The following is a 66129-nucleotide window of genomic DNA, read 5'->3' on the forward strand; positions in this document are numbered from 1 at the left end:
TTCACTCTTGAGGACTGAGGTCCTGTCATATTTTGTTTTTGAAACACGGTCTCTCTATGTTGTCCTGGAACACCCTATATGTAGACTAGGCTGGCCTCAAACTCACAGATCTGCCTGCTTCTGCTTCTAAGTGCTGGGATTGAAGGCACACACTATTACGACACGGAACTTCAAAGTGGAAAGACTCTTTGAAAGCCTTATCTCTGGGAACCAGTGTTTTATGTCATGTAAGTTTCTGAAAAGTTGATGTGGTGATAAACATGGCACCTTTGCCCCATCTTCCCAGCTTAACTTCCAAAATGCTCTTCTCTCTGGGTTCAAATTTGCTTGAAATATTTAATACTTAAAACCTGAACTGCATAGTTGGCCAGGCGTTAGTCCTTTGTCCCTTGCTGTTTTCTGCAGAGGTATCTGTACAGCAGTTGGGGCTCGTCACTGCCATTCCTTAAGCCTTGGGTTCATGTTGCATCCTGACATGTGCAAAGTCCTAGTAGGACATCTACTTCCCTGAACTATATAGTCCTGATGGAAAGATGCCCGCTGTAACACTTCCTTATCCTGAGTATGTTAGTGTAGGTTTAAAGATGACCGAACAGTGATTTTTAGAAAATGTCATGTGTGCTTGTGTCAGGATGAACAATAATTAAAAGCAAACAAAAAAATTTAAAGCATTTTTTTTTTTTTTTTTTTTTTTTGCCTATCAGTTAATACTCTCTCCTGGGATCTCAAGTGAGCTGAGTTTTCATCTTTTACAAAGATGCCTGGAAGAGAGCTCTGCTACAGCTAGTCCTGAGGGCAGCAGGCATCTGCAGAAAGTTCAGCACCTCCTTCCTATGGGCAAAGGAAACAACCTTCTGAACTAGGGCTTAAAGACACGTATGGTTTCCATTTCCAGAGTGCATCAGCTCACTATGAGAGATCCCATTAGGGGTGTGGTGCTCCCTGCTGGCCATTCCTACTGAGGGTGAATGTGACTAGGTTAAGCTATTTAGGAGGTCTGGATGTCCGTGGAAGCTAAGTTTGAGAATCTGAGGAGGGAGGAGGAAGGACACCAGAATCAGAGATAGAGAACTGGTGCAGGAGAATTGTCTGTATTCTGTCAATCATGTTTTAAATAAACGCTGCTTGGCCAGTCGCCAGGCAGGGAGTATAGGCAAAACAACCCAGACAGGAAGTAGAGACAGGGCAATGAGAACAGGAGTATTCTGGGAAGAAGGAAGCTCTTTCCGCAGTCTTGCCCAGACCACCAAAGAAGCAGGATGTGATCTGCCCTACTGAAAAAGGTGCTGAGCCATGTGCCTAACATAGGTAAGAATAATGGGTTAATATAAGTTATAAGAGCTAATACAAAGCCTGAGCTAATGGGCCAAATCATTTTATAATCCTATGGAGACCTCTTTGGGATTTGCCGGCTGTGGGAACCGGGCAGGACAGAAACCCCAACAAAGCAGGCCAGCATGCTACAGAGAACACTAGTAGGCTAAGAGCAAGCAGGTTTCCTCCTTGGGCCACAGCATCCTGGCATCTTCAGTCATGGGGTACTCCACTAACTTTGATTATAGCTCTGCAATGGAGAAGAAAGCGTCTGAAGTAGTGGGGTGGTGGCAACATTAAGGCCAGCAAAGTGACAGCTGGAGACCATCTGTGTTTCATACTGGATTAGTAGGAGAAAGCCACAGGCATTCTGAGTTTTGTATTTTTTTTCAAATGTTTATGTGTATGAGTGTTTTGCTTACATTTATACATGTATGTATGTGTATGTATACATGTTCACCATGAGCATTCCCATGAATGAGCATCAGATCCCCTGGAACTGGAGTTATGGATGGTGGTGATGGGACTTGGAGCTTCTGATAGAGCGACAATGGGTCTTAACAGCTCATCTATCTCCAGCAATTGCGTTAGGTAGTCCTTAGGATTCTGGGACTACAAATCTGAACTAGGATGTCTCATGTTCTAAGTGCTTCCATTTTGCTAAATACGTTCACCATCAAATCACGATGAAGAACTGCTTCTTCAGATCTGCAATACCTCGCATACCCTAAGGTTGCTTCTTTTCTCAAGCTTGGCTTCAGAACACTGGAAGTTACTAAGAGGTAGTTGACTACCCCAACAGATTACTTGATATAGTTCTACAGCCTGGTTCCACAAGTTAGGAGGCAGTGCCTCACAGTCCAACTCAGTCTCCAGGCATCTCTAAACTAGTGAGTACTGGCTACACAATGAGATTGTGTTCAGGTGTGCACTGATAATGAACCAACCAACTTAACATTGTTACTCTAGGAAGAAGAACTGTTGGAATTCAGTCTCACTTCTAACTGTAACTGGTTTTTAAAATATGAGGGGAAAAAAAAGTTCTTGTCACTCAAGTTTTAGGGAAACATTTTATAATTTATGTATAAAATTTCAGTAAGAAACAATGTAAAATGACAAGAATATCCACCTTACATTAAGAGTCAAAATAATAAAATAAAACCCAAATTAAAAAAAGACAAAAAACCCAAAACAATGAAAAACCCACACACAATGAATGTAAATTTTAATTATAAAACAAGAATATGAACAGAGCATTTAAAATGATCTCAGTCGTTTTGGCAACTCATCATATCATTGCAAGAAACAAATCTGTTCTTAAGAAAACATTATTTTATGAAAAACTTAAGTTGGACAGTTTGTTCATTATGGGAGTTAAAACATGTTTAAAAAAGAACCTGGAGATAAAACCAGTTTCTATCCTGAAATAACTGTATAAAACAACATGACATCTTGAAGCTGAATAGACTGGAACAATCTCATCTTCAAGCATTTCTCTTCACTGAAACAGACAATATGGAGATGGGGCAGAAGCTTGGGAATAGCACAAAGGAGAGGAATGAACCCACAGAGGGCGTAGGGCGCAACTTTACCTGAACCAGTCATTTGTGTTAATGGAGCTGGTGGTAAAGTCACAGAGGCAGGGATTACTGGAAAACAAGTTACATTCTTAAAAACCAGTCACGACTGTGGACGGAAAGTGGCGGAGTCCTTTCTTCACCTAAACTACTTGACTTGGATGCATGCGTGAGTTTCTGTTTCCTGCCAGGCCATATGCAGATAGTTACAGGGCAGGTAGAGTCTTAGAACTCTTTTACTAATGACTGCATAGCATTTAAAACCTTTTTTTCATTAAAAAAAAATAATAAAAATAAAATAAACAGATATATAGTAAAGTTCACAGATAAGATTTCTCTGTAAAATAAATAAAGTGTTCATTGATTAGCATCATACATTGAGTAAAATACAGCCTATTTTTACATGTTTATATATTATACACAGATCCCCAGGGGGTAGCCTGGTGTCTGATGGGCTAGAAGGATTGCATTAGTGATGTGTCTCATTGGGAAACCCCAATTTCCACTGTTAAAATATACACCTACTTTGCTGAGTTCAGATACAAAGTAAACTTATCTTCCTTTATCTGAAGTGAATGTACATAATACCGTCTATGAACAATGGTTTATAAAGCTGTTTAAAACATATTAAGAACAAGCTTGCACCTAGGAACTTACAGCACATGCAAATCCTTTCCTTATTTTAAAAAAGAAAAAGCCCATGGGGCAAAGCTTGTCCTTTTTCTCTCCACTGGGTTGTTCTTCAGGAAGCCAGGGCCAGGGCGCCAGCATTACCGCTTTGCCTTTTTCATAGGGGTTTCGTCCACTCTCTGCTGGCCTCTTGTTCGAGCTCCAGGAGGACTGACTTCTCTCTTGCGCTTGATGGAAGGAGAGAGCTGCACCTTTGGTCTGCATTGAACAAAAACCAAGACAGTGAGGAAAGTTAAAATTTGCTGCTTCAAATAACTTGGAGTTCTTTAAAACGTGACACTGGAGGAAAACCCTCACAGTATTTAATACTAGAAGTAGCTGGAATGGTCTGGTTCTTGACCTTGAACAGAGCACAGACGGGGCTCTGGAGGACCACAGAACCCTGCACTGTCCCAGCCCTACCCATGAGGTGCTGACCTTGGTCTTATCAACATCCTTTCCTAGACCCTTGACTGATTGAGCCACACACAATCCCAACTTGAAACAATGAGCAAGAACACAGCAGGACTTCAACCAAGCATCTGGCAGAATCAAAACCATGCTGCACCAAGGAGCAGAGACGCCAGCTGGCAAAGTAAGAGGTTTAGAGGAGCAGGGTAACTGACCTCAGTCATATCATCATCCTCAGACATGTACAACTCTTGCTGGATCTCTGAGGCTTCTAGGACAAAGTGAGCCAGAGCACAGTGCATGTCTTTACATAACCAGCTTCCTACTTTCAGCACTCTGGACTGTTGTCCAAGCACTACTGTGGTCAAACAAATAACCCTTCTTTCTTCATGCTTTGGCAAGTGATTTCTTTTCCTCTTTTGAGATAAAGCGTCATGTAGCCTAGGCATGCCTTGAACTCCCTGTGCAGCACAGGATGACTATGAACTTCTGATCTTCTATGCATAATCATGCCCTGCTTACGCAGTGCTGGGAATCCAACCCAGGACTTCATGCCCTCTAGGCAAGCACTCTTCTGAGCCACATGCTCAGTTCTTTTTCCTAGTCATCCTGTATGACCCATCTGACCAATTTTTTTTTTTTTCAGCTCCAGCTCAAAAGCCCTCCTCCTCTTGGAAGCCTTCTACAGCACAGAACAAGCAGCTTCCTCCCCAGACACTACACAGTGCTTTTGACTTTTACCACAGCATTAGGTGGTATAACTCGTCCCCTTTGCTTTTTCAGACTGTAGGTTACAATCAGTATTTTAAAGCAATGTGGTAATAGAGGATGACAGAAAATGCCACTGTCACTACCACTATCAAGTTTTACTAGTGAGCATTTGGTTTGTTACAGTAGCTAGAATCTGAGCACCACTTGTATTAGTAAACATTTGATAGTGAGTTGCTATCAAAACTTTGAAAGTCTTATGCACATTCATTTCTTTCATTAGAAAAGATATTTCTCTGGGCAGCTGCTAAGATTAATCATGTTATGTAGCTATACTGCCAATATCTGTTCATCCCATGGTAAGCAAGCAGCAAATTCTTATAGATGAATTAAAAAGTTGGAAAACTATGGCTGGGCTGTGGTGGTGGCACACACTTTTAATCCCAGCACTCGGGAGGCAGAGGCAGGTGGATCTCTGTGAGTTCAAGGCCAGCCTGGTCTACAAGAGCTAGTGCCAGGACAGGCTCCAAAGCTACAGAAACGACATGCTTACTGTTCATCTGATAGCAAAAGAAAACACACCAAGTTGAATAGTGTTGCAGATAATATGGTTCTTACAGGTTATCTATGAATAAGCTGAGAATAGCTAAGGAAGATGTTTGTTAATAACCCATTCCAAGCTGTGATATGGGAAGCCACAGGCCACAGGGAACACTAAGTTACTATTGAGCTGCTTACAGCAGGAGCCAGTGTTGTGCTGTGAGTTGTTAATGGGGAGCAGAATCTCTAGTCAGGCTCCCTTTTTCTTCTTGTGGGAGCTTGGTATATTGATCAAGCCCTTTCCTTATACCCAGAAGCCTGCTAAAAGTACAGACTTAGAGGCCCAATGCTTAACAGTCACAACTGGCATGTCCACCATGTGATTCCTCTGCACATTCAATTCTGAGAAACATGCAACCAGACTGTCCTGATTCTGACATGTACATGGAAAATAAGAATGAATATTTTATCTCACCCAGCAAAGATGAGAATTTTCTTCCTTTCTAAGACTGGTTGATGGATCAGAGTACAAACATATTACAAGTGTGCTATGAGGATCGAGCACTATAAGAGAGTGCAGAACAATCTTTGTATTCATGGAATCATCTTTTGTTTATGAATATTACCATATACACAGAGCAAAACAAGTTCCCAACATCAAGGAAGAAACTTAACAGTTCAGGGCGAGAAGCAAAATTAGGCTACCTACACCATTGCCACCTGTCATTACCAACTGTTCAGGGCAGACTGCAGACGCAATAGAAAGGCGATGAGAAAGGGCTGCGACAGAGAAGACGCCCTGAAGGAAGGGGGCTTGAAGAAAGGAAGACCTGACTCACCGAAGCAGGCGGTGAGCACCCACTGCTTTAGCACAGCAGAGGCAAAGAAGGAGGACGGTGGAAGCAGAAGAGAATCAGGCTGCGGTGGAAGTGCAAGCTGCAGGTGGCTGTTTGAGAGGGCTTTTGTTTTGTTTCCTCCACAGTACTCTAAACCAGACACGACTAAGCCGTGACATGCTTCACCACATGGTGCACATTAAACTAAGCGCTCAGACATGCAATCACTTGAGAAGAAACATGCCTGACTTTAGTCTTTGTACATGAAAGGCTCACAAGAGTCAAGGACAAGCTTGTACGTCTAGGTTACATGGCAAAGACACTTTTATTTTAGGCCTTCCTATTTCCGGAAACCCATGATCCCCCCAAGACAGCTATTCTTAAGAAAATAGGAAAGCATTACTTGGGAGTTAAACAACTTGAAGAGTAGGCAGGGACTTACCTTCCTAATGGGGGAGATTTACTAACTTTTTCGCTGGTAGATAACTTCTCTTTTGCTAACTTTTGGCGATTTCTAGGAGAAACTGTTTCTGGGATGCCAAGTTTGGATGTTGCACGTGTAGATGGCTTGCTATGATGCTTTCTGAAACACATTATAGAGAAACTGGGCAATAGTAGAACCGGATTCTCTAGGCCATTGGACTACTGGAAAGGAAGAGACTTCTCATGGGCCAGACAGCTATGGACACTCAAAGAATCAAAGGAGCTGGGTCTCTTGATAACTGCTATTAGAGACTTCGGTGTTAATCAAGACTAACTCTACCTCCAGGACATTTTCTTTGCATATTTCACCACAATTGAGAAGATGACCCTGAAAAGAGCAAATATGTTGGCTGGACACCAAAGAGTTTATCAAAACAGAGTAAGAGGCTAAAGCTATTGATGGCACGACTCACAGCGCTAAATGCACAGTGGTCAGTTATAAAAGAAAGAAATCAGATTAGGAAGAGCTAACTTTTAAGAGAAAAGGAAGAGAAGGGACTTATTTAGTGTATGATATAGTACAGGATTCAATTAGAAACAACTCTAATTTGAATGCATATTGAAATCAGTTATCTATAAGATCAGAAAAACCCTTCTAGATTATTTAGTCCACATCTGATGTGGAGCATTTGTCTCTTAGAGAGGATATAGACTAGAGAGCAAACATGATTAAGATGACAAGGAAGCACAGGACAAAAAGAAGGCCTGGAAAGTGTCCTCAAATACTTAAGGGAAATCATTATGAGGCACCAAGAGATGAACTTGAAACAAGAGCAAAAGGCATAGGGAGGCTGGCTTCTACAGTGCACAGGAAGAGAAAGCCAGGGTGGAAGAGGTTCGTCTGCCCCTGAGGTCTGTGCAAGAGCAGGACTAATACAGAGGAGGTGCTGTGACTTAGGTGCTCAAGGTTAGCAATACCAACGGGTCTCAGAGTGCACAGCTGACCACGAGGACCCAGGAAACCACACGATACCAGAGTTCTAGGACCAATCAACAGATGCTGAGAAATTTAAACCAAACAGAAAAGCATCTGTTAATAAATCATATAATTCAGGCTGGAGTGTTTCAGTGGTTAAGAATACTGGTTGCTTGCTCTTTCAGAGGTCCTGAGTTCAATTCCCAGCAACCACATGGTGGCTCAACCATCTATAGTGGGATCTGATGCCCTCTTCTGGCATAAAGGCATATATGCATACAGAGCACATTCAATAAAATAAATCTTAAAAACAAACAAAACAAAAAACAATTCATGTTTTTATAACATTGATAACTTAAGTAATCACTAACCTATAAATTATGACTTATTCTTTTAAAAATGTATTTTCCTTATTCTTAAATAATACCATGCATGTATATAATGCAATTTGGTTATGGTTTTGAAAGGCATGACTACTAGTGATTGTTGGATACACTCCGGAAGACAGAAAATCTAAGGAACTTTCTGTAGTTGAGCCCCACTACACTTAAGGATTTCTAGGATTGTAAGAGGGAGGCAGAGGTACTAATGAGATAGGGTGGCTGCACCCATGTACAGGGTGCTACATTCTAGCATATTCACTATCTCACTAGGGCTCTTGGCTCAGTGACTCCTATTTATCTCAGCTGTCCCTCCTCTTCAACCCCTCCCTCCAAAAGCCCAACAGTGGGCCGTTTTAACTTTAGCCATGTGAGCTCCTGATTGTGTCTTTTGTCTTTAAATAATCTCACTCTTTTGAGAAATCAAACCATGTTGCCAAAGACTAAGAATGTCTAAGTTTGGATGCTATAGAAATGGGTTGATTTTAAACGTTTGTAAACATGATACAGTATTACTTTATTATGGGAACAGGTGTTAAGGGTAATACTTTCAAAGAAAATATTTTCGACCTTTTTGATTAACTGTGGAGAATGAAATTATAGAAGATTATGGCAAGATCAACAGTGTGTGAATGACACTGAAAATGGGAAAGTCTTGATTTGGAAAGCGCTGGTGAACACTAGGAAGGGCTGTGCAGCACGGCCCCCTCATCTCTCACGGTACACAGTAAGAAAGGGCACTGCTGGGTCAGCAGGTGCAGGGACATGGGAGAGCTAGGGAGGAGTCTTATGGGCAAATACTACAATAGGTTTTCTTCCTTTAGGGCTTTGCCAAACCTGAAAATTTTCATTTTATTTTATGTATATTAACTTAGAAGAAGCAGAGAGAACTGACTTCTTTAAACTCATGGGCCCAGTTTCCCCCTAAAGTTTTGTGCCTCTACTAAGGTTTGAGAGAACATACTTTAGGGAAACACACAAAACTCAGGCAGTACATCAGGATCAGCACAGGTAATGACTATGTGTGGGCCTCTGGGCTCCTGCATGGTCCTTAGCACACAGTGTCTGAGAAAATAGATGCTTTAAAAAAATGTCTGGAGAGAATTGACAGTTTTCATCAAACAAGCCTTTAAACCAGGCAAAGCCGTTCAAGTAATCTCCCAGTAACTGAGACAGAAAATACATTCTCTATGAGATGACACAGTCAAGAAGAGAACACGGACAGGAACCAGCTTCAAAAGAGTCTCATGACACCTGGAGCTGCTTCCAGAAAGAGCAGCTGCTGACGGCCTCTGGAGGCTCTTGGTTGTTCCCATTACCTCTGTGCCTCTGATCTAGTGGTAGATCTCGTGGTGGCTCCCAAGGGCTCATCCTCCTCCTCCTCTTCCTCTTCCTCATCAGACTCCTGATCTTTTCTGTCCTCAGATGTTTCCGAAACTGATTTCTGGCGCTTTCTTTCTGGCTCTGAGGATTCTGTTCAGAAAGAAGGGTAACACCTGGACTATACTATTCCCAAAGACACTTCCAAAGGACAGTCATGGAGTAGAACTTAGGATATTAGCAACTTGGAAGCAGAAGAAGTGCTTTTCCATTTCCTTTTGGTTTCAGTACTTGCAATTCACAACTGTTTACCTTAATCTCAAACACATTTGGGATAGTTTACTTATGCAGTTCACAGCCAGCATTTGCAAAAAATTCACATGAGCTCAGAAAAGCATCTGGGATGTGCCATTTCTGGCAGGGATTAGAGCATTTCACACACATTTATGCAACATTAATTCTAGTTGCACCCAGCTGGATTTTTCTTCATCCAAAAAAGGTTTATTTTTTTTTAAAAACGTGTAATTTTTGAAATAATAAGACTGCAATTAACAATGTACAGATGTATTTATTTCTTGTGTTTTTTTGTTTTGTACTCTAATTTGCTTTGTTACATTTTTTAAAACAAATTTATTTATTTATTTATTTATTTATTTATTTATTTATTTATTTAACATCTCAGTTAAAGTTTCCTCTTTCTCCTTTCCTCCCACTCCCCTCTCATCCCCTCCTCTGTTCCCACCCTGCAATCTGCTCCTTTTGTTTCTGTTTAGGAAAGGGCCGGTCTCCCATGAGCATCAACAAAACATGACATATCAAGTTGCAGTAAGACTAAGCACCCCCACTCCTATTTTTTTAATTGACCTGTTTACTAAAGAGAGAGAGAGAGAGAGAGAGAGAGAGAGAGAGAGAGAGAGTCATACCAGCGTCATCTGATGAAGTCAGTGAGCGTTTGGGCTTTCTTCCTCTCCGACGCATACTTGCTAATTTTTCTTCACTATCATCCTAGAAGCAACAGCATTAAAGTTGAAAGTGTAGTTAGCTGAGCATTTATTAAACTTATTTCTAGAAGATAAATCTTAATGAGAAAACTAACACTTACATTGCTTGTATCTTTTTCTTGTAGGTTGGATGTTTCTTTATTAGACTCATCTTTAAAAAAACAGAAATTAAATTTCATCAGTAGGTCTGGCCCATTATATCTGTTATTATTCTAATGCTAATATACTGTTATACAATTAGTCAGTTTGGATGTTTTTTCAAGATTTGGGAATATCAGCAAATACCACAATGAAAGATCTTCGGAAGGTAACCTACATGCAAACAAAAAATTGGGGTTTGCAGAGGTAACTAGCTCAGTAGTGAAATGCCTGTCTTGGAAGCATGGGGGCCCGATTTCAGACCCTCAAACCAACATGCTGGTGAAGTGGAGAGAAAGCCATGAGCCTAACTGGTGATTCCCAAGCTGATGAGAGACCCTGTCTCAAAGGAGGCAGATGACATTCCTGACGATAACACCTGAGGTTTTCAGCTGACCTCCACATGCAGTGCAGACATACGTGCACACAACTACATCACCTTGCCCTACTCTCATATATACATATTAAAAAAGCAAACATAAAATGTACTTATATTTCATATATAACTCATTCACATGGCCAGAGGTAATATGCGATATTTTTAGTGCATCTGTATTCTGAGAGCAATCCACAGGAAAGTTATGGAAGTTTCCACTTTATCATGTCAACACTGGAAAAGTTTTGGATTCTGAAGCATTTCAGACTTTTGAATAGAGATGCTTCTTTTAAATCTCAGCACTGCTCTATAAATACTTCAATCTCAGTTTACAGTTTGGAAAAAGTATTTTGAATAACTTGGTTTCTATAATTTGTTCAGTCACATAATTCATGAGCAGAGTGGTATTTGGATTCTTTTCACTCCAGATACACATATCAGGGAAACACACAAACAACTACAGTAGAAGTCTGTTGGTAGACTATACTTTATTCTTGAAACATCTGTCTTACGTTGAGCCTATAATTCGTGATCCTAGAGAAGCTAAATAAGAAGGTGAACCCAAAGAAAAACATATTTATCCTCCTGGATATTGGAAGTGGAAAGATTGCTGGGCAGGGGTGGGGAGCATGGGGATGGGGGTAAGGGGAGATGAGGAGAGAGAAGGGAGAAGGGGAGGATAGGGAGAGCTTGGGGGAATGGGATGGTTGGGATGGAGGAGGGGTGGATGTGGGAGCAGGGAAGTAGATATCTTAATTAAGGGAGACATTTTAGGGTTGACAAGAGACTTGACTCTAGAGGGGTTCCCAGGTGTCCAAGGAGATGTCCCCAGCTTGTTCCTTGAGCAGCAGAGGAGAGGGTGACTGAACTGGCCGTATTCTATAGCCAAACTGACGAATATCTTCCATATCACCATAGAACCTTCATCTGGCGATGGATGGAGATAGAGACAGAGACCCACACTGGAGCACTAGACTGAGCTCCCAAGGTCCAAATGAGGAGCAGAAGGAAGGAGAACATGAGCAAGGAAGTAAGGACCACGGGGGTGCGTCCACCCACTGAGTTGGTGGGACTGATCTAATGGGAGCTCACCAAGGCCAGTTGGACTGGGACTGATGGAGCATGTGATCAAACCGGACTCTATGAATGTGGCTGACGTGGAGACTGACTGAGAAGCCAAGCACAATGGCACTGGGTTTTGATTCTACTGCATGGATGGGCTTTGTGGGAGCCTAGTCTGTTTGGGTGCTCACCTTCCTGGACCTGGGGGGAGGGTGGGAGGACCTTGGACTTCCCATAGGGTAGGGAACCCTAACTGCTCTTTGGACTGGAGATAGAGGGGGAGGGGGAGGGGGAGAGGAGGGAAGTGGGAGGAGGTGGAAATTTTTAATAAAAAAATAAAATAAAAAATTAATCTAATAAATAAATAAATATCTGTCTTATGTAGACATTACAATTTTCTGAGAACACGTTATGATAAGGAAAATAAAGATAATGTAGTATATTATTTGCATATAAAATTATGGGCAAATACTCAAAAACTTGAGAGTTTTTTTTTATTTTTTTTGGTGGGGGGTAGGGGAAGTGTCTAATTTTGTAGCCTAGGCCACCATGCTGGGCTTCAAAGGTTCTACTCCTCAGATGAAGAGCGTATTTTCTCTTTTCTGAAAGCTCACTAATAAACATGGAAAAGTTAATCCAATAAGAACAAAGAAGTCTGTCCTAAGCTGGTCATCATTACCCAGACTCAGAAACTAACAAAAAATCAAAACCACCACATAAATCACATAGATCACAAGCTTTACAGTGAGTCTGAGGTATAGAAACTTCTCTTATGGATTTAAATACTATCACAAAAGAAGGCTAAAAACCCAACAGAAGCAGAGTCTTCCTTTCTTAACAAAACAGAAATAAAAATGTCAAAAGTCAAAAAAACTCAAATAACAAAACAACCTTAATTTACCAAAAGACAAGAAAAAACACGAAGCAAGATCAAAAGCTTATAGATAATTAGGTGTGTAAACACTGTAGACAGGTTTCTGTTCTTGCTGTGTCTTGCTGATCAAGACTGTATGCTTTCTCAAGTTACATTAACAGCTGTCATATTCGTCCTCTTTTTATATTATCAACCCGTTAAACCCACTGATACTTTTTTCTTTCATTTAAAAAATCATTAAGCTAGGAGGTTAAAATGTACAAACTGTTAAAAATCTGGAAAAGACAGACTAAATAATAATACTTTTATTTCTACTAGCTTCCCATCTGGGGGCAACCACTGGATGGTTTGGGATTTTTTTTTGGGGGGGGGGATCTCCCCTTTTAGAATGAGGATAAAATACTTGAAATGGTGGTGCACGCCTTTAATCCCAGCACTCGGGAGGCAGAGGCAGGCGGATCTCTGTCAGTTCGAGACCAGCCTGGTCTACAGAGCTAGTTCTAGGACAGGCTCCAAAGCCACAGAGAAACCCTGTCTCGAAAAAACAAAAAACAAACAAACAAACAAACAAAAAAACTCTCAGGTCTGGAGGCTACAGAAGGTTCTTCTGCAAATTCTTATTCCTCTGAGCACAGTAGGTTCTCGGGATGAGTCCTTGTTTTCATGATAACATGCTCCAAAGAGCTACTTCTTCCATTTCATCTCAGCACTAACACAGCATTCAGCAGCTCAGACACTGCAGTCATCTCTCTCCAGCCTTCACTATTCTGCCTTCTACTGCCTTGTCCTTTTGTGATGTCACTGTCCCAGATTGAAACTCTGACTAAAGAAGAAAAACAGTGTGTATGTAACAAAAAGCCAACTCATTTCAAGGAGAAACGATGAAATTGCAAAATCTCCCTTAATACCCAGGATACGTTCGCTAAAACCCTCTGAACAGTCCTTGTGCATGAACTGAAAACACAGCAGCTCCTTAGACCACAGGCAGAGGAATTTCTAGTACATACCTGCTTGGCTGGTTTTCAGTTTGCTGCTAGGTGGAGATTGTTCTACCTAAGTTTAAATGAGCAAAAATTAAGATGAACAGTTTGTCATCATCATACAGAAAAGCAACCAGTAAATTTTAAGCTGTTTACTTAATACACAATCAGAATAATGGTGACCTATTTGCTGTGGCTAGTCAAGAAGAGCTAGCATGTGGGGGTGCCCACGCGTCTGAACAATCTCTAACAAGTGTCTTTTGTGTCTTCCTACCGTCATGCTGCAACTCTAAAGACTAAATGCCAGAAGAACGAAATGTCAAAGCTGTCTGTTTTCCCTGAGGCCAGCACGCCCTTTGACACACGGGTCTCTGACTCTGCAGTCCTACAGTACTATGAGAGAAGCACTTTAGGTGCTACAGCACTTCATAGAAAGCAGTCTCAAAGGGTTACATTGCTGGCCACAGGCCACAGGTCTGGGAGGAAGTGACAAAGCTGAGGTTTAAATCCAAAGTGATGGTTTCTAGACCACAGCTCCCCACCACTGAAGTACATGGAATGAAATCCTCAAACATGACGATTTCATTGGGTATGTACTTCAGAGTCACAGATAAGAGCATTCAGCGAGATAAAGGAGCAGTACCGGAGAAGGCTGACTTAATAAAGCATCTGCTCCATAGGCTGGGATTGTAGTGCCTGTATAAAAACCTGATACAGTGGTGAACACTGGTGACCCAGAGTTGGTGGGAGAGGCAGGTTGATCCTGGAAGTTTCCTGGTCGGCCACTGTACCTGAACCATGAGCTATAGGCTAACTGAGAGATCTTGCCTCAAAAGATAAGGTGGGGAATTATAAGGAGGGCACCGGATGTCAACTCTGGTCTTCATGTGCATATGCACATGCATGTATTTAAACAAGTGCTCCGACATGAACGCACATATACACTACACTCATACCCACACAAATAGCACTGATGATTCCTCTGCTCTAAAATTAGGGTATATTAAGTATAAAAACAAATCAAGAGAAAATCATAAAGCAGCAAAGGTTATCAGAAACTTCCCTTGTAAAGTCACTACTTGAAACCACACAAAACAGTGAACTTCTATATTTTAACCAAGGTGCTCTACTTTTACATAGCTGAACTTCTAGGTACAGATGGAACCGCTTAATAACAGCTACTGAACTGTGCATAGGAGGATACTACTAGTCAATGCATTATCTGAATGGGTAGCCCACATTTTAAGAAAGTCTTTTCAAGTAAATAAGTAAAACAAAGTTGTTCACAGCACTAGATGCTCACAGGCCAAGAGCACATATCTGAATAGATCTTTTCTCATCTTTTGCAATTACTTACAGTGGTAATGTCAGTCTCTGCTTTGGAGTCTTCTTCTAAAGAAATAATAAAAAAAAATTACTTAGATGGTAAGTTCAGAAAGTTCTTATGTACAACTTGAAAATGAGCCAAACACCTACTTGTTTTCAAGTCTATTTCTGCCTGGTATTTGCGAGGTCTTCCTCTTTTCCTTTTAGTAGTTATTGGCTGATCGTCCTGTAGTGATAAGAGGGAAGTGAAAAAAAAAATGCCCAACAGTAAAAGAATAATTTATTCAACTGTATCGACTCAGAGTTCCCTTGCTAACAGGAATGGAACCAAACCTAGGCATGATGTTCAAAGTCTTGCATTTATTCTCACTGCAGTCCCTTGCTTAGAGAGTACTGACAGTCCTGACTCTAGAGTTCCACGGGGGTAACGGCTCAGTGAGCGCTATCCCAGACAAGAACTATGTCTGCCCATTTAAACTGGGATTTGGTTTAAGCTACTTGTGGCTAAATGCCATCTCCTACAAAAAATATAGAAATCTAGTGAGTTTCTCACAAGAAACTGTTAAAGAGTTGGTACACTACCTATGGCTGGTTTAGATTTAGAGGGCTGTTTCAGGCCACTCTCATTCTCTGACCCAGAAGCTCCCTATGAATGATTAGGTTGGAAGCAAGCAGGGCTGGCATGGCCTTAGTGAAGCTGCAGCCTCCTGAGAACCTGTGACCTTGCCTCACCAAAACTGGGTCTCCATGGATGCGCCTACTGCTCCCATTTCCTCATTTTCTCCTGCAGCACTAAGCTGCTAGGCCAGGAACCCAACAGTGCCCATGTAGAGCATTGTACTGACCATATGTGATGATGACATAAGTAGGTTTTATATAAATGCTTCGATGAGATAAGATTAAAAAGAACGAAATTAATCAGAATGACATGAATAAAGTATACTGTTTGGAACAGAGTCCCACTGCACTGAAACTGGCTAAAAACTACTTATGAAAAACTCATGCAGAGCAACAGGAAACATTTTTAAGTCATTCTGAGAGAATCAATAGGAAAACCAATTCTCACCTCCTGTGACTTGATACCGTCATCTTCATTCAGCTCAATCTTTTCGCTTGTACCCTCATTGCTGCTTAAATCATCTGGAAAAAAGGCACAGTTCAATGTGGTGCTGATGACCAGATAAGCTTTCATCACGCCCCAGAGGATCTGTAGTCCCAGACAGACAGACAGTCACACACACTTTATTTGCATATCTTCATTATTAAAACCAACAAGCCTGATTTAGTTAACTAAGAAACAGCATACTTTTAGAAGAGAATCTAACTTAAAAATGATCCCCAAACTTAAGCATAAGGTACTATGTTCACTGGGGGGAGCAAATGGGCAAAAGGACATTCCACAGGTGAAGTTTAGTGTTGGTTTAGCTGCCAACACCCATGAGCAGGGCTTTCACTCACCTCTGTCTTCCAGGGAAGTACTGTTTGACTTTGAACTCATTTTAGAGAATTCCTCCAGATCTCTAGAGTTCTCTTCCTGTGGAGAATTTGAACAAGATCAGAAGCTCCATTTTCAAATTTAACTTTGCCTTCATTTGTACTCCCCTGAGTTTCTCTCAATAACAATTTCCTAACTGTCATTTAGAATAGTTTGAAAAATGTGTTTAAAAACATAACCAGTATTGCAGTTAGTAGAACTGTTAAAAAGAGATTTAAAAAAAATTGAAGGCAGAAAAGCAAGTTTAGATATAAAACACCAAGGTCAGGGTTAGTTTTACATTCTTTCTCCAAAATGTACCTTTTCTACAAGACACTCCAAAGGAAGAATTACTATAAATTATATTTCTTTATGGAGTGGTAGAGGAGAGTAGTACAGTGAAGGATTAGGAGAGAATATACCAAAAAGAACATCTAAGGATTCAGATGAGCTAATTTAAAGTATTAATCCCTAACAGTGAAATTATTCACCATTAGTTGAAAAAAGTTTTGAGCATGAAACATCAAGTGAACCCTGACAGCTACAATAATGACTGGCCTGGCAAGACATGGCCGTAAGTGCTACAGTGGCATGAACACCATGGAAGCAACCAACCACTTTCTAATTAAAGTCTCATTCCACAAGATAAAACTCATACTTGTGCTACTGCCGGGCAAAGAACTCATGACGGGACTACTATTTCTGCTAAATGGACACAGTATTAAACTGACTCTTAAATTACTTTCTATTATACCCAGAGATGCATCTCTTAACCCTCATCAGAGAAGCTTCTATTTGTAGTAGACAGAGATTAACACAGAGATCCATGACTGGTCAAAGTGCAGAGAATAAAAGAATGCTGACTGCTCAGCCCTAAATGGGACATCTACATCGTATCCCCTCCTCCCAAGGCTCAGGATCTTCACAGGAAAAGGGGCAGAAAGACTGTAAGAGCCAGAGGCTGTGGATGACTCCAAGGTAAAAGAGTCCTTTGGATACAGCAGGGAAGCTGCACATATAAACTCACAGTAACTGACAGTATGCACTAGCTCTGTGGTACAAGCTCAGGCCAGAAAACAACTCGATATGGAAAGGGAAGACAGATCTCAAGTCTCAGCCCCAGCTGAAGAGCTACTGACAATGGACAGCTACTGGTAGAAGGAGAGTCAGTTCTCGTTAAAGTGTTTCCCCTGGTGAGTTTATCCCACTCCAGTGCAAGGCCATCCAAGAATATATGGGTAGTACAACTGAACTTAACATTTAAAAAAAAAGTTTCTGGTGAGTAGGAAAGGGATGGGAACAAAAATATATATCTAACATGTGTTGAAAACATCTTTTGGTTAGTCAAGGATCACTAATAGGAAAATCAGTTCTGGTGCTCTACTGTAAAAGTAGTATGACGACAGATAGTAGCAATGTAGTATATTAAAAACTGCAAGACAGAATTTTGAGTGTTTTCTACCACATTGAAGCAATAATATTTAAAGAAACAAATAAGCTTATTTATTTGAACACTGCACTTATACATGTACCACACTACAACATGGTCTCTCACCACAAATATATATGTGTGTGTGTCAATTAAAACCTAAGTTAAAGTTTAAACAAAACTCCACAAAATGTTTACAACACTAACATACTCAAAAGAAGCAGACAAAGGGAGGAGATCAAGATAAATTTAAAAATTCAAGTTTCAATTTTACTACTCTAATGGTCTTTTATATAACTATAAGTAATTTCCATTATTATAAATTTTACTTAAATTACTTATTCATGGCCCATTATAATCCTTGTTTCTATCTTTTCTTTTCCCTGTGGCACTGGAGGGTCTAGGATTGTCTTCGCTGTCCCTTCCTTTCGCAAAGGCACTCAGTGTCACCGGGTGTTTTATCTTAGCTATTTTTAGCATGTGCTTGAGTACACATCATAGCACATGTATGAAGGTCAGAGGAGTTTTCAGGAGTCAGTTCTCCCCTTCTACCATGTTAGTCCCAGGATTTGAACTCAGGCTGTCAGACTGGCTAGCAGTGCCTTTACCCACTAAGCCATCTTGTTGGCCCACTTTTCAGGGACTTAATGAGGTATAAATATATATAAAGTAAAAATATCCACATTGTATCACAATTAAGGCTTTCTAAACATTTGAGTTTTTTGCCTACTTTGAGGCAGGTTCTTTTTCTAATAATGAGGATAACAAAAAGCTTGTGGTATCTTCTAGTAATAGCAATGTGAGCTCAGGCATTTCTCATTTGTCTGTGACTGCATAATGAATGTTTTCTTTGCAGGAGCCCTAAGTATCCACTGTGGAAGGTCACTCCAGTAAACACTAGACTAACAGATTCAGCAGGCTCATTTAACTGATTATTTGTAATCTCTAATCACTGATGCTGAAACCTAGGGGTCATTCTCAAGCCCTCTCACCTGTTCAACACCCAGCTTTCCTTCCCTAGGGTATCTTGAAAGCACTATATGGCCAGGACCAAGACAAGGAATTATGGACCATGACTGACAATGAGCTCAGTGCCTGCAGACACCAGGGCAGTCTCTGTATTATTCACAAGAATTTTAGAATAATTTTAAATAGAAAGAAGAATTAAAAAGCAGTTCTGTCATTTAATTATTAGTCTAGAGTAGTGGTTCTCAATCTTCCTAATGTTGTGACCTTTAATACAGTTCCTCATGTTGTGGTGACCCAAACATAAAATTATTTTCATTGCTACTTCATAAACGTAATTTTGCTGTGATGAATCATAATGCAAATATCTGGTTTTTTTTTCTGATTGTCTTAGGTGATCCCTGTGAAAGGGTTGTTTGAGCCTCCCCCACCAAAGAGATCATGACCCACAGGTTGGGAACTGCAGTTCTATTGGCTTCTCACTCTTTCAGCTTGGGAGGGCACAGTTTAGAACATGGAAGATCAGCCAACTGAGAAAGCCTAACAGCTATCTCTAAAGCAAACTATTTAACCTGCCCTCATTAATACTTGGACTCATGTACAGAGTGACTTCCAACTTAGACCTTTTTTATGTGCTAGAGGGTAGAAGGACAGAGGTGTGCCTGTGGTAACTGGTGTTTGCTCAAGTTCATGTGTGGCTGAAGATGCTATACAGTCTTCATGTCTATTTCCGGTTATGGGATGATTCTTACAGAATGAGTACTGGGTCCCTCAAATTCTGCAAGCTCCCAATGACATGCATGAACTCATTTTTATTCTGTTTTCCTTTTTCCAGTGCCTGGAATTTTTCCAAATTCAATTTTTAACTTCCTTTACTCTTGCCATACCAAGTTGACAATGACTTTATTGCTTCTAAAAGTGATACATATTTACTTCATGAGCCGTCATAGGAATGGTAAAATCACTTCCAACCTAGTAGACTAGTCTACAGATCACCATTACTGTGAAGTGGAACATTAAATAACTTCTGAACACAGCTTCTGTACAAAAAAATATCCATGCATGCTTTTTTTTTGCATTTATTATGTACAGTGTTCTGTCTGCATATATACCTACAGACCAGAAGAGGGCACCAGATCTCATTACAGATGGCTGTGAGCCACCACGTGGGTGCTGGGAATTGAACTCAGGACCTCTGGAAGAACAGCCAGTGCTCTCGACTACTGAGCCATCTCTCCAGCCCCTCAATGCATACTTTTTTATGTCGAAGGACTGAAGACGGAGCCCAGGGTCCTATGCACTCAAAGCAAATGCTTTATCTCTGAGGTATCAGATTTTACTTAAATTCATTATTTAAAAACTTACATGAAATTGAGGGGAAATAAAAATCTCCTTCAAACTGTTTCTCTATTAATTTAAAGGATTATCTTATGATCCTTGCTGTGAACAGGGCAATGAGGAATGAGTTAAAAGCTTATTTTTTTCCTAGGCACAAACTCACTGAAATTCATGGTACTATGCAGCTTTTCCTTCTGGCTGTTAAAAGTCCTTTCTTTTTATTTAGTTCCCCAGTTCTTGGGGACACAAGAATGGCTTTAATGAGTTGAATATCTGCATAAAACTAGAACTAGGTGGAGAAAAATAATGTGGGCAAGAGAGACAGGAAGACACCACTCAAGATGTTCCCAGAAGGAAGTGTGCAAATCTGGACAAGCAGAAAGAGGAGCAGAGGGAAGGCAAGGACCCATAGGCTGCTTCTCTGAATCCTGAGACAAATATAAGAGCAATAGGAAAAGTTCAGATCCTGGGTTGCCAGACTTGGGGCAGAAAGTATTTAGAGGCAGCATATCAACATTTCTAAGTAACACTATATATCACCACTGGTGTAAGTAGATCTATGCTAAAGACACCAGAGCTGGAAGAAAACATCTGGAAACCCTGAAAATTAAGCAAGACCACTGAGCAAAATTATAAGTGAGCACTGTAACTATTTGTCACATTACTACAATCTTGTAGATTACAAAGTAGAAAATTATCTATCTTTTATAAGAAGGTGATTATTGTTAGATATATGATATAATATAAGGATAATAAAATAAAAATTATAAGTATTTACAGTGATGCAATTTGGCTACCCTCCCTACCCCCCTCCCCCAAACTTAAAACTAATCAGTAGAAAAATACCTTTGTGTCATGTGGCTCAGTCTCAGAATACTGTCTCTGTGTTCTTTCTATTCTGGAAACCAGGACATCTGGGCTATCATCTGTAAATCAGTTTGGAATCACAAAAGAACAAAAACTAACTTAAAATGAAATACAGTTCTATTTTAGGGCAGTTGTAGTTCTTTCTTTCTCTCTCTCTTTCTCTTTCCTTCTTTTAGGTCTATGATACACTAAAGCCAAAAGTTACTGTAAATATATTTTAAATGTTCGGGATTTGAGCACTCAGCATTGGTCTTTGGCTTTGCCGAAGAAAGAGAACATGAAAAAAAAAATCTCCAAATGTTTCAAGGCATAATAGTTCACCCTAGAACTCAGGAATGGAGGCAGGAAGGAGTACTGCCAGTTCAGGGTCAGTTTAGGCTATACCTCAAGACCTTGTCTCAAAAACAAAAACTAAACAACCACCCAAAAGTTTATACTCTGAGGTCTAGTGGAAATAGCTGGGCATATGGAGCCCCAGAGACACTGTAACTTTACTTCCTTGAAAAAGTTCCATCTAAGAAACACAGCCTTGAGCTGGGACCTGGGTGTGGGAGCAGGCTGCTTGAGGAAGCAGAGTAAACCCCTCAGAGCTTCAACCTTTATTGTTGAAGGAGCTGCGGGCCTGCTTTTCATCCCGCCCGGCTCCCGCACAGCTAGCTTTACACCAGAAATAACAACACACAAACTGTATTCTTTTAAACACTGCTTGGCCCATTATATCTAGCCTCTTCTCGGCTAACTCTAGCACCTGGACTAGCCCATTTCTAATAATGTGTATAGCACCCCAAGGTGCGCTTACCGGGAAGATTCTAGCCTACGTCCATCCTGGGTTGGAGTTCATTGCGTCTGCCTTAGAGAGTAGAGCTATTGAGTCTGAGCTCACTTCCTCTTCCTTCCAGCATTCTGTTCTGTTTACTCCACCCACCTATGTTCTAACCAATAAAATGAGCCAAGGCAGTTTCTTTATTAGCCAATGACCTTCCTCCATCACTTTATTTACTAGATGCTGTGAGGAAAAACTGGGGCTGTATATAAAGAACCATGTATAGTATCCGAATGTAAAATATGAACAATTTATTACCATAAAATAATCACATGCATCTACTAAAAAAGGAGAAAAATGCATTCTTTCTCATATGTTTACTAAATATTTAATGAATTTCTACTTTGTCAGGCACTGTCCCACATGGCAGTCATTAGCAATGTGTTTCAGTCTTACACTGTAGCCCAGCTAGGCTTGGACCTAATGTCCTGTTGCTCAGTCTCTTGAGAAGCTGAGATTCCAGATCCATGCCATCAGGCCTAGCATTAAGACAGAAAATTTCATGGTGCTATGCTATTACATATTTAGATTTATTAGTATGGCCCATACACTGAAATAAATATTATTGAAAAAAATTCAGTCTTTCATCTACACTGATCATATCAAAATGCCCAACACCCTCTAGTACTCTCTAGCCATTGTACTGATAAATAACTATGGGACATCCACTATTGTAGATAATTTTGTCATATGGCTGTGTTACAGACTATATAACATCTACAGGATGATACAGAGGCATTATCACATGTGCTTTGGCTAAAGTATCTTACTAGCTCTGCCTGGTATCTGCATTCAGTGCCAGCTGGCTCAGTCATAGGCCCCTATTACAGAGACTGTGAGATGTCCACAAGTTGGGTTTTCTGTAAGAAATTGTCTAATTTCTGGATCTATGTGTGAAAAGAATCTATTGGTGCCTCAAATTAGCCTCAAAGGTTATTAAGTAAACAGTCACTATCTTTATGAATTATTTTTTGCCCCACATCATTAGATATGAATATAACTTTTCAGGCATCTAAAACAGAAGCACACATTAATACCTAGTTCGTCTTCTGAGGAGGGGTAATGCTCCTTCCTGTTTCTTTTAGACATGTGCCTTTCTTCCTCTTCAACCTGGAATTTACAATGACCATGTTATAGGCGCAGGATCTGATCCACTCAGTTAAAGTAGGGACACATAGTAATAACTTCTATCATTTACAGTAGGTAGGTACATTAATTTAAAAAAAATGTTATTAGAGACATTAGTACCTGTTGGGTGGTGGTGGTGGCACATGCCTTTAATTGCAGCACTTGAGAGAAAGAGGCAGGAGGATTTCTATGAGTTTGAGGACAGCCTGGCCTACAGAGTGAGTTCTAGGACAGCCAAGGCTGCCTGTTTTGAGAAAAAAAAAATCTGTCTCTAAAAACCAAAAACAACAACAACAACAACAAAAGGAAGAAGAAAAAAGAAAAGAAAAAAAAATTTGGCACCTTCACTTAGACTGAGCTAATAGAGTAGATGAAAGTTAGTGCAAAACGATACATTCTGAACACATAACAGGGACACAGTACCTAAGCATTACAGCAGAGGAAACAGGCAAAATGATATGTGATACAGACCACCCTAACATCCGCTTAATTTATACAAAGAAATAATATTTTGACAGCACAAATTGGAACTTTAGAAAAAAAGACACAGAGTTGGGTGGGGAGAAAAATACAGGTGGTGGGGAAGAACTGGGGTGAGGGCAAATATGATCAAAACATACATGAAACTTTCACATAACATTCAAAGCACAAACAAAACAAATAGAACCTTCTAACACCTTTCTTCACATAGAGGTTAGAACTCTACATACAACACAAGAACACTTGAGTGAACTATGCAACACACCTCTTCAGAATCTGCTTCAGCGCTGCATCCGCTTAGGGCTTCCGTGCTGTCTTTTGTACAGCTGAGTATCTCTGAATAGTAAACACAACAACAGAAATCCTCTTAAATCTGGGTGTCTGTGCACGTGGTTAGGAAAAACTGTCTAGTCATCCTGTTGCATAGCAGTTATGCAATAGGCACTGTGGATGACAGTTCAGGTGGCTTTTGATGTATTCTCCCAAAAGCGCTGTTGTGTGTCAGTGTGAAATGTGAATAAACACGGCCCAAGCATGAAAGGATTATGCCAGTGCCACAAAACTGAATTTTGCACAGCAAACTTTAAGGCCTTCTTCCTTCAGCTTTGTAACCAAACAGTGATAGGGGAATCCAAAGAATCCCCATGAAGTACCGCACACCAGACAGATTAGCGAGCATCCCAGCCTAACACGGTCAGGTAAAACACAAGTGTGAAGTGACGAGTCTGTCACTGAAGAAAAGCTAGCATTCAGTACATTGAAGATGTGATTGTAACTGAGCAAATCTAGAGATATAGGACACTTCTCATGTTTTGAAGGACAGGGACATGCAAAGTAGTACTCTTTAATTAGGAAAGGCTGCAAAAAATTGGGATGTTCATCAATAACAGAAGCAAAAAATAACCATGGAAAATTTATACAATGGGATACTAACTAGCATTACTGTAAAGTAACTGGTAATAAAGAAGACAGGACATCAGAACATATAGCAAAATAGGCAAATAGGGTGAAAAGTGGAAATGTTTTATAAAATGTGGTTACTATTCACCTAAAGCAGGCAACATATGCTATGTATCTTTATGAAACTAAAACCATACCTAGTATATGCAGAACAGTGGTTCCCTTTGAACTGTGATAAGAGAAAGAGATTGTGACTAGGAAACTCTCAGGGGACTAACATTTTAATAGATGAGTGAGACAATATGCTGAATTTTAAGGTATGATAAATGAGGTAATGGGCACATGAGTGTCTATCAATCACTATTACTGTTTTATTGTTGTCTAAGATATAGTTCAAAGCAATTATGAAAAGTATATATATATATAAAGATATCTATATATCTTTCTCCAATCTTGGATTGCAGATTCAACAAAATTAGCTAACAGAAACCAACAAAATTTCACATGCTGGATGAGAACAGAATTTTCTCTTTGGAGCTAGTGGCCTTTGAAGGTTATGTGTAACAAGGATTGACTCACATAAATGCAACTGCCCGACCTGTTATCACACTGAGACTGTGAGAAGTTAACAAACGCTCAGCTGGAGGCAGGGTGCAGCATTCCATTATTTCTACCACAGAAATCACAGGAGACTATGTACTTGGCTTCACACAGGAGTGAAGCCGCTGTGAGGTCACTGGAAAAGTTCTTGTAGCTAATTAAGGTCAAATACCACTTCTTAGCTGTATGGCTAAATTACTAAACCTCTAAGCTATTTCCTAAACTATAAATGTGACGCTTAGTGTTCACTTTATTGAACTACATAAACTATGCGAGAATATCTGAGAAGTAAAAGAGTACAAGAAATAGAAGGCTCTCAGTAAATGGTAATTATAATTAGTACTAAAATTACTACTGTGGAATTCATTAACTTACCTCCTTTGTTTTGAGATTCACAGTGTATTTCTTCATTGATTCTTGAGTCTGAATTTTCAACCTAAACATACAATAAAAGGGTTCTTTATGGACAGTCTCACATAAACTTAACAGCAGGTAAAAAGACATGTGTGTAACATGGCTGTTTACAACAATGCTGCCAGGACTAGGGTGCATGTTCCCTTCAGCTTACCCAGAAGCTCAAGGGCACAGAGGGCCTTCTTTATGAAAAAATTCTAGCAAGTTACCATGCTTCAATGTTTATTCTCCTTGTCTTTAAAATGATTTTTGGAAAAAGCAAAATAAGCAAGAATAATTTCAACCTCTGAATTCTATTCCATTAAAGAGCTCTTACACGTTTTCCTTCCTTTATCTTTAAAAACTGTTGAGCTGGGTACAGTGCCTACATGTGCAATCCTAGCACCAGGGAGGGTGAGGCAGAGGACTGCTATTAGCTTGTGGCCGGTTGACCTATATATGAAGCAATATGACCCTGCCTCGGAAAAAGTTAGAAAATCCCAAACAACAAGACCCATCAAAACTCTGAAATATTTTTGTCATAAAATTACCTATTTGACTAATTTTGTCAATCTCACTTTGTTTTAAACTACGCAGTCTTGATGTCCTACAGCACTTTGTAGTCCTAGCTGTAAGGCCCTCATGACTGCTGGAGGCTGTACTCTGCTGGGGACTTAGGGCGACTGGGTGGCGCACATTGTCTGGTGCTAGAGGTTTCAGCTTGCAGGGCAAATCAGAGACCCACTACAGGGGCTTCTTCTCCTTTGCAGCATAGGGTGCGAGCTTCTAGGTACAAAACTGGGCTGTTCCATGAGTTGAGGTAAAGATTCTGACCCCACAGTGCCCAGAAGTAAGCAAAGTTCTCCCATCTCTTCCAGAATTCATGGATGTTCTGGAAAGCACAGCTAATGGAGATTTGTAAGCATTCATAAAATATTCACCTCTGGTGTTATGTTCCCTACATATACACTGACGCAAAACAAAACAAAACTAAGCTTGCAAGGGATTCAAAGAAATGATGAGAACCACAGCTGGAGAAAAATGTTTATTACAATCACAGTTCAGTCTCTTCAGACAAACTTTCTACCATCATAAAGTGAGTCTAACTTTCAAGCTAAAAACTATTTTGCCTATATTGCCAGGAAGGTTTAAGAATTTGTGATTCTATTATAATAAAAGCCAGAGAGCTCAGAGTTGTTTGTCATAGCACGCAGGAGACTATGGCAGAGGTCGAGTGTAAGCACTGTCAGCATGGAGAACTTGAGTGGAGCACACGCTACCAAATGGCCTGCTGCACAAACACCTTCCCACACTAGCTCTCTCTCCTCATCCTCAAACCAAACACTACAGTTACTTACATTTTGTGATTCGCTCACCAATGATGCTTCTTTCACCTGCTCACCTGTTCAAAAACAAGATGAGACACAAGAAAACAACACTGTGTTGGAAATGGAGAGCAACACATTTAAACATTTCCAGAGCAGAGGAACTGAACAGGATAATGTCACGTGACCTGCATTTTTGAGAATCATAAAACTCTAATCAATCAGTTTTTACAATCTGTGTTCTGCATATTATCAGAAAAACAGCTTGTATTTTTATACTAATGTCTGTAGCCCATTAAGTCATGCAGTGACTTACCTACTTAAGTCATTGGAGCTAAGGAAAAGGTGGAAGACCTAAATGTTATCTACTAGGCTGCAGTTAAACTAGCTCATTTAAAAATAATGCCATCAGATGAAAGGTTAGAGCCTTTCCCCTCACACAGCAATGGTCTGTTTATAGTCTTGGAACTTGAAGTACAAAGCCTACTGTTTCTCCTCAACAATGACAGAATATACATTTTTCTTTTAAACAGCTTCCTTCTATGTAAATATATCTCTTATTGAATTGTACCTAAACACAGCAAAACAGTCTAAAGCGAGCTATGGGAACCAAGGACTGAGAATGCACAAATACTTCCTTCTAGACAGTGAACATTATGCACGGCTGAAACACCCATATGCATTAACTAATTTATTCATGGTTTGGATGATTTAACTTCAGAATGAATGACTCAGCATCTGTTGCAGTCTGAGGATTGTGTGAATTTCTGCTCAGAAGGCTCCTAAGGTCATTTCCTTTCTCCTAAAAGTATTGTGGCTTACAACAGAGAGTGTTTTAGACTGAAAGGTGATGCAAGCTAAGAGCAGTTCTGTGCTGTCACTAGGGCAAAAGCCAGAGTTCTAGGGCTGAGAGCCAAGGTGACCAAGTGGACACATGATTGGTTGTGGGGAACAAGCTGCAACCGTCCTCATGATTGGTTGTGGGGAACAAGCTGCAACCGTCCTCAGAAGGGCAGTAAGGGCATGGAGAAACTCGCAGGGAATAAAGCGCCTGTCCCTGACAATTTTTCTTTTACCAGTATTATTTGGAGAGGTTATATTTAAACAACAACCCTATATAAAACAGGATGAGAAAAGTGTATGTTAAAAACAAAACAGTGCACGGCTCAAGGGAGAGGTCAACAGTTATGAGGTGCACTGCCCTTTTAGAAGACCGAAGTTCAGTTCCCAGTGCACTTACAAAGTGACTCTCAAGTGCCTCTAATTCCAGCTGGAGGCGACCTGACAACTCTGGCTTCATGAATCACCTGCATACATTCATGTGAACACTCAGCCATTCACATCAACAAAATTTTAAATAAATCTTTAATTTAAAAAAAGGAAAAAGAATGAATTTTATCTGAACTATTTTAAAAAGTAAGAGGCAAATTCATAGTCTGTCAGTATTTTACTATAAACCATCCACCAACTTTAAGGTGCAGTAAAAGATAAAAATATATGCAGGGGCAGACAGTGAACAACTGCTAAAACCAGCCTACCTGATGCACTTGGCCTTCCAACACAGGGGTTTCCAGATGCTACTGCAACTTCATGATTTGTATCTTCCTCTGAACGCAAAGATGTCTACAAAAGTCCAAGGCACCACAAAAATAAGTGAAGTGAGACTAGCTGGCAACTATGGCAAATTAGACTATCCCGTAGCGTCTAGAAGCAACTAAAAAAATCTATCTTCCCGCCGGGCGGTGGTGGCGCATGCCTTTAATCCCAGCACTCGGGAGGTACCAAAGCTACAGAGAAACCCTGTCTCGAAAAACCAAAAAAAAAAAAAAAAATCTGTCTTCCCATGAATTGAAAAATGAGCACATTAACATTTAAAATAATACAGGAATGATCAGTCTAATCTCACCTTTCACCATCTTAAAGCAAAAGGTTAAAACCATAGTTTAGTACAATACATGTGACCCTTCCTGATTGGCCCTACTACCTTGCCACTCTGAAGCCCTCATACCTGGGAGACTGGGGTACAACAGTTTAACTCATCCCATCTCCTTGCCTAGTTTTTCTCTTTTCTCTTCCAATAAACTTCAAATCTACTTTCAGAATTCTGTACCAATGTCCTTTTGCAAACACTCCTTGCTACCTGCCCAATACTCTTTTGGGGTAACCCCCCACATTCATTGCTAGCTTGTCACACATAGCTGGCAAGAACTGTGGAACCAATTTAGAAAAAAAAAAGTCTAAATTGTGTATGGTACAGACCTAATAAAAATAAGAAAAATTTTATTCAAAACATGAAACCATGGAATTTAAGCAGAGCTATGACGTGACCCAACTTATGTTTTAAAAGATATTAGGCATGGTGACGTCAACCATAAGATTGGAACAGAAGTCCAACAGGAAGCCATTAAAGTGGTCGCTTAGGTGAGGCTGGTAGCTATGGGAACAAAAGTCATGGACTCATGTTTTGTTGACAGCAGATTAAACACAGATGAGAGAAATGGAAGGTGATTCCATGTTTGCTTTGAGGAGCTAGATCTGATAATGGCACTTTTTACTAATATTACTGGAGTTCCTAGCTTTTTACCCCAGAATGACAATAACAACACCATGTGTCACCGGTATGAGAAAAGGCCACATACTGCTGATGTGTGCACGGCCAACAGCCCACACCACTCTGAGCTACTGGTCTTACCTCAGTTGCTAAGTTGGCTGACAGTCCTGGTTCTCCTGTACTCTTTGGTGGTAACTCCACATTGCCTAATGAAACTCAAAGAATTAACATAATTTAAAAATTTGAATGCAAAATACATCTCACACAGAAAAGTAACAACATGTTATCAGCACTCAGAGCCACCCACCCTTGCTGATTTAGTTCACTGTAAGCAAAACAGCAGAAAAAGGAGTACTCTGTGGGTAAAGGGGGGCTAGAAAAAAAAAGTGGCTATTTGCTCATTTGTGGGACAATGGAATTATTTCTTGCTTGCATAAAAAGCTAACTGCCTAGAAAGGGAGATAATATATTATTTATGGAGAGATCTTCTTTCCTAGTATTGTTCTATAGCCAGCTCTATCAAATTTGTTCCTAAAACTATATATGCAACATTCTGAACAACAGAGATTTATAAATGCCCGATCAAGACATGATTTATAGACTCACTTTACTTCTTGACACTGAGACTGAACGAAAAATGGAAACCTGTCAGGTAGATCCACAGACAATGGGATCTTCTCAGGTAGGCAATTTTATCCCGTCCCTTTGTAGCTGTGGCTTCGTTTCCCTCACTTCACACTGGCACTAACAAAGAAAAGCCTTCATTTTCCCCAGAGCATGCAGGTCTTTCTTGTTTAAAAGCCCTTCTGCCAGCCCTTCCAGGGCACAGAAAAGGGAATGGAGGAATAATAGCGTGCAGTAGGAACACTGAGTCACAAAAAGCATCAGAGCATTCAATTCATTCTCCACTAAATGCAATGGGAAAAGTTAAAGTTATTTATTTCAACCCTTAGAATACTTCTTTTCTTCCATTTTCTTTTATTCTTGAGATCATAAGTACATCATTTTTCTTTTCCCTTTTCTCCCTCCAATCCTCATATATCCCTACGTGTTCTTTCAAACTCAAGTCCCTTTTATCACTAATTGCTGCTATATCTATCTATCTATCTATCTATCTATCTATCTATCTATCTATCTGTATTTATATATATTTCTAAATATATAATCTGCTTAGTATAACATTACTTGTATGCACACCTTCAGGGCTGACCATTTGGTACTGGACAATCAATTGGTGTGCTCCCCTCTCTGGAGAAGACTCCTTAGGTCATTTCTTAATGCTGTTTCTTAAGTACCTCTAACAAAGAGGGCTAAATCTACTAGTGTCAATTTTCTGAAGCTAGACTAAGTACAAGAAAGGATGGTTCCATTTTAAAGGTTCAGGATGCCATAGTTTATAAAGCTAGAATGGAGATGAATCAAGGTCCACTGGCCCCTTCAAGGCTTACTCAGAAACTCGAGTTTGTAGAATACGCTATTTTTCACTTCCACCTAAACACCTGTTATACTTGAATCACTGCCAATGAGTGTCACATGAGGCAGAATTCATAATTGTCTTCCCATTGATTATCTGTACCCCTAGATCCTAGAACAGTAGTACTGTACACAGCATCTGAAACTGGATGAATAACTGCAATTACCTCTGAAAGTGATTACTGATTTCCACAAAACCAGCACTCTCTGAAATCTCTCAAAAGGGAACATGGATCCCCTCACCCAAATTTTCTAAATTGGAAATTAATGTGCCTTACTTGAATAGCAAACTCAGTTAAGAATAAAAATAGGAGCTGGAAGTCTATGTAGCTCAGATGTAGAGTATTTGTAAGAGGCCCTGGGTTCAATCCCCAGGATACTGCAAATCAAACCAAACCAACCAGGCACACACAAACAAGAGATCTGAAGATGGCTCAGAAACTTGCCAGTCTTGAAGATTAACAAGTTGAGGTGCCTGCCCTTAGCCTCCTGCCTTTTCTATACTGACACATGAGCTACAGGTCTAGTTTTAATGTTTAAAATAAAGGATGTTATAAAACCACCTCAGTAAAGTGTTAGGCTACATAATCATAAAGGATCCTCACCTATGCCACACTCATTCTCCTCAGGAAGAACAGCGTCGTCAAAGTTTCCTTCCCTGTGGAGTGATTGCCTTGTACCAGGAACATGTTTCTCAGCAAACCTTTCACTAGTCCATGTGCCACTGTGGTCACTTTTTGCAGTCAAGTCCCCCTCCCGTTGTGGAGTATATGGAGCTACATGGCAGGCAGCTGGAAGGACTGCTGTGTGGGAAGGACCCATTTGTGACTCTTGGCCAGTAATACATTTGGTGGTAGTTTTCAAGTTGTTCTCAGGTGCCTGCTGGTCAGAAGGACACTCCAATGCAGCATCTCTGATGGGCAGCATGTCATCAGTTTTAGCACCAGCATTTACTGCTGCCAGACAGTGACTACTGCCAGAGGAGTCCTCAGCAGACGTCTGTTCTGGTCCTGTCAGACAGTTGGTCTCAGACACCGAGTTTGCAATCCTCTCTGAGTACCTTCTTGCAATACCACTAGCTGTGCTACTGTGTCCTGCTGCCTCTGCCTCTGCACTTTTGTTCTCCCTCTGAACAGAGGTCAGCAATGCATTCCTTTCTTCTGAATTGAGATCTTGACCTGGGCAGTCCTTGCCATGTCTGTCTTCCTCTCCTATGCATGAAGCAGTGCCTGGCTGGCTTTGCCCTGCAGAGGGCTCACAGACTGGCAGCCTGTCATTCTCCCCTTTGGTGCTCACTGCCATCAAGGGGCCCACTTCTCTGACTATTGTGGATGGCCCAGGGCACTGACAGTTACTCTCAGCCATGAGGCTGGGCATGGGTAGTTCACACTTACTTTGCTTTGTAGTCAAATGATCACCATTTCCTTCTGGGTTGTGTGTGGCTGGCTGGCTCTCTTCATGTCTGCTTAGGCTAGAGCACATCAGCACACACTCTGTTGTGCTGGTGGAGATAATGGCAGCATCACTGAGATCCTCCCCTCTCACAGTGGTGCCCTGGTCTTCATCTGTAGGGACAGTAGCAAGCATGACTGCTTCCCGTCCTTCAGAGGTGCTGGTGGAGATCATAGCAGCGTCACCCGTCTCCTCTACTGGTACGACTGCTTCCTGAGGGACAGCACTGGACACAGAGCCTTCGCAGTCTTCCACTGAGCTTGTCGAGATAACAGCGTTCCCATCGCTAACAGATGGTGCATTTTCACTTACACCAGAGACAGAGGCTTCACAGTCTTCCGCTATGCTGGTAGAAATGAGAGCACACTCATCCTTTTCTTCCTTGCTGGTTGAGGCAAGAGGACTTTCAGCTTCGGCATGATGAGCACTAGGCATAGGTACCTCAAAGTCCTCGGTGCTTACCAAGACTGGACCTGCAGTGCTTTCCTCAACTGCTGCAACTGGCTGCTCGCTCTTAGCACATGTGACGGTAACTGCGCTAGAAATAGGAACTTCGAACTCTTCCCCTATGCTTGTGGAAATCATGGCACACTCATCCTTCTCTTCACTTCTGGTAGCACACGTGAGTTGGCTCTCATCACCTGAAATTGCACTGGGCATAGGAGCCTCAAATCCTTCCATGTGTCTTCTCGTGTCTTCTGTATTTTCTTCAGTGCTCAGAGGACACAAATGCCCTCTTCTCACATCTATCGTTGCACTTATCTGAAGAGTGCAGTCATTTGTACTGGTAGAAATCATCAAGCCATTGCCTTGACTTTTACTCCCAGCTAAGCTGTCCTTGTTGGAAACATCAGAACTGGCTGTAGAAGCCATAAGGCCATCATAGTCTTCACTTTCTACAGAAGTGATGACACCTTCATCTTTTCCCCTGGGTGATGTGTGGCCGACTTCATATTCTGGAACTGCACCACCAGACACGAGAACATCATCACTGCCCCTCACCAATCCAGTGGAAATAGTTGTATCTTCCACTGTTTCCTTCCTGGTAAGCTGAGTATCACTGTGATGAGAAGTTGCACTAGCCACAGGGCCTTCACTTCCACCTAGAACAGGAGGCCCATCACTGTTCCCTGTAAAGGCACTGGTCACACTGCTTTCCACAATCCCCTTGGCACTGGAGCAGATATCAGTGTCTTTGATTTCTTTCTCTGCACCACTCACACTATCAACACTACTGTCATTTGTATTCACAGTGGTCGCCCCAGCCTCAGCGTCCACATGTTCCACTGTAGGGTCAATCTGAGCACCCCCTTCTGCACTCTCACAAACTAATATTCCTTCACTTTCTTCTATCCCCGTGCAAGTCGAAGCATGGCCGGTTTCATTTCCTCTTCCAGTACTGGTCACAACACCCTCCCCCTCATCATCCTCTTCTTTGGCACCTGTGCTGGTCACAATGTCTTCGTCATCGCAGGGACCAGCAGCCACCAAAGGTATGTTTGTAATGTCTTTGGCCTCTGTGCTATCCATTGCACTCTCCGCATTCTCTTCTGTTTCAGAACTTATGGCACAGCGTTCACTGCTGTCTTCTGAGCCTGTGCAGTTTGCTGACCCTTCCCCCTCTTCTTCAGTAATGCCTGTGCTGGTGACTGCACTCTCACCTTCTGTACCATCATTTGCAGAACCATCTCCTGGGTTGGCACTTGCCTCGCAAGGCTTATCACCATTTACTTGGACCACATCTGCACCTGTAACTACCCGTTGTTCTGGGGTTCCCACTCCAGTTACCAAGGAGAAGATGAAGCTATCACTTCTTCCTTTGGCTTCAGTACATGTCACAGTGCCTTCTGTTTCTTTTTTAGAACCAACTCGTGTGCTATTTTCTTGGGACCCAACAACATCTTCGCTGCTCACAGATCCTGCTCTTATTTCTGTGCCAGCACTTGTAACAGCCCCATCACTTTCAACTTCACCAGTAAAAGTCGCAGTCCCCTCACCTGTACATGAAGAACCATCACACTTTTCCTCAGAGCCTGCACTGGTTACTGCATCATCTTTTTCCTCTGTTGCAACACTGTTCACATTGGCTTCAGTTTGAACTGTATGAGCTACCAAGGGGTCTGCCACTCTGTCTTCTGATTCAGCAACAGTACACTCTCCACTTTCTCCTTCCTTGGAACTTGTGAGCAAAGTCTCACTTTCAGCAAATCCTTCTGTGACAACACCCCTACCCTCTTCAGCTGCAGCAAAAACAGTGCACTCACTGGCTTCTGCCCCAACCTGAAGGGGATGGTTTCTAGGGCTTGCACCCATTATGAAGCCTTCATCTGCCTCAATACTTGTACAAGGTAAAGTCATCCCCTTCTCTCCTGTTTCAGATGAAGTAGTGGTTGCATCCCCAGCCTTGATGGGATTTAACATGATGCCTTTGTCCTTCCCTTCAGTACTAGTAGCAATGAAAGCTTTGTCTCGTCTACCAGATCCTGCTGCCACCCTCTCCATTTTCCCATGCCTTTGCTGTGACACAGAAGCAGTATCACGCGTAGCGCTGGTATCTACCTCATTGTTTTCAGTCTTCCTTTCCACATCAGTTGGTATTTGTTTACTTTCGTCTGGATCTCTGTTATGCTTACATCTGACTGTTTCAGCTTCCTTTCGTGTACTCAGGTCTACCACATTCTCAACAGCAGCACTGTCCTGTTTTACATCAGGCTCTACATTCAGATCACTCTCTTTTTTGGCTGTGCCCATCAAGTTCCTTTGCTTGCTAATGTTCTTATTTTCTCCACTCATGCCCGTTGACTTGCCAGCAAGAGGTATACTTGCTTTGCTTTCTTTACTGTGCAGCAATGTGGTCTGGCCATCCTCAGGAAGGTGCCTTTTGCTACTGGTGTTTGCTTTTGATGGCATGTCTGCTGTGGAGCCATCACTACTTTCTTTGCTGCCGCTTGTCTTATGGACTTCTGACTTCTTAATCGTCAAACTTTGGTTAGGGCTATCATAATTATTTACAAGGGAGGTGCCAGCTGTGCCACCTTCCGGAATCATTTCTCTGTCAACTACAGGAACTGTACTTGAGTCATGAGATTCTTTCTGAGGTACAACAGCGGAGCCTGAGGATGATGAGAGGTCTGAGTCTGTAGAGCATTCCAAAGAAGCATCCCCTTGTGCGCCACATTCTTCGGTGGCTCTGGATGTGCCTTTCAAATTCTTCTGTATCCTCTCATTTTCTGACGGGGCCCTAGAGAATACTCTCCGACTCCCTTCGGAGTCTACATTTATGTCATGGGCTCCTCGCTGAACTGGCTCTCTCTCCCTAGTTGGTTTTGCTGTAGCACTTTGAATATGCACTTTCTTGGTCAAGGTGCTTTTATGGTCAGTATGCTTTTCAGAATTGCTAGTAACTGCTAGTCCACGCCCTGATTTACAGGTCACAGCTGCTGGTTTTGAATCTATCATGGAAGTTCTTAACTCATCCTTTAAAACCCCAGCAGCAGCTTTATGTTTTGTAACATTTTCAAAGTCAATGTCTTGCTGAGAACTATTATTACTGATGTCTTGGGTTTTAGAATGTTCAGACACATTTTCTGCAGTTGCCTCAGAATCAATTTCCATTGGTTCTTGTTCAGGGATGGATGTGGTTTCACTGCTTTTTTTGGTTCTCTGCAGGGTGGAACTACTGGCAGGGCCTAAACTGGTTGCTGCTAACTTATCTTCCTTGGCCATTTCCTGTGATATGCTTCCTCTTCGGCTTTCACACAATCTTTTGCTTAATTTCTTTTCTATGACTGAGCCATTTCCTTTGCCCTTTTCATGACTGCTGTCAACTTCTTTACCATCCTTGTCATCTGGTTTATTTTCTTCTTTTTTTTTCATGTCTTTACTACTGTGCTTTAAGCCTCTGCTTCTGTGCCCATCGGAGAACCTCCTCTCAGGTTTGGAGGAGGTTGAGTCTTTATCAGTCTTATGCTTCTCTTTTACCAGTGGTAACTTAGTTTTGTGCCCAGAATCCTTCTGAGCACCATGTGCTGAAGGTGTAGCATTCTCCGGTGCAGGGTCAATGACAGCTTCTTCTGAAGATCTGTCTTCAAGTTTGGACTTGCGTTGCCTTTCTGGTTCATTATCTTCTGTATTCTTCTCCTTATCAGGCTTTGAAGCTGTCACCTGTTTTGTGACACCTTCTTGAGATTCTGTTTCAGCAACTTTTATTTGTTTACCTTGACCTTTTGATTTAGACTTTAACACAAGCTTCTCTTCCAACAAGCTCTTCATTTTTCGCCTCTCTTTATGAATCTCTTCAGGCTTTAAACTGCTGTCGGCATTAGTGGAGTCTGTCTCACACTTCTCTTCAGAACAGCTCTCGCTTCTTTTCTGCAATGTAACACTGTGCTGCTTGGAGCTTACATCCTTCTGAAGTTTAGAGTCACTTGACCTTCTCGACTTGTGCTCTGTCTTGGCTTTTTCAGATGGCAGGTGCCTCTCCTTTTTGCTATCTTTACGTGCATGCTCATCTGTTTTTATAGCGTACTCAGAAACTGGCCTTCCGTCTCTACCCAACACTGACAACTTCCTTTCATTCCTGTGCTTACTTTTACGTTCAGCTTTATCATCTGAAGAAAGTTTGGTTTGTTGACTTTGCTTCTGAGTATTTTCCTCTACTTTTAAACCTTTCTCAGAAGAGTGAAGTTCAGTCTCATCACCTGCTTTATGTATCCCATCACCTTTGTATCTGTGTTTTGAAGACAATTTTTCTTCTGATTGAGCTTTCTCCTTCTCAGGTTTCTCCTTGGTGGACTTTGCCTCTTTTTTAGGCAGGCCTTTCCCATGAGTTTCAGGTTCATCTTTCTTTTGATACTTTTCATTTTTAAGGGTGCTTTTCTGTTTCTGGGGTTCATCCATGTTAATTTCTAAGCGTTCTGTTTGCTTTTTTAGATCTCTTGTATCGGTTTCTTCCGGAGCTCCTTCCATTACAACAGGGGTGGATGTCCGTCGCTTATGTTCTCTTTCGACCTTCGACTCAGTTTTGTTTTCCTCAGCTGAATGCAGAGACTCTGAAAGCCTCCGGGCAGGCTTACTTGATTCACCTTTTCCATGAGCATGCTTCAGGTCCTTGGAGGAGGCCTTTTCTTTCTCACAGTGCTGTCAGAAAACACAGGGTTACTATGAGACACATGCTATACATAAGCTTACTATTAGGTACACTTAATATGTGAGCTCTGGAATATCCGAGACAAATTCATCGGCTCCACAGATAATGCAGCCTATGGTAGGTATTAGACACCACTAAGCTCAAACTCACTGCAATATAAGTGTCTAGATGATCACACCAAGTCTTGCATTCTTCCCAGCTGTACGGAACAGTTATTCCACCTAGCCGACCCATGCACTTAGAAGTCTTCAATTCTATAAATGACTATAGCTCACCAATACCCAATAGTTCTTAATAAATGCAAGCTAAGGAACAGTCTGGTGTTTTTCAATATAAAAATACACATGCCGATGAAGTAAAGGTTTATTTTTAAATCTAGAAACCCAAATCACTTATAGAAGCCATGTGAATTTAGACTATTTGTATAATATTCTATTTATAAAATATGTAAATATTTTATAATATTTGGATGTACTATACATACAAACTGAGTACCAGTGTAAGCATATACATGTGACATAAGCATATATACATATATATGTTCATGTGTTCTGGGCAGATGTTGGGGAAGCATGGACAGTACTTAAATTTTCCTTGTTACCCCAGTTTTGAAACTTAGTATATTAACATGTAAAACTTTATGAGATAATTTCCATAAAAATGTCACAAAAGCAAGTTACACATCTAAATATATACATTAACATATAAGGATGTATGCCTAAATACAACTCCAATTTCTAAATAAAAAAATTTACTGGTTATTAACAATTACTAAGTCATTAGTGTCTCTATTCCAGAAACATCATTAGTTAGTTCGCTATAGAATTATGGATATGTTTATACAAATAAAAGATTTAAACTAAGTTAAAGCCAAAATCTGTTCCAAGAGAATAATTGAACACAGGGAATAAATGTATTCAATATATCTATTTTCACAATTTTTTTTAAATCCCAAGACAAGGTTTCTCTGTGTAGACCTGGCTGTCCTGGAACTCACTTGGTAGACCAGGCTGGCCTTGAACTCAGAGATTTGCCCGCCTCTGCCTCCTGGGATGAAAGTGTTAGATTAGAGTGCTAGGATTAAAGGGGTGTACCACCACAACCAAGTTTATTTTTAACAATTTAAAATGAGCACATTTTGGACACAACCTTAGTATCAAATACAAGCTAGTGTTTAAGTAAATAAGAATGCATCCATTCAGTATGACAACAGTCAATCACTGAATAATTATGAAGCCTATGAGGTAACACAAAGTGAGCAAATTCTTAATTGTTTTTGGTTAGAGTAGTTTCCTTCCAAAAGACTATGTGTATGTGGACAGGAAACCAAAGAGATAAAGTAGAAGACCTATTATGGGGATTTTAGTTTTCTCTCCTCTTTCTTCTTACTGACAATTTTGTTATTGCTATATATAAGAAACAGGATAAAGAAGGTACAGAAACAGTTTCTTACCTAGACCAAACAAAATCATATGCATTGACTTATCACAACAAGGAAGTCAGGTCAGAATGGGACAAGGCTTAAGGTGAACAGAGTGGTTTTAAGACATCACACAGAAAAGATCATACTACGCTGTTTCACTGCAAAGGAACATAAATAACCCACCCGTGACAAAAAGGCAGGTGACAAGGGTCTCATTAAGACGTACCTCACTTGTTTTGAGGGCTTCTTTGGACTCTTCCTCAGTCTGCTGTTTCTTTTTGGAATTCTCATCAACATTCCTGAGAGGGGAGTAAATCAAATATGAATTTCTAATCTGAATCTAAGAATCTCACAAGAAAGTTGAAAGAAAAGTCTTTTCTTTGCCATGACTTCTCCCTTCATTGGTGGAGGACGGTTACACTTTAATTTAAATCTCACTCTTAGTCATCAGAGAGCACAAGCCAATCCAATTGTGGCATGAACTGCTCCTGGTCTAAAGGAAAACATGTTACAAGGACAATCCCTAATGTGCTACACTGTGAACACTAAATCTGCTATGCAGACATTTGAAAGCCCAACCATCTTTTCAGTAAGCAGGGAGGCCTTTATGATTCAGAGCAAGATGAACAGGATACAATAAATCTGAGAACTGACATCTCTCTGAGTTCTGTAAATCTACTTATCTTGAAGTTTATGATTAATTTACATAATTGCAATCATGGGCTGGAGAGAGAGCGCTCAATGACTAAAAGCATCTGCTGCTCTTTCAGAAGCTCTGGATTTGGGTCCCAGCACCCACATGGCAGCTCACAACCACTTTTAACTCCAGTTCCAGAGCATGCAACACCAACTCCTGGTCTCCATATGCTCCTGCATATATGTGGTACAGATAAATGCTTATGTATACACATACACATAAAATAATAAAAAAATAAACTTAAAAAAAGAATTGTAATTTAATCGAACAGTAAAACTGTAGGCCATGGTTCACATCACATCATAGTTACTTTCAAGAGTCTCTCTGCCTTTGTAATTTTTAAACAATTAGCAATGACAATACAGTGTTTAAAAAATTAAAAGAACCTGACTTTATGTGAAAGGGAAAAATGATGGGATGATGTTAAAAAAAAAAAAAAAAGGTGCTGAAAAGACTGGTGAACAGATGCACCCACTGTTAGTAAGTGGTTACCATGGACCCAGATAAGATACTCCTCCAAGTACTTCCTGGGGCCCTTAAACTCAATTCTCTGATACTCAGTAGAAACTTCATGCTTATGTCTGTATATTTCTGGAGTAGAATCTAAAATTTCTGTCAGATTCTCACAAAATTAATTAAAATATTACTTTAAAATACTATATTCTTAACACAATGAAAGCCATTATAAACACACGATAACATCTATATTCAAGGTGAGACTTTCATTTTCTTTCTTTAATCCAACAGATTGTTGTTTTCTTTATTCTGTTTTTCTGTACGATCTCCTCCCCCCCACTACAATTACTTCCTATTACAAACTAGTAAAACTTATTCCCAAGGGTGCATCCACTTCCGTTTTTCAATTAAGAATGTCAAGGTCAGCAAGATGGCCCAGCAGGTAAAGCTGCTTCCTGCCAAGACAAGTGACCTGAGTAGTATCCTTAGGACCCACACAGAATAATGTGCTCCCAAAAAGCCACAAGTTGCCAAATAAAAACCTAGACCAGGTATGAGATGCCTCCCCTCAAGTTTTTGGCTGGGAGGAGGTCTCAGAGACTCCCAGCACAATATAGGCTATTGCCAGCAATCTTAGTGGTCACCATAACTTGATGGTAAGATCCTATTACTGACAACAACACACACCTTGGTCACAGGACATGGAAATCAAGCTGTTGCTATTCTAAAAGCGTCCTCCCTGCTGGTTAGAATTCATAGTTGCCAGAGGGTTAAGCAGGCTCCTGGGGATGGAGTGAGTCATCAGCAGTCCTAGAGTGTGGACCTGGTGAGCTACAATAATGACCAGCATGGCAAGACATGCTCATAGGTGCAAGACTGGGATGAATGTCATGGATGCCACTAATCATTCTGCTGGATTGAAGGCCTGATCTATAAAAAGAAACACACGCCTAGTACTGTAAATCTGACTTAAAAAAATGCATAATTGGGGAGCTTATAGGACCCAGGGGTGAACACACTACCGTTAGTCTGCTAAATAGATAAAATATCAACGTGCCCTATAAATTTTTATCTCTAAAAAAAGCCAGATGTGGTGGCATACACCTTTAATTCCAGTACTGGAGAGGCTGAGACAGAAAGACCTCTGTGAGTTCAAGGCCATCCTGGTCTACACAGGCAGTTCCAGGGCTATTTCTATACCTACAGATTAGTGCAACTCTCAGACTGCAACAGAGATGTTTCTCTGCACAAAAACGGTAGTTAACACAAAAACTCACAGCCCATCAAAATGCAGAGACTAAGTAAAGAGGACTTTTTTTTTTTTTTTTTTTTTTTTTTAATGGGGAAACAGGGTCTCTTTCTAGAGCCCCGGTTGTCCTGAAACTCTCTATGAAGACCTGGCTGGCCTCAAACTCACAGAGATTCCACTGCCCATTCCTCTTAAGTGCAGGGATTAATGGTGGGCACCACCATGCCTGGTTACTTTTTAAGACAGCCTATGATCACTTTCAATACCCTCTTCTGGAAGCACACCACTAATGTGACAATTAGAACACAACAGACAAAAATGTACCTTGAATCTTTTCTTCTCCTTTTGCTTAAGGCTACTTTTTTCTCTAGAACTTTCCGTTCTTTAAGGACTTCTTTAATTCTTGGGGTTTTCAGTTCCAAAGTCTTTGTTGATGAGTCTTCTAGGTCCACACTACTTTTCCCTAGAAATACACACACACACACACACACACACACACACACACACACACACACACACACAGAGTAGATAAATAAATAAGCCTGGCTTTAGAAGACAGTTTTGTGACAGTGCTATATTCACTTTTCAATAAGGTTTTATAATTACTTTAAAGCACAAAATAGCTTTGACTGGATCTCAATTTCTGCTAGGAAAAACAGATCTCAATTTTGTTGTAGTTACTCTGTCAAATAAATGTCAGCATACTCCCCAGGATCAAAGAGGAGCAGAAAAGGAAAGGGAAAAGCAAAGATGACATCAGGTGCAGTCTAGCTGTGTGCTCTTCACCAGAAATGATCACTTTTATCCACTACTCCAGGATAAATTACTTCCACACTGAGGAACAGATCACGCTATGCTATATGCATATGTCACAAGCAACATGAGACTAACTACAAGATGACTGTGTGTATAATGCACTCTCAAATAGCAGCAATATCTGCTATACCTTGGCTCTTCACTTTGGAAGATTTTGTCTTCTCTGCTTTCTGTTTTCGTTTTTCTTCAAGTTTCTCTCTATTGATTCGTCTTCTCAAAAGTCTCTCTTCTTTTTCTTTAGCCTAAAACCATAAAATTGCCTGACAAATTATCAGGGAAAAACAAAGACATCCTGAGAGAACATATGTGAAAAAAACCGAGAGTGCCTTTTGGAGGTAGCGATCTGGCCCAGCAAATGAGACTGCCAAGTATTCAAAGTTCCCCCAGCTAACTCAGTTTTAGTTTGCTCTTCTGATGTTCTTACACATCAATGAGATACACACATACATAAGGCTAACAAGATGGCTCAGGGGTTAAAAGCACTTGTTGTTCTTATAGAGGACCCAGGATCAGTTCCCAGCACCTACGTGATAGCTAAGAACCATCACTAACTCCAGTTCCAGGGGATCCAACACCTTCTTCTAAATTCTGCAGTCACTAGGTACACAGATATACACACAGGCAAAACATACACATAAATCTTTATTTAAAAAAAAGGAGATATACACTAAGTGTATGTACGTACGGCTACAATTGCTCTATTTTGGAAGCTACCAGATGATAGAAGACACAGATAAGAAAACGTTTAATTACTGTTTTAGAATGCCTTTGATTTGAAAGGAAAGATATAACTCTGAGAAAAGGTGATTTAACAAACTAGTTGTTTCAACAAAAAAGGGAAAAGCTATAAAAATATGAATATCAAGCTTAAGTGGGTAAGCCCCTCATAGTTTTTCAATTATTCCTAAAGGAACAGTTGAAATGCAGACTTAAGAGACAGGTAAATTCTACACCAATTTGTCTTGGTGGTTATATTCCTGGGTCTAAGCTGTGGCCTTGGGACTTTCTGAGGGCAGAATCTCAGTTAAGGAGAGTTCACAATAATTTTGTTATTCTTACTACCCCTTTCTGCCTCAGAGCTCACAGCCAAAATTTCAAAAATCCTAAGGAGGCGCACAGCTCCTATCCAATAGCCTCTCTAAGAAAGAAGTCTAGAAGGAAAACTAGCTAGCAATCACATTTTTGTAGTGTTTTCTGCAACATCCCTCTTTATCTTGAAATGTTTTCATATTTTAATGTTTCTTAAATTGTAAGCCATTTAAAAACCAATGAATTTTGCTTTAAAAGCTATCATTAATTGAATGATACTTGACAGAAGCATTTTCAAACCAGGAAATCAATGGACTGCATTTCCCCCAAAACTATACTTGTTACACACTGTATCTTTATATGAAATGAGGATTTTCATAATATGCTGCATTTTTTCACTTGTTAGTAACAATGATACAGTCACCTCTGTGTCTAGTCTATGCAGTTCCATGGCAAGCTCCCTGAGGGCAAGGCCATGTCTGCTCTGTGCAAACTTGTACCTTGGGCAGAATACTACTCAAATTTTGTCAACTTGGTGCAGCAGGTTAAATCACAACAGTTCTGAACCTAGGCATTGCAATCCCTTTGAGGGTTCAACAATCCTTTCACAGGGGTCTCATATCAGATACCCTGCATATTAGATATTTACATTACAATTCATAACAGTAGCAAAATTATAGTTATGAAGTAGCAATGAAATAATTTTATGCTTGGGAGTCTCCACAATATGAAGAACTGCATTAAAGGGTCATAGCACTAGGAAGGTTGAGGGCCACTGTTAAATCAGCAAGGGAGGGAACTTAACTTACGATGGACTGGCGCCGTTGTTCTACTGTGAGTTCATCATCAGAATCACTGTAGTACTTTGAGTAAAGGTAAGGTTTGTGAACATAAGCATGCCGTACACTTTTGGCTTTCCCATCACCAGACTCAGTGGTTTGAGTTTTTGCTTTATTCTGCTTGCTTTTCTCTTCATCTGGAAAGAATTCAATATAAAGAGTGAGTGCTTCTGTTAACCAGCAATAGCATCAATATGTCACATAAGCAGCAAAAAACACCAATATACTTTAAGTATATTTAAAGGCCCAAAGGGGTGTCTATCTAAGAAAATTCAGAAGTTGACATCTTAAAAAACTCTAATTCACCTCACATATAAAGTCAGACCAAGAAAAATGAGACACTGTAAGAACTTGTTTTATTAAAAACAAACAAAAAAACAACTGAAGACAAAAGTTGCAAAGAACTGATTTGAAAGAAGAGCAAGTCACAAACAAGGCACTCAGAACTGAGGCTCCACTCTGTCCCTGAAGTAGCGTGCTTTTGCAGGCTCAACACGGAAGCCAAGTAAACACTTCATGGGACTGACTACTGCTAGGCCTTTACATGATTATGATCTGCTGGGAAGTTAGTGGATGGTGTGCAGGTCTAAGCTGAAGTTTCCCTTTACTGTTTATGCCATTTTGGCTTATTAACTCAGGAATTCTCTTAGTCAAAGCTGCTGGAGCCACCCTAGCCTTTTGCTCCTCCTAGTTATTTCAGACAATGTATTTTTGACAAGTAGTTAATTCTTATTTGTCAGAGGACATGAGAGGAATGTCTTTGTCACTGCTGAGGAAATTCACCTGAAGGTGCACTTTAAAGCACACTTGAGATCTCATGTCTGTCTGTCTCCTTGGCTGTCCTGGAACTCATTATGTACACCAGACTGGCCTTGGCTATGGAGAACAAAGTTTTACAGTAACTTGTACAGGGCTGACTAGACAGACATCCCTACAGCTCAGGCAGAGGTCAGTCTTGCAATCACAAGGTGGTTCTTGTTATGCCACACTCTGTTAAGAAGTAGCCACACTAGACAGAACACAAATAATGCTTAATAGAAACATCACAGAGACACTGAGAAAAGTGCATTACCATCTGATGTAATCTCTCCTTCTTCCATGCTATCAGACATGATAACTTCCTCCTCTGTGTCTTCCTCAAAAGATGAAAGGTCACTGGTGTGGACAGAGCTAACTGTGATGTCAGTGAGACCATCCACATCAGAATCCATCAAAGAGCAATCTTAAAGAAGAAAATGAAACAAAGTAAACAACTAGAAATAAGAACATATTTAAAACCTAAACCCTATACATTAAAAATTCCCTGCTTTAAACAGATGTCAAAGAAATTAGCTTTCAGAAAGGCTATCTTAATAAAATACAAAGGTAAAACAGTAACTTGCAAAAATAACTATTAATTTGTAACGTGAAGATATGCAAATGTAAATTTTTAATAACCAATTATTACTACCTAGTATTTTGAAGATCAGCATATATAACTTAAGTTGCTTGGAACCGTGTGAATAAATGATAACACAAGTTACAGAGTTTATAGTTTTTCTGTTAATTTTCATTGTGAATAGATACATATGTATAGGAACGAAGTTGTAAATACTTATTTCCTCTCTTCCCCCCAGCCCAAATAAAACTTGATTATTTTGGCTGGCCTGGATCCTGCAATTAGCATGCTCAGTGCTGGGCTTTTTGTTGTATGCCACCACACCCAGCTTATTATTTTATAATTTTGTAAGTTTGATATGGAAGCATCAAAACAGATCATTAAAATCCAAAGCCAAATGTGACACTGTCACTCTAAGGACATTCTGCTCTTGAAAGCAGCATGGCTGTGTGTACGCACCTTCTCTCGTCCCCTCGGCAGTCCTGGCTCTGCTGCTGATCTTTTCAGAAGGAGGCTTCATGCTCTCCACTTCTCTGTCCTTGGATTGTTTCTCATCTTTCACTTTCTGTGTATCTTCGCTCCTTTTGGAGTGATCAATTTTTTTTTCAGTCTTTTCCTTCTTTTCTTTCTTTCTTTCTCCTTTCTCATTACTGTCTGGTTTCTTTTCTGCTTTGTCCACTGATTTATATTTTTGGTCACTGCTTTCCTGCTGAGCATCCTTACTTGGCACAAGTAAGCTATTCTCTTTCGTGTGATTTTTAGCTTCTTCCACTGAGCAAGAGAGATCGCTAGGTTCTTCTGACTTGGGAGCAGGTTCTACCCCCTCGGCTCCAGAATCTCTATCAGCCCCGTCCTCAGAGCCTCTCTCCCTGTCGGTGCTGGCGTCAGTGCCAGGCTGAGATGAGAGTTTTCTGGGCACTCTCTCATTGCTCTTGGCATTGGACATTTCTGTTGAAGCGCGAGCAGCATGCGCTTCTTGGTTAAGAGAAGTTATGGTTTCCAAGATTGACATGGCATCACTGGCCACATTAGCACTGGGCCCAGGAGCAGGAACACCTTCAAGGAGAAGATAAGACGTGAAATAAATTTATGCAAAAAAGTACATCCTTCTACTTTATCCACACAACACACCACTGTTACAAGCTGTGCAGAAATGCATGTTCCTGTAGGTTTTCAAGTACTGATATGCAAACTCAGAAATTTCTGTCTCCTGAGCACAGTGTTTAAAGGAAAGACACCAACACATCTGAGAACATTCCAGTTGTGAGAAGAATGCCTTCATTATTCCAGTTACTTACTCTCTTATAGTGAGCACGCACACATAAACTCTCTCCCCCACCCCCAAGACAGGGTTTCTCTGTAGCTTTGGAGTCTGTGCTGAAACTAGCTCTTGTAGACCAGGTTGGCCTCGAACTCACAGAGATCCACCTGCCTCTGCCTACTGAGTGCTGGGATTAAAAGTGTGTGCCACCACTGCCCAACTCATAAACTCATTACTATTAAAATGCTTTTTAAATTTAATTTCAAAAAAGAAATGTCATGCCAGTTGAGGAATTTGAGCAATATTGAAATGGAGCAAGGTGTCAGAACACCACATTTTCCTACCTAGGCAATCAGATCAAGAAGAGCATAGGGACTGACAAGATTAAACCAAAGCACCTTGGGTAATGACAGAAGAGTCCAGCTTCTCATCGTCAGGAACTGTGTTGCCAGCTGCTTCCTCTTTGTGATTCAGTGTGGCCAGAAACTCATGCACAGCCTTTTCCACCTGAGGCCTGAATGTATGGTTGATCTTTGGATCTACTACCTGTGAAATAATTCGGTCGATACCAGACTCCAGCATTCCTGATCTAAAACACGGGTAATTCACAGAGAGGTAAAGAAATAATTTTATATTATCTGCATAAATTATCTTAAATAATTAGTATCTATTATAAATATGTTCAACCTTCAATAGTCTATTTGGGAAGTTTACCACAGCAGTGGTTTTAAAGACATCTGTAAACTCTCCAGCAATGCACCACTGATGGAAAAACTGAAACATAAAAGGTGTTGGAAGTAGCTTCAGCACTACAGAACACAAGGGAGGTGGAGCTTCCATCAACCCCCATCTCTGGGACACAAGAGCACCTCGCGACTGATGAGTTCCAGGGCTAAAGTAAATCTCTTGACTTTGAAACTTTCTTTTTTTAAAAATAGAAAATATAAACTTTTTATAAGTCTTAGAGTTTCCAGTTAAAGTGAAGAATATACACAAAGTATAATTTCATCAAATTAAGGAAGAAGAAACAAGAAAAGCAAAAATAAAACTCAAGATGTCTGGCTTTCTTTTTATTACCTTCCTGCTATAAAACAGAATGATTTAGTTGTTCAAGAGGCAGGTTATGAATGTCTTCTACATAAAAGGCACCATGCTGGCCACCAAGCAGCTACAAACCAGACCTGGGCCCTATGCTGGTTAAAGATACAGGCACAACTAAAATACAAGGGGCTAGGCATGAACTTATACCATGTACTGTAAGGGATTACTGCCTATGTAAGTTGAGAATATTCCACTAGGAGAAGACATTTGAACTGAGTCCTGATACATATATAGAGAAGAGGAAGGGAGGAAAGAGGCTCCACGTTAAAGAAACATCACAGAAGACAGACAGAGCAGTGACATAAGCAGTACTCTTATAAAATGACATCTGAGTAAAACGGACTTAAGAACACATTTCCTCCTAGAATGCGCCAGGAGGAATTAGTGCCCAGGACACTGAGGCACTAGTCACCTCCTGCTTCTTGGCCTCCATCTTTCTGGATAGAACAGGTGAGGTGTTTATCCTTAAACTGTCAAATGCTGTTTCTAAGTGCACCTGTCAGAAGTGAGGGTGGACTGGATTCTCAATCCCCGAGGCTCTGAACAACCATGTGTTACTATAATTTTATTTATGTGGGACATAAAGACAAATGAGCTGATATATAGCAAAGTAGGTTACCTGCTTTTTAAAGTTCCAAGATTAAAAAAACAACGCAAATCCTGAAAACAGTGTTGTATCTTAAAGGTGTCTTTTTTGTCCCCCTTAAAGGTGACTTGCAAATGTAGCATAAAGAATTGAAGCCAGCCTGGTTTACAGAGTAAGTTCCAGGACAGGCTCTAAAGCTACAGAGAAACCCTGCCACGAAAAACTTAAAATAAATAAATAAATAAATAAATAAATAAATAAATAAATGTATGTTTTGTTGTAAGGCATACGTAAAAAGGTCTAAAATTCAAGTATAAAATCCACTAAACCCAAAATACTGTTTCAGGTTGTCTTCTCTGTTTGCTTATGTTTTGTTTTTTTTTGTCCTGTAAACAAAATACGCCTAAATTTAGTCTTCCTTCCCATGGAGATCAACTTTGATCTTATATTAAAATGGGGTCCAGAGCTATTGATCCACTGCTCTTTGTTGGCTCATTGCCTTCTGGTAGTTCCTAGCTGCCTAGTCAGAAGGAAAGTCTCAGCCTTCAGGCCATAAGTAAAGAGAAATGTTGTCAACAGATAAATTTCCGGCTAAAGCTACTTCCCTGCAGGCCTGGTATTATAATGCATGCCAATAATGTCAGCTATTTAGGAGACTGAGCCATAATAATCCCAAATTTACTACCTGCCTGAGCAACAGAAAAAAAAATCAGGGTAAGAGTTCAAGACCAGCCTGGGCGAATTTGAAGAACTTTTCTCAAAATAAAAACAAAACAAAGGAAGGCTGAAGCCAGGCATGTAATCCCAACACTCCAGTTCCAGGTCAGTCTAGGCTACATATAGACTTTGAGACATGACTACATGAGGCACAATTAATAAAAATTCAGAGAGAGAAATTGGGGCTCAACCTAAAGGTCAGAAAAGCAAAACAGCCAGCCACTGGTTCTTACCATGACCTCAATACGAAATGGTGATCCTGCCTCCAAGAATCTGAGAATGAGACTGAGAGCAGTTTCCTCCCATTTTAGAATCCTCTCTAGAGCTGGGATTAAAGGCGTGCACCACTGGGATTAAAGGTGTTACCACTGCCTTGTCTGTAAGGCTGACCAGTGGGGCTGTTTTGCTCGTTCATCTTCAGGCAAGCTTTATTTATTAAAATACAAATGAAATGCCACTACAACTACATACTGAGACCTTTTTTTTAAAAAAAGTAATTCAGTGATAGAATGCTTATTTTGTATGTATGACGAACTGTATTCAACCCCTATTACTGAAAAAAAATAAGTACATACATAAATCAAATCCTGTCAAGATCATTATAGAAAGCTATACAACATTTCAGATTCTGCACCATAAATGAATATATAAACAGAATAAGAATTTCCTTCCTCCTGCATCAAAAGATAAGCTACTATGTTAATCCATCTTAAGTTGCTGATAGTAGGCCATTTGTTCTACAGAAATGACAAACTGCAATGGTTTAACCTTAGTCAATCAGCTGAACACTTTCTCCAGTGTGTTTATAAAAACCTGCTTCAGATTACAGTTGTCTATAGGGTTAGTTTATAGTGCATGCCAGTATTAATTTGCAAACAACTGAAGAATCCTTTTCTAAGCCAGGTGTAGAGGTGCAGGCCTTTAATCCTGGTACTCCAAGAGGCAGAGGCAGGAAAGTCTCTGTATGTTTGAGTCAAGCCAGGTCTACAGAGTGAGTTTGAAGACAGACAGCCAGAGTTACAAAATGAGACCCTTTTGTAAAACAAAACACAAGCAAAACAGAAAAACACAAACAAAACAAAACAAATCCTTCTCTAGGAAAAAGAAAAACTTTAATATACTATTATCACTAATATAAAACTTTGCAAATGGGGCAAGCAAGATGTTTCAGGAGTTAAAAGCACTCCCTATGTAAGTCCAAGGACCTGAATTCAATGCCTGGATTCCAAAGTGGAAGGGACAGAAATTACTCCCAAACTTTTTCTTTGACCTCCATACCCAGAGGATAATAAGAGGAAATTTAACAGAAGTCTTAGGAAGAACAGCATTTAAGTTTTCCAGAATTCAGCCATTCTCCTTCCCAGTCTGCAGTCTAGAGAAAGGCAGCTCACTACTTAGGGAAGACAGCACCAGTGTTCACCACTGCCATAATCATTGGCTTCTTTACCTTTTACCAACACGAAACTGTGGTAAAGATATTATTGGTACTAGAATTGTAAGTGATTTTCACATTTCCCTCACCTAAAAAAAAAAAAAAAAAAAGACAGCTTCCTTATCTTACAGATTTGAACATTAAAGTAGGGAAGCAATGCAATCACGTGTGAGAAGGGCAGCAGCTAGAATGCTGAAAGAGAGCCCTGTATTACCAGCAGCACTGCATGTAAATGTGAGTCGGGCACCACAGCTGCCCCCTCCTCCCCATTCCTGTGCTACTTTGCTTCCTGTTCTACTGAAGGCCTTTGTGGAAATAAAGGGCCTTCTTGGCCTGTCACTCAAAAGACTCCTTCTAGCATCTTCTTTTCAGGAAACAGCTTTGACTTTTTACCAACAGGTATTATTAAGCAGCCTTCTGATGACATCTTTTGATGTCACCTGGACTCTTACAGGCGCTTTTAAAACACAGACAACAAAGCCAGTGCTATTTCCATTTCTCATACACAGGGCGACACAGTCTAAGCTCCTAACTCCACGTTTCTAGTATGACCTAGGGCTAAATAGACTTTTTGGTGAATTTTTATTTCTGGGCTTCCTGGGGCTTGGAACTATCACACTACAGGGGCTTGAGCTAGATTGCTCACCTGTTTAAAGCCATGTTTTATAAATGTTCTTGGATATAAATATTTGTCAGAGCAGGAAGAATAGGTACTCTTTAAACAATTGGGATAGAACATCTTTTTGTCTTAGCAAATATTTATATTCAAAAACAAGTAAAAAGTTGTAAATCAAGTTTGTTCTTTTTAAAACGTAAATATGCCAGACTTTTAAAAAATATTGCAGCTTTTTAGTCTTTGTTTCTTGTGCTGATGCAAAAATATTTTCTTTTGGCGACATCCTATATATTTAGAAGATAAAACACCTACAAACAAGGGATTTTTTTTTAACTTCAGGGTTCTGACATGTTCTATTTGCTAAATAAGAAAGTTGTCATGAAAGTAACTGTCTATTAATATTTACATAGAGATTTTTCTTGGACAAATTTTCTTTTAAGCCATGCTATTTCTTTTCTTGAATGCTTAAGTACCACTACAATAAAAGAAAAGAGTTAGAATTTGCAGGAGAAAAATGAACTGATGAGGCCATTCTCCAGAATTATGCTGGACCAAGTCACATCAACCTCCCAAACTGCCAGCATCAGAACAATGTACTTCTGCTGGTTTTCAGACAAGGTAAGGAGAAGAATTTTAAACTGAGCTGTGCACTCTAACTCAGACTTACTTCAGAACTTGCTGTCGGATATTGTTTCTCAGTTGGTTCTTATTAAGGTGTGGACTCCAGGTATGAGTAGCCAAGTGGTTTGCAACAAAGTTGTCAACTCTCTGCCTCAGATTCTGATAGGCAGGCTAGAAAGAAAAACAACAACAGCAAAAAAACCCATAAATTCCAGAAACCATTAATTAATATTAATTAATTAAAATAATATTGATAACCATTTCAGAAATTTTAGTGTACTTAATAGGTCTAAGGTTTCTTAATAGTGTGGACGGAAAGCTTCTCAGTCATAACTTTCAAATAGTGCCTATTTTGTCTAAGACAAGCTGTTTGAAAATAAAGTAAGATAAAGACTTTTTTTTGTAGACAAAAGACTAGAAACAAGACAAAAATGTTAATGTTGGAGTATTGGAAACAAAGAAAGGAATCAAAGCCCAGGAAAGAAGCCTTGATTGAGAATGTGGCATTTGACCTAGAAAATTGGTTCAAAGTTACATGATGTAACTAGGAGGAGAACGGCCTTCTTTGTGGACAGAAGAAAATAACAAGGGGACTAGAAAAAATACAATGTCAGAAGTATTAGGGAACCCTATATTGATAGTCTACTTTTATTGGTGAAGAGAGCACAAAGGGCAACAGAAATGAAGTTGAAAACACAGACTGGGACCTGGTGCTTACACAAAGAGGTTTGAAAGTAGAAATTCATTATAAATATGAGCACAGTGATTCCATACCTGAGCATAACAACTCACCTGGCAAAGTATGCAATAACTAAAACAATCAAAGTCTGTGATGGTAATATATCAGGTAAAAGTTATGGACTCAAGAGAAATTACTCAGGGACAGACTGCTGAACTATAATCCAAATCTGATGTAAAAGTAGGTCTCAAGCAGGAGTGATTATAAACTCTCTTCCCCAAAGGGGGCATTTGTCTAAAGCACTTTAGATCATGAGGAGAGGGCAAGGATGATACTGACTATTCCACACAGCTCAGGACAGATCCTACAAGAACTAGTCTGCTCAAAAGGCACAGTGTCTAGGGCTCAGAACCCCTATCCCTGCCTTCCCCCAAAAGAAGGAAGAGCTGGGCGGTGGTGGTGCACGCCTTTAACCCAGCACATAGAAGGCAGAAGCAGGCACATCTCTGTGAGCCTGGTCTACAAGAGCTATTTCCAGGACAGACACCAAAACTACACAGAGAAACCCTGTCTCAGGGGGAAAAAAAATCCCTATTTAAGAAATAGTTGTAAGGACAGTGGTGGTGTACACCTTTAATCCCAGTACTTAGAAGGCAGAGGCAGGTGATCTCTTGAGTTCGAGGCCAACCTAATCTACAGAGGGAGTTCCAGGACAGCCAGGTCTACAAAGAAATCACCTCAAAAAAAAAAAAAAAATCAAAACCAACCAACCAACCAAATAAATAAAAAAAGAAAGTGGTCCTCACTTAGTAAGTTAGTCCCTTCACCTACTCATTCAGAGTTATCTTTCCTTTATCAACATTTTTTTTCTTCAATATAGGTAGGTGACCTAGAATGATTTTTAAGAAAAATAGCACAGTATCACCCTGTGCCACTTCTCCCTCTCTCCTTTAAAAGCATATATGCCAGCAGGCAATTTTCTTACACTCATTCCCTCTACTTGTCCATCTGACAAAGCTCTCACCTTCAGAGCTCATTGGAACACAGGTCATTCTGACACCACAAATATCATACAGCCATTCTTTCCCAGTTCCTGCCATCTTCTTCTTTTTTTCCCTTAAATTTATTTATTTATTTATTTATTTATTTATTTATTTATTTATTTATTCATTCATTCATTCATTCATTCATTCATTATGGATACAATATTCTGTCTGTGTGTATGTCTGCAGGTCAGAAGAGGGCACCAGACCTCATTACAGAAGGTTGTGAGCCACCATGTGGTTGCTGGGAATTGAACTCAGGACCTTTGGAAGAGCAGGCAATGCTCTTAACCACTGAGGCATCTCTCCAGCGCCCCCTGCCATCTTCTATACATACCACCATTCACCAGTTCTTGCAGGGCACTGTATTGCCGTGCAGCCCTGCTTTTGTCCACACTGCTCGGCAGGTAAGTGATGAATAACTAGGTAACTACCGTCCAACAGATCAAAGGGCCTTGCCTTAAGGGATGCTCTTTCCTCACTTTCAATTTCGGACTTTTGCTGTTGTCTATTTTCTCCTTCAGTCGCTCAGTTATTTACGTGTGCCCCGCTCCACTCAGTTTAAATCAACCTGAAAATGTCTTTCTCCCTAATGTTTATAATGTGTATTTCTTCTTTTAACAAGTGTTTATTAAACTTGAATTATTTAGCTTTTCAGACCCCTCAAAAGACATTCTAATTTCAGCTTCACCAAAGGAAAGTTATTCTGGTTTCTAAGATTTTCCCATTAGCAGAGCATGATGGTACAGGTCTGTAATCTCAAGGCTGAGGCAGGAGGATGGCAATTTCAAGGTCTACTTGGGCTACATACTGAATTCAGGCCAGCCTGTGCTCCATGGCAGATCCTGCCTTAAATTTAAAGTCAATGGGCTCTTCTGATGAGCAAAGTCTACAGATGCCAGCTGGCTGAAGCTGCAGCTCGGGAGGATGTCCAGAACTATTCTCTACCACCTTTTTCACACCCATGCTCCAAGGCTTCTCAATGGCTGATATTCCTGCCTATCCAAGCCTAACTCACGTCCATCTTCCAAGAGAGTATGTTAAATTTTCTAACGCTAGTGTTATCAAAACATTTGTTCAAAGTAGATCATGAATTATCACCTCATCTAAAATATTAGTCAGATCATGATCTTTTGCTCAAACTCACTAATAACTTCTCAGTACTAGAAATCCCCCCACCCAAACAATTAAGCTGAGACACAAAATTGACTAGAATGGTGGAGGGGGAGCTGGCTTTCCTCTCTCAGCAGTTCTGCCTCGGGTCTTCTGCACTCCCTCTGCTCTAGGGTTGGAAGGCATCCACTTTTCCAGTCCTTTCAAGGACAGCTCACACAGTATCTTAACTGAAAGATTACCCAGAACAGAACAGTAAGCCTCCTCATGCTTTTCTTGCTTTATTCTTTTGTACAGAGCTGATTACACACTACTTACTGTTTGTTTCTCTGCTGGGATAGCTGTCAAACAGCAGGGTTCTCGTTTACTGCTATATTCCCAGCTTCTAAGGAATGCCTGGTACATAAGGTTTGATCAGAGACTGAACTGATTGATCAGGAGCCATTCCTAATTGAGAAAGGATCAAAAAACTGCCTTTGTCACTAATAGGAAGAGAAGGTCTATTTTCTTGCTCCATCAACTCCTTTAGGACAGAACGATGGGCCACTTGACCGTCCCTCCTCACTCTCCAATAAGAAGGGAGCAAAATGGCTTCCAGCCACACACCTTGACTCAACATCTGATGACTGGTTGTCTAGATGGAGAAGCTTTACTGGTATAGGTGGATTTTGGAGTTGCCCAAGGTCCAGCCTCTTAAGGAATGACAGTCAATCTGATCTGCCACAGAACAGTCTTGTTAGTTAAGGACCACCGGGAGGACTATATTATACAGCTCCAGGAGTGGCAGTAGACAGTGGCACATCTCATCCTGGTGCAGACACACTAGGGTGGACAGTCTTTCTTGGACAGCACCTGAAAGCTATCAAATGTCTTGACTCTTACACGTGTATGACTGACAATCCACTGACTGGTAACAGCCTATACACTACAGGTGGGGAAGCCTGTTAGGGTGAAAGTAGGACAGTCTTTTAGGTTCAATTGTGAAGAATACCATACTTTACATGAGTGGCAGGTGAGATTCAAGAGTTCTATTAAAATAATAATAGTCCTTTATATGACTAGGGACTATTATCTCTATTTTGGCTTACTCATTGTATTGTAAAAATGTGACATTCCTAAGGAGCATACTTTTTTTTTTTTTTTACAAATTAGAAAAAAGTAGAAATGTGACTTAATCACAAATATTTTAAATTAAACCAGCACAACTGTTATCTAGGGGAGAGGAAGAAAAGAGAGGGATAGAAAGAAGGCAGAAGTCAGGCTGGGAGACGGAAAAAGTCATTATAGAAATTTCCAGTAACTATGCCCTCCTGTATCCACTTTCTGGGCAGAGGATGTCATTTCAGGTCTGCCCTTAACTAGCTTCATGCTTCTCTTATTTAGAGAAGAATGTTCTGTGGTGTCTCAGCTCTTTATCCTCAGCACAAGGCCGAACCACATGTAATCATCTAGAATCACTTTAATGCGAGCATTTAAAGAGAAGGGCCTAGCTTTTCTTAGACTGCCATACCAACTATTCTTCCCCAAGGATTATCTTAATAATCTACTTTTGAGAGTTTTGGGAGGAATACAGCAGGCATACAATAGTAACAATGAATGGGAATAGTATAAATAAAAGGTTGAATTATAAAGACTGCACCTCCTTCATCAGTATATTAAAACTTAATTTCTATATCCAATATACACAATGACAACACAGATACACAGGCTTCTGAGACCATCAAAGTGTAATATCCACTTGCTCCTCACAAACCACTAGCTTTATATGCAGAAATATTTACCTGATCATGGCATTAGACATAATTTCCCCACTAAAGTATTTTTCAAAGGGCAATAGCAATGACTTTAGAATACAGCTGTGATAGTTCCTCAGTAAGGTAACATTTTATTTCCTATACACACCCCAATAAACTAAAGTCCCTATGAATAAAACCTCCAGCATCATAGGAAATGGGCCCAGGACCAGAATCCTTGGAGGAGAAGATATCCTCAGGTACTTAGGAGGAATTTTTCTAGAGGAGATGGCACAACTGTGTACAGTCCATCTCAAAGGCCCAGGATTTGCAGGTGCTGTAAACACCCGCCTTTTAAGGAAACTACGTTTTTCAGACTTGTCAGTCTGGGGAAAAAAAACAAAAACAGAACAAAAAAAAAAAAAAACTTCCATCATCACAACTCCAATCATATGAACCCAACCATTTTGAAGCAAAACCCAATAAGTACACTAAACCCTAAACAGAAACTAAAGGAAGGCAACCAAAAGCCCACACTAGGAAGCAACACATCTCCCTTCACCTGCTTCCAGACACACTCCCTAGCTCTTCCCTACCTACACTGATCGCTCCTTCCTGCACCCTCAGGTCACTCTGCCAAGATGACAGTTTACTTGCCCCGGCTAAAGCACCTTTCTGTGACAGTACTGGGTTCCTCCGTTCCTCTTCTTTTTGGACGGGGAACCTTTTTTGCTTCTTCTGGCCTCACCGTCCTCGCTCGCCTAACGCACCCTCGCCCCCGTCTTTCACTTCAGCATTTGCTGTCATTTCTTCTCCGTGCTTTCCGCACGGAATGGCTCCAATCCATCTCTCTCTGCCTCTTCTCATCTTAGCAAACTGACTTGACCTAACTACTAAATCAGGCAGTCATTGCTAGACATCAAACGACAGTCCCATATCCCAACCCACTTTTCTGTCTGCCCAGGTTTGCCTCCCTACAACCGCGTCTTTACTCGACCTCCCCGCCAACATTCAGCAAAACACATTGCAAATTACTCCATTACCACTTTACGATTTTTGCAAACGCCAAATCTGTGGGCGTTTACAACCGAAGAAACTTTGGGGGGGGGGCAAAAAGTAACTTGGGTGCAAAGTTAATAGAGCGATAAATCACGAGAAATGAACACCAAACCGAGTCCCGTTTGTCCTAACGCTTCCAAACCAGAGTCTCTAAGAAGAATGACTTGGTCTCGCTTACCAAGCGGTGTAATCGTGGAGGCCAAGCAGTACCTGGCACATAGTAGGTACTCAAGGAACGCTAGCCTACGAAAGGAACACAAGGGCACGGGAATGAATGAACATTCCAAGCCTTGCAGAGAGCACGGCGCGCCGCCTCAGGACGGAGGGCGGCTGCAAAGGAAGCCCTGTGAGCGAGACAGTCCCGAGGGTCCGGTCTGGGGACGCCGCTCCCCGTACCACCCGCCGCCCCGGCCCCGCACCTTCGTGTCCACGTCCGCCAGGCAGTCCCTGCGGAACTGGTCGAAGAGCCCCTGGCTCTTGAGGTGGTTCACGATCATGGCCACGAGCTGCGGGTCCCCGGCGCCGGCTCCCGCGCCGCCCGGGCCGCTCGCTCCGGGACCAGCCCCAGGGCCCGGCGGCGGCGGTGGAGGCTGTGGCTGAGGCGGCGGCGGCGGAGGCGCGGGCGGAGGAGGTTGCGGCTGCGGATTGGTGGCCATGGCGGCCCTGGCCGTGGAGCGCGCGAGCCCAGGCGGGCAGGCGCTTCGGGGGAGGCGGCTACACAGGTCCCGCCGCCTGAGGGAAGCCAACGGGATGTTGTTACGGAACCAGCGGATCCACAGCTACCCCGGAAGTGAAAAGGAACTGAGGGAAAGGAGGAAAAGGCGGTGACGGCGGCGCCTAAGGTCTGGTTACGGGAGCCGCCGAGGTCCAATTCCAGCCGAAGCGAGGCGCGAGCGCCCTCGCGAGGCTGAGCCGGACTGGAGCTGGCTGTGGTGGCGTCCGGGTCAGTTCAGAGTAGACAGGAGGGAGGCGTTGCCCTGGTTTTATCAGTCCCGTCGCTCTTGTCCCTTTTTCTCAAGTTGGTGGAGACTCGTAGGCGTTTATAGTGCGAGCCGTTCCTGGGACTGCGGGCGAACTCTCCGGAGTCTAGGATTCTGTCCACCTTCTTTCCAGAAGGATGAATTTAGGATCTTCGCTTTTCTGTTCCCCCCACCCATCCCATTTGCCTTTTGGCATTCCTAGCTACTCTTCTGGTTTGCCTGTCTGTCTTTAACTTACCGACCTCGGTATGGGAATAGTGGGTGAAGCTTATATGGCCTTGTGTCTCAGGCATGGCATCTACTCACATTAGGGCGTTTAGTCCTTGGAAGACACTTAAGCCTAGGTCTCTATGTAGTCTGCCGTTTTTCCGTCAGCTTGACACAAGCTACCGGCATCTGTGAGGGGGGGTACCTGAGTTGAGAAAAATACCAACATAAGATCTGGCTGTTGGGGCCGGGCGGTGGTGGCGCACGCCTTTAATCCCAGCACTCGGGAGGCAGAGTCAGGCGGATCTCTGTGAGTTCGAGACCAGCCTGGTCTACAAGAGCTAGTTCCAGGACAGGCTCCAAAACCACAGAGAAACCCTGTCTCAAAAAAAAAAAAAAAAAAAAAAAAAAAAAAAAAAAAAAAAAAGAAAGATCTGGCTGTTGGAAAGTCTGAGGGCATTTTCTTAATTATGATTGATGTAGGAGGGTCCCAGTCAGTTATGGGTGCGGATACCCCAGGCTGGTGGGTTTTTGTTTGTTTTAAAGGAAGTAGGCTGGGGGCTGGAGAGATGGCTCAGCGGTTAAGAGCATTGCCTGCTCTTCCAAAGGTCCTGAGTTCAATTCCCAGCAACCACATGGTGGCTCACAACCATCTGTAATGAGGTCTGGTGCCCTCTTCTGGCCTGCAGGCATACACATAGACAGAACATTGTGTACATAATAAATAAATAAATAAATAAATAAATAAATAAATAAATAAATAAATAAATAAATAAATATTTAAAGGAAGTAGGCTGGTAGGGAGCAAGCCAGTAACCCTAACTAACCACGACACTCTACTAATCCCAATTCATCAGGAAATCTCCTGCCCCGAGACGGGAAGATCTCTGAGTTAACTCCTTTAATTCCGGCACTTGGGAGGCAGAAGCAGGCAGAGCTGTGAGTTCGGAAGCTAGCCCGGTCTACAGAGCTAGTTCCAGGAGAACCAGGGCTACAAAGAGAAACCCTGTCTCAAAAACAAAACAAAACAAAAAAACATTTTAAAAAATCAGTTACATTTAAAGTTGTGTAAAGTATAATTTCTTTTTTTCCTTTTTTTGTTTTGTTTTGTTTTGTTTTGTTTTTGAGACTAGGTCTAGCCATGTAGGTTTTGCTGGCTTTGAACTCACTATATAGATCCACCTGGCTCTGCTTCCTGAGCGCTGGAATTAAAAACATGTACCACCACACTTCCCAAATATATATTTGTAATCATCTTTCAAAACAAATTTTGGCAACAAGATGAGATTATAAATTGTTTTTCCTTAGTGTACCAAGAGAGCAATGCAATATGTTAAGTGTATGTTATCAAGTGTGTGTATAATATGAAAAGGCTTAGTTTTGTTTGGGATATGTGTATATATCTAATTTATCCAACTTTTCTGAAATAGCTAAATGAGAATCATCCATAAAACTGAAAACTTCACAAATTTAATTAGGCACAATGACAAAACTTTAAAAATTAATAAGAAAGATCTTTGCTGCTAAAAAGAATTGTTTAGTGGCTAATAAATATTACTATTTATATTATAATCTATATAAGGTCCTAAACCTTTTCAAAAATGTTTGAAGGTGTGACTTGATTATAATTTAGATAATTCACAACTGCTACCCTCCCATAAGTGGTGGTTGGCTTGTTGAAGAAACTTAAGTAGAATGTTTGTTTACGGGAGTTCTAGTTGCATTGATCATACACACTAGATACAATGTAGCTTGAGCTATGCCATAGCCTTGAAAAACCTCCTGGATGCATTAAAAAGAATCAGGTCACTGATCTGTATTGCTGGCCTGTTTCAAAAGCACTTTCTTTCGTTTCTGTTTGAGGACAGAATCTAGGGATGACTATTGCAATTACTTGGAGAAAAGGTAAGGGTGTATATTAACATTTTTTTTACGTTCCGAAAGCTGTTGAAAGTAGTATTTCTTTCTGGTGGCCTCTTTCACTCTGGATTGTTTCCTTAGAAATGATAATATAATTTTGACAATAGTGCATGCAAAAAATTGGTGTCCCCCCCACACACACATGTGAACACTGTGAACAGGCAGTCTATGAACAGCCTCTGTGGGAACGCTGAAGGCACACAGATATATTATCTGCCTTCCAAAGGCTACCCCTGTTGCAGCCATTTTTCTGTTTCTGGGGCAATATGAAAAAGCCCAAGACTGTGTGCAGGTCAGCTGGGAAGAGCACTCTGCACTGTGAGACGAGCGTTCGGTTTCCTTATGAAAGAGCCTGGAAATTGTAAATAATTTCTCTGAGTGTGAGTGACGTGAGGAGAATAGGAAAGAATGGTAGGTGCAGACAGTGAGGTACGATTCTGGGACAATTGCTAGGCACTAGAAGCCCCACCCCCGCCAGTGTAGAAAAGCCTGAGGACCGGACACTGTGGAAATAGCTGCTGCATATATGGTTCCCCAAGGAGCTGTAGAGTTTACTAAGGTGACTGGATCCAAGGTGGTTCCAAGACAGTAAGATATCTGTGTGGCCAACAATGACTATGACTGGTTTACATAACCCTCTGGAAATGGGTTGGGGTAGGAACCAACCTCAGAGCAAAGAAGTCATGAAGGAAAGTGTGAAGTGTGTGTGTGTGTGTGTGTGTGTGTGTGTGTAAGTCTATGTATTAATCACATTAGTTGCTGATACTGTCAGTGCCAAACAGTTCTTCTTCCAAAGGGAATAGTTTGAGTCAAATAGGAGTGACCATGGCCCAGGAGCATTCCGTCCAGAACGAAATGTTCCACTGTGGAAGTAGTCACGCAGTCAAATGACAGAATACGGTAATTAAAAAAAAAATACACTTACCAAATACTTTGACGAGGACACCAGGAAGACAAGTGGAATTTTTCCTTCCCAGATGCTGTCTGATGGCATGCTTATCTTTGGGATTACTTATAATGCATTGTAAAGATTTTACTTGAAGCTAGATATTATAAAGGTGGGCGATTGGTTGTTTTAGTCATTGTTCCTTTACTGTGAAGAGACACCTTGACCATAACTCTTACAAAGGAAAGCATTTAACTGAGGGCTTGCTTACAGTTTCAAAGGCTTAGTCCATGATCATCATGGTGGGAAGCAAAAAAGCAGGACTCTGTTTCAGTAGCTGAGAACTTTACATCCTGATTTTCTGTAGGAATGTGGTCTTCAGGAGAGAAAAAAAAAGCTGCTTAAGCTATTGTGCTGGCTAGTTTTATGTTAACTTGACACAAGCTTGGAGCTGGTCTTTCTTTGGGCTGCCAGCTCCTGAATGACAGAGACTTTTTATTAATTATGAAAGTTTGGCCTTAGCTTAGGCTTGTTTCTAACTAGCTCTTATAATAGAAATAAACCAATTTATATTAATCTAGTTTTTTCCATGGGACTCATTACCTTTCCTCAATACCTTCCTCTGAGTCTAGTTGGTAAGTCCTCATGTCACAGATTTTTCCGGAGTACTTATCTCTTCCCAGAAGTCCTGCCTATCCTTTCCTGCCTAGCTATTGGCCATTCAGCTCTTTATTAAACCAATCAGAAGGTGCCTTAGGCAGGCAAGGTAAACAGGGACTTCTTCATATAGTATGACCAAATATCCTGCAGCCCAAGTTAAAGTCTCCTGAGAGGAGGAAACCTCAACTTAGGAAATTCCTCCATACGACTGGGCTGCAGACAAGCCTGAAGGACATTTTCTTAATTAGTGGTAGATGGAGAAGGGCCCAGACCATTGTGCGTTATGTCATCCCTGGGCTGGTGGTCCTGGGTTCTATGAGAAAGCAGGCTGAGCAAGCCATGGGGAGAAAGCCAGTAAATTGCACCCTCCCTGTGGCCTCTGCATCACATCTAACTTGAGTCCCTGTCCTGACTTCTTTCAGTGACGGACTATGGTATGGAAGTAAAAGCCAAATAAACTCTTTCCTCCGCATCATGCTTTTTAGTTATGGTGTTTGTGATAGTTTGAATGTAATTAGTTCCCATAATCTCATAGGGAGTGGCACTATTAGTAGCTTTGTTGGAGTGGGTATGGCCATGTTGAAGGAAGTGTGTCACTGTGCGAGTTGTGTTTTCAGAGGGGGGCAGACTTTGGGGTTTCCTATGGTCAGGATACCACCCAGTGTCTCAGTCAACTTCCTGTTGCCTTCTGATCAAGGCGTAGCCAGCACCATGTCTTCCTGCACATCACCTTGCTCCCTGTCATGATGTTCATGAACTGAATCTCTGAAACTGTAAGGGAGCCACCTGAAAGACATGTTTTTTTTTTTGTTTTTTTTTTTTTTGTTTGTTTTTATTAAGAGCTGCTGTAGGCATGGTGTCTCTTCACAGCAATAAAAACCCTAACTAAGACAATGTATCATCACAACAATAGAAACCCTAACTAAGCTATTAAAGAAAAATCCTTGGCGGAGTGGTGGTGGCAAATGCCTTTAATCTCAGCACTTGGGAGGCAGAGACACGAGGATCTCTGTCAGTTTGAGGCCAGCCTGGTCTACAGAGTGAGTTCCAGGACAGGCTTCAAAGCTATAGAGAAATGCTTTCTCAAAAAAAAAAAAAAAAAAAAAAAANNTAGTTCCAGGACAGGCTCCAAAGCCACAGAGAAACCCTGTCTCGAAAAACCAAAAAAAGAAAAAAAAAAAAGAAAGAAAGAATAGAAAAGAAAGAAAGCAAGAAAGAAGAAAAAAAGAAAGAAATGGTAGTGTCTCACCCTTGGCCTTAACCAGAGGCCATCCACAGCCTGCTTTGTTGAAACTTTCTACCTAGCTGTTTTCAGGAAAAATCCCTGGCATATTAATATTAGTAGCCATAATGATGCAGGACTGTGTAGTGTGAGGGCCAGCCATGAAAATCTAAGTCTGGGCAGGTCACCGAGGAAGTAAAGAAAGTTACTTCCTCCAACCATTATCACCTGGGACTCTGGCCATGGATGAATTTCAATGGAGGCTGGAATCTCAATTGTTTACCCCGAGATGATGCCAGGCTGCAGGAATAACCACAAACTGAGATCACCTCACCCCCACCCAAGAACAGACCATCCAAAGGAAATTCCTGGCATTCCAAGCACTGTAGATAGAAACACAGTCACCAGGAAACCCTAGATGAATGTCAGCCAATCAGGGGTCTTAAAACCTCAGAAACCTCCCCTCACCCCCACCTTTACTACTATAAAACCCTATTCTAATTGAGCTCGGGGCTCTCTAGTTATTATAAGTTGGACATGCGAAGAGACCAAGTTTGCAAACTTGATTAAAATAAAGGCTCTTTGCTTTTACATATGGGACTTGGTCTCCTTTGTTAGCTTTTATGGGGACCCTGTAGATTTGGGCATAACACTAGGCTTTCTTTTGACTGCCAACCAGCTCCCAAATTAAGACAAAGGACTTATTAGTTATGAATGCTCGCCTTATGCTTGGTTCATTAGTTCTTATTACTTATTTTAACCTGTTTCTTTTTGTCTATGTTTTTCCTTGGGATTTTTTTTAACCTTTCTTTCATTCTGTAAGTTCTATTTTTTTCTGCTGCTTCCATGTCTGGCTGGCTGCTGCCTGGTTGACTAGCCCTGGGCATCTCCCTCATTTTCTCCCCCATCCTCTCCTCCCCTATAGCCTAAATTTCTCCTCCTACTTATTCTCTCTGCCTGCCAGCCCCTCTTATCCTTCCTCTGTCTAGTTATTGGCTGTTCAGTTTTTATTAGACCAATCAGGTACCTTAAGCAGGCAAGATAAAATAGCAACACAACTTTACATAGTTAAACAAATGCACCATAAACAAATTTAATACACCTGTACTTAGTTAAAGTAATATCTCACAACATAAACAAATGTAGTACATATTTACATAGTTAAGGTAGTATTCCACAACAGGACTGTTTTCTTACCCTTGGCAGAACACTTAAATATACATATAATAGAAGTGTTATATCTAAAGTTGCAATAATCAAGAACACAGTTCAGCTAAAGGTGGCAAGTAAGAGAAAAAGGCATCCCGAACAACCATACCATTCTTGTGTGTTTCCCCACACCCTTCAGTTTTGCTGACTTTGTTCTTCCATTGTATCTGCAGTCATTTATATTTTTTAAAGTATTTTATTTGATGTTTGGAATATTTGAAATGTGTTGACAGAGGTTTCTACCCCTCGCAGTTCTACAGCTGTTCAGTCCCAAAGTAACGCACAGAGGCCTACGTTAATTATAAACAGGTTGGCCTATTAGATCAGGCTTCTTATTAACTAACACTGACATATTAACCTATAATTCTTGTCTGTGTTAGCCATGTGGCTTGGTACCTTTATCAGTGAGGCATTCACATCATGCTTCTTCTGTATCTGGGTGATGACTGCAGCCTCAGCCTTTCTTCTTTCCAGAATTCTCCTATTCTGGTTGCCCTGCCTATACTTCCTGCCTGACTACGAGCCAATCAGTGTTTTATTAAACCAATGCAAGTGACAAATTTTTAAAGGGCAGAAAACCATTGTCCCACAGCAGAAATGATTCCTTTTTTGTTTGTTTATTTTGTTTTCTTTTCTAGACAGGGTTTCTCTGAAGGTTTGGAGACTGTCCTGAAACTAGCTCTTGTAGACCAGGCTGGCCTTGAACTCACAGAGATCTGCCTGGCTCTACCTCCCAAGTGGTGGGATTAAAGGCATGCACCACTACTACCTGGCTTTGATTCCATACTTTTTAGTTTTTCCTTGGGCCAGTTTGATTCATAGTGATAACCTCATACACAGTGGCTCACTTTATTTGGAGGAAGGAATGTCTTTAGTGTCTAAATTGTTAACTCTTACTTGTAGTTAATGATTTGATTTGACCTATATTATTATATTTTAGGTTTGTTTATTTATTTTTTATGTATATGAGTGTTTTGTTTCTATATTTGTGTGTGCACTGTATATGTGCCTGGTACATGCAGAAGTCAGGAGAGAGTGTTGCATACCCTTGGAACTGGAATTACAGATGGTTGTGAACTAGGATCTGAACCCCAAAGCTATCCAAGAGCAGCAAATGTTCTTAGCCACTAATCTATCTCTCCAGTCTCTTGTCCACTTGTTTTGGAATTAGATTTTGTCATGGGAGATAAATAGATGGTTATGTTAAAGAATGAATGAAATAAAACAGTATCATTTTGAATTTCCTCAAAACAAAAGTTATTCTTACCCTACCATATAAGATAGGTAAGATATCAGAGGTCAGATTTAATAAGAAATCAAATTTTACTGATTTTATAGACATAAGAAAAACACATTTTTATATTTCACAATCAGAAAGAGAAGGGATTCCACCAGAATCATTTTTTTGTAGTATTGCTCATTTACTTTACATTTTTTGTTAGAAAATCTTATTCTTATCTGGGCAGTGGTGATGCATGCCTTTAATCCCAGCACTTGGGAGGCAGAGGCAGCCTGGCCTACAAGAGTTAGTTCTAGGACAGGCTCCTGATGTGGGAGTGTCATATATCAATCTGTTGATTTCATTGGTTAATTAAAGAAACTGCTTGGCTGGCCTCATAGGTTAAAGCATTGGTGGGAGGCGTAAACAGAATAGAATTCTGGGCAGAAGAGGAAGTGAGGTCAGACTCTGCTCTGCTCCCGGAGAGACTCGACAGCTCTGCTCTGGAGCAGAGACGCCATGCTTGCCATGCTACACTCTCCCAGGATGGAGGAAGGCTAGAATCTTCCCGGTAAGCGCACCTTGGGGTGCTTACACACATCATTAGAAATGGGCTAGTCCAGGTGCGAGAATTAGCCTGTAAGGGCTAGAGTTCATGGGCCAAGCAGTTCTTAAATGAATACAGTTTGTGTGTTGTTATTTCGGGCATGAGCTAGCCA

The 66129-nt window shown here is 40.9% G+C and overlaps 1 protein-coding gene across 5 annotated transcripts; it reads right to left on the reverse strand.

The window, feature by feature from the left end:
• Positions 1 to 2522: 2522 nt before the first annotated feature.
• Bod1l1 (biorientation of chromosomes in cell division 1 like 1) lies at positions 2523 to 57879 on the reverse strand. Of its 5 annotated transcripts, none has more exons than XM_050150190.1 (27): positions 57527 to 57879; positions 51527 to 51651; positions 46806 to 46996; positions 45606 to 46202; positions 44841 to 44990; positions 43739 to 43905; positions 42031 to 42142; positions 41409 to 41547; positions 38909 to 38981; positions 32053 to 37249; positions 29327 to 29391; positions 28173 to 28257; positions 26668 to 26711; positions 25292 to 25352; positions 23682 to 23752; positions 22846 to 22918; positions 20965 to 21044; positions 16370 to 16445; positions 15978 to 16051; positions 15062 to 15137; positions 14943 to 14977; positions 13613 to 13658; positions 10257 to 10306; positions 10078 to 10159; positions 9154 to 9307; positions 6498 to 6638; positions 2523 to 3779 (listed from the first exon to the last, which is right to left on the reverse strand). In XM_050150190.1, exons 1-27 carry the CDS (start codon positions 57761 to 57763, stop codon positions 3662 to 3664), a joined length of 8319 nt encoding a protein of 2772 aa, XP_050006147.1. In that variant the 5' UTR covers positions 57764 to 57879; the 3' UTR covers positions 2523 to 3661. The 5 variants fall into 5 exon arrangements, with proteins under 5 accessions (XP_050006147.1, XP_050006146.1, XP_050006144.1 ...); XM_050150189.1 differs by having other exon boundaries at positions 29327 to 29400; XM_050150187.1 differs by having other exon boundaries at positions 31264 to 37249.
• Between the last annotated feature and the right edge of the window lie 8250 nt (positions 57880 to 66129).

Source organism: Alexandromys fortis, unplaced genomic scaffold (genome assembly GCF_014885135.2).
Source record: "Alexandromys fortis isolate MF-2015 unplaced genomic scaffold, M_Fortis_MF-2015_v1.1 scaffold_0, whole genome shotgun sequence".
NCBI classification, from domain to species: Eukaryota; Metazoa; Chordata; class Mammalia; order Rodentia; family Cricetidae; genus Alexandromys; species Alexandromys fortis.

Bases quoted from the DNA above. Each gene is read 5' to 3' on its own strand.
- Bod1l1 (XM_050150186.1), bottom strand. From the start codon at position 57,763: ATGGCCACCAATCCGCAGCCGCAACCTCCTCCGCCCGCGCCTCCGCCG. The intron at 16,446-20,964 runs GTATTTTTCTAC...AATTCTCCACAG, and splicing joins CTGAGCCACATGACACAAAG to GAAGAGAACTCTAGAGATCT. The intron at 3,780-6,497 runs GTAAGTCCCTGC...TGTTCAATGCAG, and splicing joins AAATCTCCCCCATTAGGAAG to ACCAAAGGTGCAGCTCTCTC.